Source organism: Vigna umbellata, chromosome 5, assembly GCF_029865625.1.
Source record: "Vigna umbellata cultivar VRB3 chromosome 5, Vumbellata_1.0, whole genome shotgun sequence".
Lineage (NCBI taxonomy): Eukaryota > Viridiplantae > Streptophyta > Magnoliopsida > Fabales > Fabaceae > Vigna > Vigna umbellata.
The window spans coordinates 2,175,200-2,247,288 of record NC_142169.1 but is presented as its reverse complement, the minus strand read 5'-3'; the positions used below and the strand labels follow the sequence as shown (position 1 = coordinate 2,247,288).

General features: G+C 38.4%; 2 protein-coding genes, 1 long non-coding RNA gene and 2 pseudogenes across 5 annotated transcripts; 1 reads left to right on the top strand and 4 right to left on the bottom strand.

Moving 5' to 3' along the window:
- Positions 1–23,230: 23,230 nt before the first annotated feature.
- LOC124830463 (uncharacterized) lies at positions 23,231–27,069 on the top strand. Of its 2 annotated transcripts, none has more exons than XM_088091651.1 (3): positions 23,231–23,972; positions 24,168–25,330; positions 27,029–27,069. In XM_088091651.1, the coding sequence occupies exons 1-3, from the start codon at positions 23,284–23,286 to the stop codon at positions 27,052–27,054; spliced, it is 1,878 nt and encodes a 625-aa protein (XP_087947777.1). In that variant the 5' UTR covers positions 23,231–23,283; the 3' UTR covers positions 27,055–27,069. The 2 variants fall into 2 exon arrangements, with proteins under 2 accessions (XP_087947777.1, XP_047160142.1); XM_047304186.2 differs by lacking the exon at positions 27,029–27,069 and adding an exon at positions 26,050–26,388.
- A 63-nt stretch (positions 27,070–27,132) lies between these two features.
- Positions 27,133–28,780, bottom strand: LOC148197513 (uncharacterized; annotated as a pseudogene).
- A 1,656-nt stretch (positions 28,781–30,436) lies between these two features.
- Positions 30,437–34,280, bottom strand: LOC148197512 (uncharacterized; annotated as a pseudogene).
- A 4,432-nt stretch (positions 34,281–38,712) lies between these two features.
- Positions 38,713–39,250, bottom strand: LOC148197511 (uncharacterized). Of its 2 annotated transcripts, none has more exons than XR_015786465.1 (2): positions 39,145–39,250; positions 38,713–38,875 (listed from the first exon to the last, which is right to left on the bottom strand). It is a non-coding gene; the product is annotated as an uncharacterized LOC148197511 (long non-coding RNA). The 2 variants fall into 2 exon arrangements; XR_015786464.1 differs by having other exon boundaries at positions 39,150–39,250.
- Positions 39,251–55,194: 15,944 nt separating this feature from the next.
- Positions 55,195–60,200, bottom strand: LOC148197510 (uncharacterized). The gene is made up of 3 exons (XM_088114774.1): positions 59,754–60,200; positions 55,523–56,121; positions 55,195–55,402 (listed from the first exon to the last, which is right to left on the bottom strand). Exons 1-3 carry the CDS (start codon positions 60,198–60,200, stop codon positions 55,195–55,197), a joined length of 1,254 nt encoding a protein of 417 aa, XP_087970900.1.
- Positions 60,201–72,089: the final 11,889 nt, after the last annotated feature.

The following is a 72,089-nucleotide window of genomic DNA, read 5'->3' as shown; positions in this document are numbered from 1 at the left end:
GAGGGTAGGTCATGTGTGGGAACGACAGGAGATCCTAGTCCTTAGGGGTACTTTGGACAGATAGGATTAACCTCGGGTGGCAGCTGATGAGAGTATTCCAGTTACTACATCACCCGGGTGCACGAATGTCGTAGCTACACAGATGTCATACAGTCCAAACGGTTAGTGTAACACCCCGATTTAGGCGTTACAATTTATTTTCCACAAAATACATATGTAATTTTTTTTTAACAAATTTCAGCACCCATAAAATATTAAGTTCTTTATTACAGCACAAGTCTTCTAAAAATAAAAGTCCACACAGTTCATAAACTTCTGAAATTTAAAATTTCACACAGTTCGGAAATTCAAACATAGATCTATTTTAGAAATTCCCCATGTCTCCTTTTCCCCGCAGATCTCTCATCTTCTAAGCATTTTCAGAACCATCTGCTAATTCATCTGAAATAGTTTCTGCTCCCGTATAATATCACACATTATACGATCATTGCATTCACATACACAAACACAAACAATAGGGTGAGCTAACCAATTCAAGAAATATACATCATCCACAATCTTACTAACATCACAAGTGTGGCAATCAGTCAAATACATGCATCTCAAACATACTCAAAAACCAACTATTACACTGATACTTTATAATATTTCTCCAGTCAAAATCATCAGTCGATTCACTAGAGTCAATACAACATATTATTAATCTGCCTACTTACCAAAGCACAGCAGTCAACAATCCTTCTGTCTACTTACCAAAGTAGTATAACCATGATATACTGATTACTTACCAAAGTAATCTAACAAGGTGATCTACTTACCAAAGTAGTATAACCATGTGATACTGACTACTTACCAAAGTAATCTAACGAGGTGATCTACTTACCAAAGTAGTATAACAAGGTGATATTGTCTACTTACCAAAGTAGCACAATAATGTAATATTATCTACTTACCAAAGTAGCATAGCGTGGAACACTCCGCCTACTTACCAAAGCAGTGCGGTTTATGTCAAATTCACCTCTCATTTTCCCACCTACTTACCAAAGTAGTGTCCGACTTCAAACCTCTCCTCTCCCGACTTACCAAAGTCGTAGGAAAATAAATAAAATTTCAGATTTACAATTATGGCAATAATGCCTATACCACCCATCCAAATTTACCATCAACTTATTTACAATTCATGATTTAACTCAAATAATTATTACAACTCAGAATGTTCAATATAATTAAATTTTATAATATAGAATATATTATATTACTCGTCCTCCAATCTCCAAAATACAACTACACATACAATTTAAGAATATAATTATCCAAGTTTTTACCCAATACAAATAAATTTACTATTTCGTGAAAATATTACTCTTCACTCATATCATTAATTACAGATCTGAACCAATCAAACTAATAAACAACATGTTTAACTCATATGGTAAAATTTTCAGTCCAATCCAACGGTTAATGAGGCGGAAATCATAATTTATGTATAAATGATCCAAAAACATAAATTAAGCAATATTAAGATCCCTGAGAAGATACGAAATTAATATCTATAAATCTGTATCTCCGATTTCAAATCGGAACGGTCCAAGTATGACACTATCGTTTAGAAACAACATATTAAAATTTCAGGGTAATCCAACGGTTAACTAAGTAGATATGGAGGTTTTACCGAGGTAACTCAGAGACAGAAACTTAAGTGGTTCTCGGTTAAACTCAAAATGCGGAATGAATTCCTCTAAGCACAGACATCTAATTCCAAATCTGAACGGTCAAGATCACTTAGGTGGAACCGGCTCCCAAAGAGAGCTCTCAGAAATTTGAGGATGAGCCACATTGTTCTCAGCATAAAAATCAGCAGAATTACAATCAGAGTAACATGCAGAAGGAGAATCATGATCAGAGGCACTAGCAAAATAAGCAGTATTCACAAAATCAAAATAGGTAGACATGGAAAAAGAAGAATACTAAAAATCACGAAACTAATAAAACACAACACATTTATACATGCAACACGCACACACAAAACAGAACATCACATCACATCACAACACAAGACAAAACACAACACACACAAACACAACAAAAACCTAAGACCGAACCATTGGTCCCCGGCAACGGCGCCATTTTGTTGAGAGGGTCGCACCTCCCACAAAAGTTGTGCATAAAAGAATGCAGTATAAACTAGGAAGTGACTCCTAGGTCGTCTCTCAAGGACCAAATGTGGTTCAGTCTCAGATCAAACACGTAGTGGGGGGTTTTGAAAGTGTTTTTGTGATTCGAATTGAACTAAATGAAAACTGGAAATTAAATACAACCAAACATAATTGAAAACACTGAAATAATTGACAAAGCGTGAAGATCGAACGGTTCTACATTGAGACCGAACGGTTTCTAAAACAAGTGGCTAAATTGAAAATGCAGGAAGATAGACAAGTTGAACAAGATAGACAACAACATATTGAACAGAAACAATAAACCGAACATAACTGACAGCATAGTGAACGAAAACAATAAACTAAACAATCCTAAACCGAACAGTGCACACCAACCAGCTAATTAAATTGGGCTTGATGAACTAATAAAATGAAATAAAATCGAACAAACTGGTGATTAAAAACAGCTCCCGAAAGTGATGAAAGAGTTAGCCTATGAAACCGAATGGTCTACGTCAGCCCTGGAAAAACTAGATACCTAAACCCATTAAATGCCTAAACTAATTAAATGCATAAACCACAGCGAAAATGAGCCTTCAATTAAAATTTGCGTCACCCTTGAAAGAATAGATGCATAATGTAGAAATGCTCGCGTCAGGCACCGTGCATCTGGAATTAAAGAAGCAATGAAGATAAGAAATAAAAGGCACAATGCAGTATTCTTTCAACATCATTTCTTCACGGAACAACTCAAAGAAAAAGAAAGAAAGACGTGACAGCTGTGTGCATATTTCTTTGAATAAAAAAAAAAGAGTTTAAACAAACTTCCTCCTCATGAAACTAGCGCTAGGAAAAATGGAAGAAAAACAAACGTAATGAACCCATAGCTCTTCACTCAGACCGTGCGCCCTCACGTGGGTGGCGGCTCCCAGTTCCACGTCTGGCCCCTTTCTCAAGCTCTTCCCCTCTTTTCTTCTCTTTCTCTACCTTACATCACTCTAAAAACCTCCTGGAGAGTAGCGGCTGCAGCTCCAGGCGTGACCCCCTCAGTTGTGTGCTTCCATTAAATTAAAGATGAAAACCCCCCCAAAATTCCACGTGCAGCAGCCCTAATGAACCAGCCCTCTTTGATGAATGCTCCCAATTAATTCTTGCTACACCCCCTTCAAAGACGTGGCAGCCCTCCTTTCTTTAGAGCCTAATAATGAATCCTCCAATGCTTCCAACCGTGACCATCCAAGCTTGCTGGATGGGAGTTGCTGGACCGTGAAGGCTGCTGGACGCCACTCCACTTCTCGCTATCCGCCACACCTTTCTCCAATGTTGGATGGGCCAACTTGCTTCAATGCTTCCAGCCTTGGCCCGTGATGCCTCTTCATCCAATTGCTGGACAGCGTGTTCTCTTTTGGAAGCATGAAGTGGATGCTAGGCCGTGGCTTCTTCGTGCACACCCGCTGCTGCCAGCATGTTGCTGCTTGACGCACCCCCCAATTTCGCTTTCTCGGCTGGACCATGTGCTTCTATGTGGGCCCTTCCATTTTGCTTCTTAAAATTCAAGAATTAAAGGACTTGGTTAAGAGTGTTGGGAGGTCTTAGCATCATCCAATGATCAATTCCAGCCACCACAATTACTAAACAACAAGCAAACAATGCAACAGATTAGAAATCACTCAAACAGCAAGCATTGGAATGACATAGGGGAGTAAAAAAAATACTGGGAACAACACAGAACGAATTTGAACAAAATAAAAACTATACATGAAAATAGACATCCATACTAAACTATGAAAAAAAATTGCATGGAAAACGGATAAGAATTGAACTCAAACGAAGACACACAAGTTGACACAAACAGCAGTAATCACTGGACTGACATATGAGAGTAAAATAAATACTGGGAACAGCACAGAATGAATTTGAACAAAGTAAAAACTATATGTTAAAATAGACATCCAGACGAAACTGTGAAAAAAAATTGCATGGAAAACGGATAAGAATTGAACTCAAACGAAGACACACAAGTTGACACAACATTCACGCGGCAGCCAGCGAAAATAAAAATGGCTAAGATGCATTGGCTCAATTTCCATTTCTCATTTAGCTTTCTAATGTCCCAAAAAGTTATCCAAAATTTTCCTACAATTAATAATGCAAATAATTAGCTCAAATAATTCAAATTAATTAAAATAAGAATTTTTGGTCAAATTAAGCACAATTATCAAAAACAGGAAAATATCGGACAATTAAGTACAATTCCCCGATTAAATTCGGTACAATAAACTAAGTGAAGTGAATAAAATATTGACTCATCACCAAGTCAGTCTCCACACTTAGAACACTTAGGATTTTCGTTCACCTCCCACCAAGGACCTCTCTACTCTCCCCCAAAACTCCAAATCTGATTTGGAATTAAAGAAGATGCCTTAGACAACAAAGGACCTATGCACTTGGTACTTAGCAATAATAAACAACCAATGAACCATCCTAAACCATTTTTTTTTCAGCCCTAAAACATGGTAGGAAAGTCTCCAAAGGTTCCAAAATGTTCTCCTAGTTCAGAACACAACCTACCCACTCCAAAAAAATCGCAACTTGTAAAAATGTACCTAAAATTAAGGTTGGACGCTAGCCCCTGGACAGCAACACTGTCACGTTTTCCCCAGCTCAGTTAGACACCTTCCCGAAGTCCAAAATATGCGTATGAGTAGTCAAATTGAAGCTCTTTGAGTCTAGTTTCCAATGAAACAAGAATCAACTCAATTGGAGTTCGGTAGAGAAAGTAATAAGCAAAACAGTCATCATAGGTCAAAACTGAACATACCTGAGCGTGATTAACGTTTCCGAGTTTTAATAATTTTACTGCAGCTAGCCCGGTAGTCCAAAAATTTATATTTATATGTCCAATTAAAGATATTTGAGTCTAGTTTTCAATAAAACAAGAATCAACTCAATTGATATTTTCTACAAAAAGTTATGATTAAAATAGTAAACCATGTCAAACCTGACAGCATTCCATTTTACATTATAACTTGAACTTTTTACAACTTGGTAAATTCTTGAGGTTCTAGGGTCTTACATTCTACCCCCCTTAAAAAAATTTTCGTCCTCGAAAATTAAGATGTTACTCAAACAAATGAGGGTATTCTTTTATCATATAATCCTTTAGCTCCCAAGTCATCTCTTGGGTTTCCTCGTTCCAAAGCACCTTCACTGTATGAATTTCCTTTCCTCGTAACTTCTTTGTTTGAACTTCTAACACCCTTACTGGCATCACTTCGATAGTAAGATCTTCACGCACTTGAATGTCATCTGTTTCCAAAACATGAGTCGGATCAGAGACATACTTCCTCAGCTGCGACACGTGGAACACATTATGCAAGTTCGCCAACTGTGGTGGTAACGCTACCTCATATGCTACTGGTCCAATCCTCCTAAGAATATCGTAAGGACCAAGAAACTTTGGTGACAACTTCCTTGATTTAATAGCCCTACCTATGCCGGTAATTGGTGTTACACGTAGAAACACATGATCTCCTTCGTTGAACTCAAGAGGTCTTCTTCTCTTGTCTGCATAAGATTTTTGTCGACTTTGTGTTGCACGCATCCGGTCTTGTATCAACTTGACTTTTTCTGTTGTTTGCTGCAATAACTCGGGACCTACTGAAATTGTTTCTCCATCCTGAAACCAGCACAAAGGTGTCCTACACCTTCTCCCATACAATGCTTCATACGGTGCCATTCCAATGCTCGCATGAAAGCTGTTGTTGTATGTGAATTCCACCAAAGGCAAAACCTCACTCCAACCTCCCAAATGATCCAATACACACGTTCTCAGCAGATCTTCCAATGACTGAATAGTCCTTTCAGTTTGTCCATCTGTTTGAGGATGATATGCTGAACTCATTCTTAACTTTGAACCCAAAGCCTCTTGCAATTGCTGCCAGAACCTTGACGTAAACCTTGGATCCCGATCTGAAACAATGCTATTTGGTACACCATGCAATCTCACTATTTCCTGAATATACAACTCTGCCAACTTCTGCATTGACATTCTCAGGTTGATTGGCAAAAAGTGAGCACTGATGGACAAATTTGTAAGCACCAAAATATGATGTCACAAACTTGTTTCACAATCGGCAAGTATGACCGAATCGTTCAAGTAATAAAACTTGGTAAGACCAAGTATCGTTCTTCCCAAAGGACTCACGGCCTAGTTTAGTTATGTGGTTTCTTGATTAACTAAGACTTACAAACGAAATATTTGAGTTTAAAATGCAAGACAGAAAATAAACATGTATGCATGAATTTTGATCAATGGCAAAGACAAAAGATAAACACTTTCAATGGAATATATGAATGAATATGTTGTTGGGGGTCAATTTCATCTCATCCACTCTCATATATTTTAGGAATTCATCATTCAAATCATCATTGTTAATGCCACTCACTAATGTACCATTCTAGATGGCTTCTCCCTAATCAAATAGTTCATACAATTCCTAGCATTCCTAATGATTAGTTCATTACCGCAGGAGCTTAAGGCAACCAATATAATGTTGTCAGTAAAATATTGGGAGAAATTCCCCGGATCTAGACTTCCCCGTACGTGTCCGTATCGACAAAACCAATAATCATGCATTAGAATGAGTTAAACAATGCAAGCATTGAGCAAAGAGGAAAAACCCTAACTAATGATGAAAAGAAAGCATATGTCTTAATTCAAAGATGTACTCAACAGATTCCATATATGAGAGCTTCAAGAGATTACATTGATTCCCCAACAAACATACAAGGTTTAGTTCACCATATTCATGGTGAACCTAGATGAATAACAATGAAAGTATGAAAGAATAAACCCAATAAAGGTGAAGAGGTAGCCTGAGCATCCAAGATCCTCCTTCAAAGGGGTGAAAGAGAGAGTGTTTGCCTCGTTTCTGCCAAAGATACTAACTAAAGGACGTGCAAGCCCTTAAATACTAATCTAGAGTTACAAAAGATTATAAAAGTCCAAGCCCAAAAAGTGCCGCTCAGCGCCATTTACCGCTCAGCGGTGGTTACGCGTCTTCTTTCTTCCCCTCAGCGGCCATTTGCCCCTCAGCGGTTCCAACGTCACTTCTTTAGTGCCGCTCAGCGGTAGTTTGCCGCTGAGCGGTGCCTTCGACTTCTCCTTTTTGCACTCTTTCTTGTCTTTTCTAATGTCCTCTCTCTTATTCTTCACTTCTTTTACCAAATTCACCTCAAAACCTGCACAAAAACACTTAAATCAAGCATAAACCTGTCCAGCTCTCTTATTTCTGAAAATATAAACAAAATGCATGATTTCAAGCTAGTTTCTAAGTCTAAAGGTTGCTTTTAGTATCACTTTTAAGCATGAAAATAACAGTTTTTCAACTGTTATCACAACCCCAAACTTAGAACTTTGCTTGTCCTCAAGCAAACAAAATGTAACTCCATCTCCAACCAATTCATATGATGGTTCACTCATTCAAAATCCTCTTTTCAAGATAAGTAATAACTTCACTCAAACTTATGACCAAGAGTTAATTCAAGATGTGCACATGCTTTAGTGTTTCACAAAGTCATTTAAGTTCCAACAAATGCTATTTTTCATGAATGATCAATCAATTAAGCATGGATGTTCATGTGCTTATGGAATCTTTCCTCACTAGGTAAAGTGTTTCACTCAACACACAAGTGTATAAGAGGTAAAGTGTTTCACTCATTCACTCCACTATCACAATGTCACATGAATCAACTTTGCCTTTCATTTAACCACAATCAAATACATTCACAAGCATGCATCATCACAAGGACTTTTCAATGGCTTATAATGTGGCTGGGCTAACAAGAAAATTGGTTTTTCTGGATCACAAAATCCTTGAGTTAAGAGAGTCATAACAACACAATCTTCTTATTCATTCCCAACTTTCTTTTGCCTTTGCTTTTGCATTTGCATTGAGCTTTGCTTCTTTTTCTTTTCTTCTCTTTGCATATTCTTACTTTTTAGCTGTTAGCTCAATGCTTTTTCCTTTTTCATGTTTCCCCAATAACCCCAAACTTGAACATTTAACAATACCACACAAGATCTTCTACTTAACTCAAGGTAAAGATTTTCAATCAAGGGTGTTCAGTGTATATTTAAGGCTAAGGGTTCAAAGGATAGAACACAACGTGTTCTCTTTTAGAAGGCTAATCTTTATGAATTTGGCCAATAAAAAGGGTTTCAAAAACACGGCCTTTGATCATATGATGCAAAACAAGCAATTGATTCAATCATAGAAAACCTGAGCAAAGTCATTCATGCTTTCAAAGTAATAGCATTCAACAATAACAACTCTGGAGCTCAAAACCTCACATATAAGCTCATTCACATTTGACATATACATCCTGCTTAATTTCACAATCACAATCATGATATCATGCATTTGTTCACAAAGCTTGTGAATCACCTGTATAAGCATTTTAGTGTGCACATCATCTCAACATCAATCAATCATAAGCATCATTCAGCATTACTTATCACACAATCACAGTTAATAGCAAACCATCATAACAAAACAGGTGTTCAATAGAGTACATCAAACCCTAATCTAAAAACAAAAACAAATAAGTTCAGAAAACTTAAACCACAAAAGCATAATCATATGATAGCATTCATCAGTAAATGCTATCTCAGCTCCTCATCAGTCCGAGCTCTCTGTATCTTCCTCTTCCTCTTCATCATCATCTTCATCAAATGCATCCTCCTCCTCAGCTTCATCTTCCTCCATATCTCTGGCTGAAGCTTCAGCTGCTCCAGCTCCTCCATATACTGGTTCTTCTGGCCAAGCTACCACATTATGGAATTCATCCATAGTCCACCTGTGTGCTGGAGGGGTATCATACATCCCCACTATCATCTCAGCCGTGGCCACCTGCCCTCTGTGGATGGACTGCAACTGAGCACCTATAAGAGACATATACATGTCCCTCATCTGGAATGGTTCTGCCTCATGAGTATCAGCAGAAGTCCTGCTCTGTGCTGGCCTTCTCTCTCTACGAGCTTGGCGTGGTGGCACTGGCTGGGCTGCCTCCTCTCCTCCACAGTACTGTCTGTAATAGGCCTCATCTATAGCTTTTCTTGGCCTCTCAAATGGTGGAACAGAAGTGTCCACCCCAGCTAGCTTGCAAAGGTGAGTGATCAAAGAAGGATGTCCCAGTGGTGCTTTGTTGTTTGAGGTGTTAGCACACACACTAATCTCATCAGCTATCACCTGCCCAATATTAACATTCAAGTTTCTGATTACACAGTAGATGAATAGTGCCCTGCTGAGAGTGATATCTGACACATGTGAACATGGCTGAATGTTGGCATGAGAAAACGCCATCCAATACTTTGCAAGAGGAGTCAAATCTGTCCTCCTAATGTTAACCACTGAGCCAGATCTATTCCTTTGGAAGTGTCCTCCAGGTATACACAATACTCTCTCCACATCCTCATAATCAGCACCTTCCTCCATGCTAAGAGCAAACTGGCATTGTTCACCAGCCCACACAGTATCCAGAAAGTTATTTATGGAGTCAGGATCATACCTGATAGCATGGCCTCTAACATAGCCCAAATAATTCTCAGCTGGATAATCACCAATCTTCTTTGCATTGGTGTAGAATTCCTTGACCACAGCTATGTTGGCAGGTGCTGGATAGGTGGCTAGCTTTCCCCAATCATTCCCTAACACTTGCTCCCCAAATTGAGGAGCAAAGTTAGGTATCATTCCAACCTTTCTCTCCATTAGAAGTCTCCTGTCCTGAACCACCCTAAAGTGCTTCTCATGTTTCCTAGAGAGGAACCTGCCATTATGGGGCTGCTCTGGTTCCTTTTCCTTTCTCTTGGTTGCCATGGTTTTCAATCTCTTTCCTGAAGAGGATGCCATTCCTGCATTCAAACATAAATCCAAAACCACAGAACATGATGTTCATCATTAGTAAACTCAGAACACAACTCCTTTCGAAGCTAAACCACCGCTGAGGGCCAGAATTTCCCCTCAGCGCCACCAGTGCCACATTCAAACACGCAATAAACCAGAAAAAACAAATCTGGCAGAGTGCCGCTCAGCGGTAAATGCCGCTCAGCGGTGATCTGCAGATTTTTGCAAATCTCTTTTTAAAACAGTCCTAACTCCACCCAAATGCAATTTTCAGTTTTCCAGTTCATAATCAAGCAGTTTAATCGGTTCAAACATCAAATATATCATCAAATCATGCATAGAAACTAAAACCCCTAAGTATTCATGCTTTGACAATCACATTCAAATTTAAGAACCCTAGAATGAACAAAATGCATTTTACTTACTTGGGTGGAGATGCTAAATGATATAAGAATGCTTCCAAACTAGAATGCTCTCTTCCAACCCCAAACTTTGATGGCACACTAGTATAAAAGTGAGTGGAAGAGAAATCTTCTAAAGAAGGAAGAGTAGAAAGATGTGGAAAACCTAGGAGAAGGTGTGTGGAAGTGTTTGTGCAGAGAGAAGTCTGGAAATAAACCCTAAAACGCATCTTGGGGTATAAAAATACCCTAATGGGCTCGGGTCCCGCTAAGGGGAACTTAAGCCCCTCTGCGATAGTACCGCTCAGCGGTAATTGCCGCTCAGCGGCACTTTCGTGAAGTGCTCCCCTCCTTCTTTTCTTGACCTACGTGCCTTCCCTACATGTCTCTCATAGGTTCCCTGCAATTCAATGTTAAAAATGCTTATGCAAATCCTAACTAAAAATAAACGAACAAAAACAATCAATCAACTGGGTTGCCTCCCAGGTAGCGCTTGTTTAACGTCACGAGCCTGACCCAAAATCCACCAACACCCATCAGTAGGTGTTTCAAACATTACCAGCACCCATCAGTAGATGCAAAATCTTCTCACCAACACCCATCAGTAGGTGTTACAAACTTAGCATCCTTCAGTAGATGCTAGATTAATCAAAATAATATCCAGAATAATATTCACAAATTATAAATTACAAAACCAAATCAAAAGTTTGTAAATCCACTGGGTTGCCTCCCAGCAAGCGCTTCTTTAACGTCACTAGCTTGACCCTGTTAAAGCTCACGTTCCATCTTCTTTATAGTTGACGTAGTCCTTCCACCAACCTTTCAACTGCTTCCTTTGGACTGTCTTAGATTCTCTAGAATATGGAGACTCTATCTCTATCATCTCCTTCTCTTTAAAGCCTTTAATAACCCACAACTTGTTCTTGAGTCTTACCGGTGTGCCAAGTTGGAGTCTTAATTTTTTCCAGTCTCTAGGAACTTCTTCTCCTTTTCCAATCTCTTCTACCTTGGGTGCCTGAAAATACAAACAATGGTTATCAGAAACCTTAAGATTTTTATTTTTACCTCTAGTTATGGGTGCATCTCGAAATGCAGCTTTATAACTGGCTTCTTCCTCCTTTGCTTGTATCTCATCTTTGAACACATCCACCACCACTTTCTCCTCTCTGTCTTGGAGAACCACTATACCTTCATTCACATCAATGATAGCCCTAGCCGTTTTCATAAACGGCCTTCCAAGTATGAAAGGTATTCTCTCAGTTTCCATCTTCATCACCACAAAGTCTGCCAAGAACTGAAGTTTGCCAACACAAACTACAATATCTTCTGCAATCCCACATGGCTCCTTTGAAGATCCATCAGCCATTACAAGATTAACCTTTACAGGTTTTATTTCAACATGGCCAATTTGCTCCAATAGAGAATAAGGCATCAAGTTAACACTTGAGCCTAAATCAAGGAGAGCTTTCTTTACCTTTTTCTTCCCTATAATGCAAGGAATAGAAAAACTGCCTGGATCTGCTGCTTTTGGTGGGAATGATTCTTTCTTAACAGTTATACACTTTTCTTCCTCATCCTCTTTACGTCTTCTTTTTGTAGAGGTTCCTTCATCTGATTTGGTGTAAACTGCTATTTTCTGTAGAATTTGTTCCCAAGGAGCTTCATTATCAACCATTTTGAATAAATCTGTGAAATTCATTGGTTTCTCCTGATTTGTTAGAAAAGGAAAATTATTTTCACTCTCTATTTCTCTTCTTTCTTCTGTTTCTTCTTCTTCTTCTTCCAACTCAATGATCTCTTCATTTACACTCTTGACCACTTTGCACTCTTCTCTGGGGTTAACCTCAGTATTAGCCCCAAAGTTTCTGTTGGGTCTTTCTTCCAATTGCTTGGTGATCTGACCCATCTGAATCTCCAGATTCTTTATAGCAGCTTCAGTGCTCTTTTGAGAAGATTCAGTTTTTTGGATGAATTGCTGAAGAGTTTCTTCCAACTTTGTTGATCTGTCATTAAGCATAGATAATTGTTGCCACAAAGTTGGTTGCTGCTGCTGCTTATTAAACTGATTAGCCTGCCCAGTTTGTCCTTGGCCAATGCTTGGATGTGGTTTCCAACCCTGATTATAATTCCCTTGACGGTATGGAAACTGATTAGCCATGAAGTTAACATCCTCCAAGGCCTCTACTGGAAAAGCACACTGGCCATTGATGTGATCACCTCCACACAGTTCGCACAACTGGGTTTGTACCTGTGCAGCAGATTTTAACTCTTTAGGTAGTGAAGCAAGAGTTTTGGTCAGAGTTTCCAGCTGTTGAGTTAGAATCTTATTCTGTGCTAGCAGAGCATCATGGGTTTGTAATTGAAGAACCCCTTTCTGTTGCATAGGGGCGCCTCTTTCATTGTGAAGCTCATTATCACTTGTAGCCATATTTTCAATGATTTCAGTTGCTTCCTCTGGAGTCTTCCATTTGATATTGCCTCCAGCTGAGGCATCCAACATCATCTTGGTTTGTGAACCAAGCCCTCCAAGGAAAGTTAGGACTACTTCTTGATCTTCAAAGCCATGCGTGGGAGTTTTACGTAACAAGCTTTTATACCTGTCCCATGCATGTCCCAGTGATTCCTCCATGCCCTGCTTGAATGAAGATATCTCTTGCTTTCCTTTAGTCACTTTAGATTGTGGAAAGTATTTATTCAAAAACTTTGCAACCACTGCTTCCCACTCCGTGAAACTTTCTTCTGGAAAAGAGTTCAACCAAAGCTTAGCATTGCCTCCCAATGAGAAAGGAAACAAGCTAAGTTTGATAGCTTCGTCTGGCACCCCATTGATCTTGACCGTGTTGCAAATCTCATTAAATGTTGTAAGGTGCTCATATGGGCTTTCATGTGATAACCCAGTAAATTGATTACTCTTTACCAGTTGAATTAATGCTGGTTTGACCTCCATGTTGGCTGCATTGACTCTAGGCCGAGCTATGCTATTGAAGTGCTGAGGTCCAGCAAGATTAGTGTAATCTGCAAGAGTTCTTCTAGCATTATTATTGTTCTCCATACTCCCTGTGCTGTGAACAGAACCTTGTGGTGATGATTGTAAGAGAGTTTCAGGAGAAGGGAAAAGTTCTCTGGACGTTCTGATTCTTCTCCTCCTTCTACTCTCGTATAGTCCTTCAAGTAGTGGTTCTGTTGTTTTCTTACTTCTAGTTCGAATTGCCTTCTGCATGCACAAGAAAACAAAACCCTAGAAAAGATTTGTTAGCACAAAAAGATATAGAAGAAAATAAAGATTGAAAAGATATAAGAAGACAAAAGATTTAGAAGATAGAATCAAATAAAATATAATAAAACCTAATCTAAAAAAATAAAATCTAATCTAAAAGATAAAATAAAATAAAATCTAACCTAACCTAAAAGATAGAATAAGAATAAAATAAAATCTAATCTAAAAAGATAAAAATCTAATCTAACCTAAAAGATAAAAATAAAATCTAATAAAATCTAACCTAAAAATAAAAAACAGAAAACAGAAAAACAGAAAACAGAAAAATAAAATAAAAATTCGAAAATAAAATAAAATCTAATCTAAAAAGATAAAAATCAAATCTAACCTAAAAGATAAAAATCAAATCTAAAAAAATAAAATCTAATAAAAACAGAAAAAATAAAAACAGAAATTCAAAATCAAAGTCAAAGGTAATCAATAATCACACAAATTAACCAGTTAAACCACGAGTCCCCGGCAACGGCGCCAAAAACTTGATGGACAAATTTGTAAGCACCAAAATATGATGTCACAAACTTGTTTCACAATCGGCAAGTATGACCGAATCGTTCAAGTAATAAAACTTGGTAAGACCAAGTATCGTTCTTCCCAAAGGACTCACGGCCTAGTTTAGTTATGTGGTTTCTTGATTAACTAAGACTTACAAACGAAATATTTGAGTTTAAAATGCAAGACAGAAAATAAACATGTATGCATGAATTTTGATCAATGGCAAAGACAAAAGATAAACACTTTCAATGGAATATATGAATGAATATGTTGTTGGGGGTCAATTTCATCTCATCCACTCTCATATATTTTAGGAATTCATCATTCAAATCATCATTGTTAATGCCACTCACTAATGTACCATTCTAGATGGCTTCTCCCTAATCAAATAGTTCATACAATTCCTAGCATTCCTAATGATTAGTTCATTACCGCAGGAGCTTAAGGCAACCAATATAATGTTGTCAGTAAAATATTGGGAGAAATTCCCCGGATCTAGACTTCCCCGTACGTGTCCGTATCGACAAAACCAATAATCATGCATTAGAATGAGTTAAACAATGCAAGCATTGAGCAAAGAGGAAAAACCCTAACTAATGATGAAAAGAAAGCATATGTCTTAATTCAAAGATGTACTCAACAGATTCCATATATGAGAGCTTCAAGAGATTACATTGATTCCCCAACAAACATACAAGGTTTAGTTCACCATATTCATGGTGAACCTAGATGAATAACAATGAAAGTATGAAAGAATAAACCCAATAAAGGTGAAGAGGTAGCCTGAGCATCCAAGATCCTCCTTCAAAGGGGTGAAAGAGAGAGTGTTTGCCTCGTTTCTGCCAAAGATACTAACTAAAGGACGTGCAAGCCCTTAAATACTAATCTAGAGTTACAAAAGATTATAAAAGTCCAAGCCCAAAAAGTGCCGCTCAGCGCCATTTACCGCTCAGCGGTGGTTACGCGTCTTCTTTCTTCCCCTCAGCGGCCATTTGCCCCTCAGCGGTTCCAACGTCACTTCTTTAGTGCCGCTCAGCGGTAGTTTGCCGCTGAGCGGTGCCTTCGACTTCTCCTTTTTGCACTCTTTCTTGTCTTTTCTAATGTCCTCTCTCTTATTCTTCACTTCTTTTACCAAATTCACCTCAAAACCTGCACAAAAACACTTAAATCAAGCATAAACCTGTCCAGCTCTCTTATTTCTGAAAATATAAACAAAATGCATGATTTCAAGCTAGTTTCTAAGTCTAAAGGTTGCTTTTAGTATCACTTTTAAGCATGAAAATAACAGTTTTTCAACTGTTATCAAGCACTTTTCGTCAATCGATCAACTATCACCCAAATGGAATCATGACCCTTCAATGATCTTGGTAAGTGAGTTACAAAGTCCATCGAGATGTTGTCCCATTTCCATTGGGGAATATCCAACTGTTGTAACATTCCACCTGGCCTTTGATGTTCTATCTTAGCCTTCTGACATACCAAACAAGAAGATACAAACTTTGCCACATCCTTTTTCATCCCACTCCACCAGAAAGATTCTTTCAAGTCTTTGTACATCTTAGTCATACCAGGATGTATGCTAAGACGACTCTTGTGTCCTTCTTCTAGAATCATCTTCTTCAACTCATCCTTTGCTGGAATGCAGACTCTATTCTTAAAACGAATAATACCATCTAATCCCAAACTGAAGTCTTTAGCTTGATCCGTTCCCAACAACTCCACTGTATCTTGTAGACTTGTGTCTTCCTTTTGTCCCAATTTGATCTCTTCCAAGAAATCATTTGTGATCTTTAAATGACAACACCAAAGGTGATCTTGGCTCAGCTGTAATCCCAAGTTCATATCTCTGAACTTTTCTATTAATTCAAACTCCTTCACCATCAAAGCTGACACATGCATTCGCTTCCTACTCAAAGCATCGGCTACAACATTTGCTTTCCCTGGATGGTACTGTAACTCAAAATCAAAATCCTTCAAGTACTCCATCCACCTTCTCTGCCTCATGTTCAACTCCTTCTGATCGAAGAGATACTTTAAACTCTTGTGATCACTAAAGATTTGAAAACGTGATCCGTAAAGATAGTGCCTCCAAGTCCTCAAAGCAAAAACCACAGCCGCTAATTCGATGTCGTGCGTTGGATAGTTCCTTTCATGCACCTTCAACTGTCTCGATGCATAAGCTACTGGTCGCTTCTCCTGCATCAATACACAACCGAGCCCATGGTATGAAGCATCACAAAACACTTCAAAAGCTTTAGAAGTATCAGGGACTGCTAATACTGGAGCACTTGTCAACCGTTTCTTCATCTCTTCAAAACTTGTTTCACACTTGTCGGTCCATAAGAAAGGTTGTTCTTTACGAGTCAACTGCGTCAAAGGACCCACTATCTTGGAGAAACCTTCGACGAACTTCCTGTAGTAACCAGCTAGGCCCACAAAACTTCTTACTTCTGACACCGTCTTTGGACGTTCCCACTTTAGCACTGCCTCCACCTTCGTTGGATCTACAGAAATTCCTTTGGCAGAAATCACGTGGCCAAGGAATTGTATTTCCTCCAACCAAAATTCACATTTAGATAATTTCCCAAACAATTGATGCTCCCTAAGAGTCTCCAACACAATCCTCAAATGTTCAGCATGTTCTTCACGATCCCTTGAATATATAAGAATGTCGTCTATGAACACAACAACAAATTTATCTAGCCACGATCGAAATATTCGATTCATGTAATCCATGAATATAGCAGGAGCATTGGTCACTCCAAACGGCATCACCACATACTCGTAGTGACCGTAACGTGACCTGAAAGCCGTCTTCTGACTATCCTCTGATTTGACCAAGATCTGATGGTAACCAGACCTCAGGTCAATTTTTGAAAACACACCAGCTCCTCGCAACTGATCCAACAAGTCATCAATTCTTGGTAGTGGGTACTTGTTCTTAATCGTCAACTTATTCAGCTGCCGGTAGTCGATGCACAACCTTGAACTACCATCTTTCTTCTTTACTAACAAGACTGGAGCTCCCCATGGTGACACACTCGGCCTGATAAACCTCTTCTTCAGTAGTTCCTCAATTTGTCTCTTCAGCTCTGCTAGCTCTGTCGGAGCCATCCTATACGGAGCCATAGACACTGGTCCAGCTCCTGGTACCAAGTCTATAGAGAACTCCACTTCCCTGCTTGGTGGCAACCCTGGTACTTCATCTGGAAAGACATCCTCGAACTCTTCCACTACTGGGATACCCATCGTCTGAACCTCAAAACTCTTCTTCTCTTGAGCTACCAGTACAAAACACATGGCCCCATCACTAACATCCTTTAGAACTTCTTTGGTTGAGATCAGTTCTAAACCATCCGAGTCTGGAAAAACCAATCGTTGTTGTCCACAGTCAAGAAGAACGTGATTGGCGGTCAACCAATCCATTCCCAGAATTACATCTAAGCCTTCGAGAGGTAAGGAAATCAAGTTCACTTTGAACTTGCGTCCGAAGACTACAATCGGGCATCCAACACAGATTGAACTGGTTGAGATCTGACCCGATGTTGGTGTCGAAACCACCAATTCATACCTTAGATTACTCACCGGTATACTGAAGTCTTTCAAACAAGTAGAAGAAACAAAGGAGTGCGTAGCTCCGGAATCAAACAATACATGCACACATTTACCAAACAAAAGGCATGTGTCAAGGATGAGATTACCTGGCTTTGCAGCCTCTTCACCGGTCAAAGCGAAAACTCTTCCAGCTATCTTGGGCTTCACGCCTGAAGAACTTGGTTGTTGTGGTGCATATGCTATCTTCTTCTCAGGACAAACATGAGCGAAATGTCCTGGCTTGTTACACACAAAGCACCTCTTCTCTTCAACCTTCACTCCAGAGAGCTTAGGACAATCCTTCTTGTAGTGCGCACCACCGCATTCAAAACATTTCACGGCTGTTCGCATAAGCGGTTGGGGTCGCTGATATGGCTTCTTCCATGGCTTTCCTCTAATAAACTTGTCCTTCTGAGTCTTGTCAACTCGGTTTCGGTTCATTTCCAGTAACTCCACCTTTTTTGTCTTCTCAACTAAGGCTGGAAACTTCTTGATTTCAAGAGGTACAATCATTCTCCTCAGGTCATACCTCAGACCCTGCTCAAATCTTTGACACTTCCACCCTTCCGTCATGTGCTGACTATAAAAACGGATAAGATACTCAAACCTGTCGATGTACTCTTGCACTGACATCCCACTTTGACGCAAGGCCAAGAACTCTTGCTCCCTTTCGATCTTGGCACTAGTCGGGAAGTACTTTTCCAAAAACTTGTCCTTGAAACTGTTCCAAGTAATAGCCTCTTCATCAGATTCCATCAGTCGCTTCATACCATCCCACCAGTACTCTGCTTCCTCTTTCAGTATGAAGGTTGCGTAATCTAGTTTTTCCTCATATGTGCACTTGATCACATGAAAGATCTTCTCAATGTCCTTGATCCAAGCATCTGCTTTATCTGGCGTAGCTCTTCCATTGAACCTTGTTGGGTCGTGCCTCAAAAAGTCATTCAGCCTCGAATAAGTCCTCGGTTCCTGAGTGGTATGCTGCCTCTCCATTGCGTTGATCATCTGATCAACAGCCCGATTAAAATCATCAATTGGAGGTGTTTGACCAACATTGTTAGATCGACGTGCCATGTTCTACCATATACGTCAAAAGAAATTAATTTAAACACAAGTCAAAACAATGCATATCTCTACCTTTCAAACCAACGCTCTCCAAAAGAGCTACAAAATAATCACAACAAATCACAGAGTCACACAACAGAAGTTAACGAGCTCACTTCCCAAAAGCCCCAAAAGATTTTTGAAAACCATGGCTCTGATACCAAACAGTGTAACACCCCGATTTAGGCGTTACAATTTATTTTCCACAAAATACATATGTAATTTTTTTTTAACAAATTTCAGCACCCATAAAATATTAAGTTCTTTATTACAGCACAAGTCTTCTAAAAATAAAAGTCCACACAGTTCATAAACTTCTGAAATTTAAAATTTCACACAGTTCGAAAATTCAAACATAGATCTATTTTAGAAATTCCCCATGTCTCCTTTTCCCCGCAGATCTCTCATCTTCTAAGCATTTTCAGAACCATCTGCTAATTCATCTGAAATAGTTTCTGCTCCCGTATAATATCACACATTATACGATCATTGCATTCACATACACAAACACAAACAATAGGGTGAGCTAACCAATTCAAGAAATATACATCATCCACAATCTTACTAACATCACAAGTGTGGCAATCAGTCAAATACATGCATCTCAAACATACTCAAAAACCAACTATTACACTGATACTTTATAATATTTCTCCAGTCAAAATCATCAGTCGATTCACTAGAGTCAATACAACATATTATTAATCTGCCTACTTACCAAAGCACAGCAGTCAACAATCCTTCTGTCTACTTACCAAAGTAGTATAACCATGATATACTGATTACTTACCAAAGTAATCTAACAAGGTGATCTACTTACCAAAGTAGTATAACCATGTGATACTGACTACTTACCAAAGTAATCTAACGAGGTGATCTACTTACCAAAGTAGTATAACAAGGTGATATTGTCTACTTACCAAAGTAGCACAATAATGTAATATTATCTACTTACCAAAGTAGCATAGCGTGGAACACTCCGCCTACTTACCAAAGCAGTGCGGTTTATGTCAAATTCACCTCTCATTTTCCCACCTACTTACCAAAGTAGTGTCCGACTTCAAACCTCTCCTCTCCCGACTTACCAAAGTCGTAGGAAAATAAATAAAATTTCAGATTTACAATTATGGCAATAATGCCTATACCACCCATCCAAATTTACCATCAACTTATTTACAATTCATGATTTAACTCAAATAATTATTACAACTCAGAATGTTCAATATAATTAAATTTTCTAATATAGAATATATTATATTACTCGTCCTCCAATCTCCAAAATACAACTACACATACAATTTAAGAATATAATTATCCAAGTTTTTACCCAATACAAATAAATTTACTATTTCGTGAAAATATTACTCTTCACTCATATCATTAATTACAGATCTGAACCAATCAAACTAATAAACAACATGTTTAACTCATATGGTAAAATTTTCAGTCCAATCCAACGGTTAATGAGGCGGAAATCATAATTTATGTATAAATGATCCAAAAACATAAATTAAGCAATATTAAGATCCCTGAGAAGATACGAAATTAATATCTATAAATCTGTATATCCGATTTCAAATCGGAACGGTCCAAGTATGACACTATCGTTTAGAAACAACATATTAAAATTTCAGGGTAATCCAACGGTTAACTAAGTAGATATGGAGGTTTTACCGAGGTAACTCAGAGACAGAAACTTAAGTGGTTCTCGGTTAAACTCAAAATGCGGAATGAATTCCTCTAAGCACAGACATCTAATTCCAAATCTGAACGGTCAAGATCACTTAATATGTCTTATGAACTACATACTAAAGTTTGGGCTCAATCTAACGGTAGATGAAATATATACAAAATTGGTACCATGATAGCTTAAGAACAGCAATACAGTGTTCATCCGATTGTTTCACACTTTCGAAATTTCTTTCTCTAAACATAGACCTTCAATTACAAATCCAATCGGTCAAATTGTATTAATATGTCCTAAGAATCATATATCAAATTTTGAGGTTGATCTAACGGTTAAATAGGTCAAAATCTATATTTTTTACCGAGACAACTTAGTAACAGAACTACAGGGTAACTAATTTACTCAAAATTGCAGTATTTATTTCTCCAAGTACAGACTTTTATTTTCAAATCCGAACGGTCAAAGTTTAGTAATAGGTCTTGGGATTCACATACTAATATTTTAGCTAAATCCAACGGTGAAAACAATTAATAGAAATTTTTCACCACAGTAACTCGAAAATAAGAAATTATAATCATGAAAACCAAATTTTACACAAGTCAATATATAACTACCATTACCAAATTTTAACACATTCATACTCATATTCATGATCATAATCAAGAAAGGATTAGCTCCCCTACCTCTTCTCCTTGCAAGAAATTCTTCACTCTTGATACCTCTAGACCACCACCTTTGCTTGTTTTCACTTTCAATTTCAAGGAAAATTCTAACTTAAATCTCTCTTCTTCCAAGAGAGCAATTCTTCTCCTCCTTGCTAGACCAAGTCAGTCTCCACACTTAGAACACTTAGGATTTTCGTTCACCTCCCACCAAGGACCTCTCTACTCTCCCCCAAAACTCCAAATCTGATTTGGAATTAAAGAAGATGCCTTAGACAACAAAGGACCTATGCACTTGGTACTTAGCAATAATAAACAACCAATGAACCATCCTAAACCATTTTTTTTTCAGCCCTAAAACATGGTAGGAAAGTCTCCAAAGGTTCCAAAATGTTCTCCTAGTTCAGAACACAACCTACCCACTCCAAAAAAATCGCAACTTGTAAAAATGTACCTAAAATTAAGGTTGGACGCTAGCCCCTGGACAGCAACACTGTCACGTTTTCCCCAGCTCAGTTAGACACCTTCCCGAAGTCCAAAATATGCGTATGAGTAGTCAAATTGAAGCTCTTTGAGTCTAGTTTCCAATGAAACAAGAATCAACTCAATTGGAGTTCGGTAGAGAAAGTAATAAGCAAAACAGTCATCATAGGTCAAAACTGAACATACCTGAGCGTGATTAACGTTTCCGAGTTTTAATAATTTTACTGCAGCTAGCCCGGTAGTCCAAAAATTTATATTTATATGTCCAATTAAAGATATTTGAGTCTAGTTTTCAATAAAACAAGAATCAACTCAATTGATATTTTCTACAAAAAGTTATGATTAAAATAGTAAACCATGTCAAACCTGACAGCATTCCATTTTACATTATAACTTGAACTTTTTACAACTTGGTAAATTCTTGAGGTTCTAGGGTCTTACAGTTAGTCTAGTGATAGGCCTTGTATGATAAGTATGTTGAGATTCTCTTGGGTGTTGGATTGTTTAACATATATGTTGATGTATGAATTAAATTATATAAGCTTACCCTGTGTTTTCCTTGCGTTGTCTGGTTTTGTACGTCCGTCCTTGTCGTTGCAATGATCATTCGTGTGGATGTGAGCAGGAGGAGACGAGCTACTTGAAGAAACGCTGGAAGAGGAAAATTTGATAGAAGTGGAAGTGAAGACCGAGCAGTAGGAACGTTCGGCTAGTAGTTTGGTTATTGGGTAAGGTGGTCGTTCAGTCACCTTATCCTTTAGTTTTGTATGACCGTTCGGTAGTTGGCTTTTAAAAACCGTTCGGTCAAACTTGTGTCTATATTTTTTTTATATGTTGTAACTTTCTGTAAGGCCTTTCGGCCAGGCGTGTACGTTTTATTAGCGTAAGATTGAGCTGAGAGATTATTAAATGTAATTATTCTATTATATGGTTTATTACTGTATTTTTGGGATGTTACATAAATAATTTTAAATATGTATATTTTAATTATTATAATTTTTTAGTCTTATAAACTAAATTTAAAGAAATTATAATTTTTATAAAATAAAACTAAAAAAAAAAGAAATTTCTCTTTATAAGTTCAACATATTATAAATAAAATATCCAACTTTCACTTAAAAGTCCATTCTATTTTTTATAAATAAATCCTTACATAATTCAACCTTTCATTTTTTTATATATTTTCTCAAAATATGATGTTTAAAAAGTTAGTCATAAAGTTAAAATAAAAAATAACTAAATATCACAACATTATTTCTGAAAATATTCTCTAATTTATTTCATTAGAATTATTGATTAATTTATTTCAGAAAATATTTTCTAATTTAAGTAATGTATCGTGTTTTCCCCTAAAGATAAAAGATATAAAAGAAAAAAACAGTTACAAACCCAAATTTCAAAATAATAGATATTAAATATCAAAAGTTTAACAAGTAAAAAAATTATATAAACCCTAAGCATCATCATTTGTAAAGGTAGCTTCGAACCATATCTCTCTCCACTTTTCCCCAATTCAGAGCATGCCGGAGATGCTGGACCACAAAGGCGTTCCGATCAGTTCGGTAAAAGCCACCCACACCCGCACCCACGTTGCCACCATAAGCGTGGTGGATCATTGCCTCCCCTACAACACCCACAACCTATACGATGTCACTTTCCAAACCCACACCATCTACACCCTCCTCACCTCCGATCCCTCCCTCGTCCACTCCTGGATCTCCACCAACGTCCACAGCCGTCAAACTGGCCTCATGGTGGGCCTGGATATCGAGTGGCGGCCCAACACGCAGCGCAACATGCAGAACCCCGTTGCCACGCTCCAACTATGCTTCGACCAACACTGCCTCGTCTTCCAGATCCTTCACTCCCCTTCCATCCCTCCTTCCCTCGTTTCCTTCCTCGCTGATTCCAATGTCACCTTCTTTGGCGTCGGGATCGAAGATGACGCCAAGAAGCTTCTAAGAGACTACAATCTCCGCGTTGTTAATATTCGTGACCTTCGCTCTCTCGCTGCCGAGAAGCTTCGTGACACGAAACTAAACCGGGCTGGGATTAAGTCGTTGGGCCTCCGAGTGTTGGGTTTGGTGGTTGAGAAGCCCAAACGGATCACGAGGAGTTGGTGGGACAATCCCAGGCTCACTCCACAGCAGGTTCAGTATGCTGTGATTGATGCCTTTCTCTCTTACGAGATTGGACGCAGTTTGAGTGTGTAAGTTAATAAGTTGTATGGTTCCTCTGCTCGCATTTTTAGGAAAGAAAAATTAAAGAAAAAAAATTGATTTTTGTATTGATAGAGACAAGAACAGGAGTTGTTGTGTTTCTGTTTTTCTTTGTTTGTATGGTTGTGATATGTGTTTGTATAAAAGTTAGAGTAGTTTCTGACTTTTTCTTTATGTGATACCAGAATGACTCCTAGACCTCCTGTCTCTTCCCAGCCTTATGAGAGGTGTGGAATGACAATGGCTCCTAAACCTCCTGTCTCTTCCCAGCCTTCCGTGATGTGTGGAATAGGAATGACTCCCAGACCTCCTGCCCCTTCCCAGCCTTATGAGATGTGTGAACTAGCAATGGCTCCTAGACCTCCTGTCTCTTCCCAACCTTCTGATATGTGTGGAATATCAATGACTCCTAGACCTCTTGCCTCTTCCCAGCCTTCTGAGATGGGTGGAATACCAATGGCTCCTAAACCTCCTGCCTCTTCCCAACCTTATGAGATGTGTGGACTAGCTGTGGCTCCTACACCTCCGGTCTCTTCCCAGCCTTCTGAGATGTATGGAATAGCAAGGGCCATAGAGACAATGGCTGCTATTATACAACATCAAAATGCAGTGATAGTTGAAAGTCATCGGACTTTCATGCAACAGTTGGAAGCTGCAAAAGTAACCACTCCTGCATCTGTTCCCTGTGTTGGAGAGTTTTCTCCTCTTGAACAGACAACAAAAATAGAGAAGAGGTCAGAAGTTATGCCTAACAGAGTGGTTTGCCAACAGAAGGGAGAATCTTCAGGAGAGATGGCCAAGACAAATCAGCATAAGCCATGTGATAGATCTCCGTATCAGAGGACTGGGGCATCCTCTTCCCAACCTTTGCGGTCACAATCCATGAGTATGAAGTGTTATCGATGTAAAAGGTCACATCTTCAAGGAAATTGTCCTCAATCGGCAGAAAAGAAGTGTTTTCTGTGTCAGAAGGAAGGCCATTACGCAAGAGTTTGTCCAAATAGGAAAGGACCAGTTGCTACAGGAGTAGAACAACAAAAAGGAGAAAATGATGGCAGATCCCAAGTGGTGGAGAAGAGGTGTCGTCGTTGTGATGGACCTCATATGGTAAAGGATTGTCATGCTGATAAAAAATCTGATAAGAAGTGTTATGTGTGTCGAAGTGGAGGGCATCTAGCCCGAGATTGCCCAACCAGGGGAGAACAACTTGATGCAAAGGATTGTCAGCAGCCTACCGATAAGAAGTGTTATCGGTGTCAAAAAGGAGGACATATAGCCCGAGATTGTCCAACCAGGGGAGAACAACTTGATACAGGGACAGTGCAACAAGGAAGGGTGGAGGGTGAAGGTATTGAATGTATTTGATAAGAGTGTAATGACTTTCCATGATTAAAAATATGAAGTTAATATGCTTTAAATTATTTCTATAGAATAAATTGATTAAGCAAACGTACATGATACTTGAATTGTATGAATGATGGGAAAAAAATTGTTTTAGATTTTATACATTTGATGGATTTCTTGATTTCATATACATGCGATGGATTTGTTGAAATGAGAAATATGCATAAAATAATTTCTGCATGTATAAATAATTGCTTTACTATGAGAATTGAACTATATGATGTATGAAACTAACTGTATGAAGTGTAGTTGCTTTTCGGATAGAAAGTACTACACTCAATGACTTTAGGGGTATTGAAGGGGTTTAAGGAGATTATCTTGACTTTGCTAGTATCCAATTCACATAGAGGATATATTTAGTTGTAAGAGTCGAGAAAGATTATGGTGTTTCGATATAAAACATGATCAAATAGATAGAAGAATTTATCATGTCGTACTTGAAGGGGACATTAGTTCTTGTTCATAGTCCTATAAGAGCGGACTACATGAGAGTGGGATAGGAGGATAAGTACAAAATCTCTGAGTTTACTCAATACTTGTGTCTTTCAGAAGTAGAATCAAATGTCTAGGTAATGATAGTCGTGTGGGCTGTGGTTTTGTATTGATTCCAGTGAGTGCATGTGCTGTATAAACATTTTGATTTTTGTTATATGTGATTGACAGGTTATAATGATGAGAAATTACCTCTGCTATAAGATGATTTATATCTTGTATGGTCTATTATCATAATACTAGCTTATTTCTGTGTTGGTTGTGGTTCGCCCACCTGCAGAGTCATTGTATGTTATATGTAAGTAGAGGATGGGGTAGGTGGAAGTGGTGGGCAGCAGTGAGATTGTTAGGAGTTGTATCTACTGCTATTTATATAGTTGTGTTTTATACATTCCTTTGAGTATTAAAAGAAGTTCTAAATTTTTGAAAGACTGAATATTTTGTTCAGATGATTGTAAAATACAATGTATAAATTTCAGCGATGATTTATGCTTAATACCTTAATTAGTAGTGTAATGCTACTACATATGGATGTTACATGTATAATTTAAAAGTTATAATTACAAAAGAAAAAGTTGATTTTAATTCTTATTTTATTTTCTTATAAATGCTTAGAGAGAAATCATTATTAGCATATTTACTTATTAATGACAATGTGCGCGCTTAGTCCCACTAACTACAATTCCATGTTATTATATCCCTTGTTATATATATTTATGTTTCTACTGGTTATGTTTATCTGTGTTGATTTGATGAACTCATGATAGTGAGTTAATTAATTAATATACATCAAATTACATATATTCAAGGTTTCAAGGGTGCATTTTTTCTTACCCCTTTTCTTTCCTTTAAAATTCTAATATTCAAATATCACATTCTAATTTTCTTTTTCTCTTGAAACGTATCATGCTTAATTTTACATTAAAATCTATTAGTAAAACAGAATAAAAGACTCGTTAATAGCATTATATTTTACACCAAACATTGCATAATATATTTGATAAAACGGATTCCACCAAACACAAAGCACACTAACATTATAAATCTAGGTCTCTAATATATCTAGAATTGACTTCTGTAGTACCCATATTCATTAACCCAAGATTTAAATTGTGTTTGCATAATAGCTTTGTTGTGATATTTGACATAGAGGATAGCTTTGGACAAATGAAGTGATTGCAACCACAATTTTGGTGATACAACCATAGAGAGTCCAAAAACATCGTTGCCAAAATTGCACTTGGTGAACCACTTTTAGAATCCTGTATACAGCTTCAAACAAGATGGAATGGGTCTTATCAAGTGTTTAAGACGTTCTGTCAAAGCAAATGTTGAGGTCAATGAAGCTTTCGATAGCCCAAGACCCTGCATCATTCAAGCAAAGATTGTGATGTAATCTCATACAAGAAATAACAGCATGCAAAGTAAGAAGAAATCCAGTTTCTTACCTCCTTCGAACCAATTGTAGTGACCCTTTCCTCCAAGTCAAAACGTGGTACATTTAGTGTTTTTAGATATGAAACAACATTAATGGAGGACATTGGAGTCATAACCAATTCATCTGTCACCATGTACATCACTGATCCTTTCACAAATCCAAAAGGACTTGAATATTCTCCAGTAGAAGGTTAACTTTGTACCCCAATTGGTAATATCTGGTTGCTGAGATTAAAATGTGGAGCACATACAGGGCTAGTTAGTTTGTCTTTAAGTTCAAGGGGAAATTAGATATCTGTCTGAACTCAGTTCATTCAGGCTCCTATATGATCTATCTATGCAGCTTACTGAAGAAAATCCTTCAACCATGTGAAGCACTCCACCCAAAGAAAAAGTGAGAAAACTTAAAAGAAAGTCAACAAAGTCTTCGTCGGCTTCAGCAAACAGAATCTTATCATTTAATTTTCTTATTTGTATTTCCACGACCATTTGCCTACCCTCAACAGATGGTATTTTTCCAATCTCAAACATATTTGGTCGTATTGGGGTAAAATTACCAAGATATTGCTTCTTTCTTAGGATTAAATCTGTCGTAGGGGTCCTTGAGATCAATGAAAACTTGAGCAAGTCAGCTACCTACAATAAAAAACGAACGAACCAATGAAAAGAAAGAATGGAAGTATAAAGACTAAGTTAAAAACTGTCATACATCCTTCTCGGTGATATCCCACAATTTGTTCCTCAAGAGTCTCCATGTCTTCAATTTCAAGCTTATAAAACAGATTTTCATTTGCTCCAAAAACATTAGGCATTTTATAAGGATCATCAGAAACTTAAAAAGACGCATATTCCTTCCCAAAGCAATTTTCTAAACTCAGTTTGAATAAAAGATCTCACCATCCTGATCATTAATTCTCCACAACCACAGTTCAACCAGATCTCTCAAAAGTAGTGCTTTTAGGCTCAGTGTCATCAATATTCAGCATCATTGTTTCGCAATAATCTTCCATAGACTTCCTTAGTTGCAGTAGCATTTCTTTGTACGTTCGAATCCATAAATTTTTTTGTTAAAGATGCGACACACTTTCATACGATGTGCTCAGGCTGCCAACTTTAATTGTTTTTAGATTGGACTCCTTAGCCACGAGTCTAGCAATAGTCACCAAAGGCAATGTTAAAAAACTCAGTAGAACATCCAGAAAATCTTTTCCTGCCTCAGTAAACACAACTTTGTTTTTCTCTTTGTCTACCAGAACTTTGAGGGAAACTGTGTGATCTTGATCTCCGGATCGAGTTACATTTTCAGCTACTATGGCTTCACAATCACAGGTCAGCTCTGCCAAACTCCACTTATAGAGAGCATTATGGTTTGAAATTAGAACTTTTCGTGTAATATTATAGATGATAAATTCACTTGTTCTAGTTTTTAGGCTTTGAAAAGGAAAATTTTGGTTTTGCTACCCATAACCATAAATATACGTAGTATTAGAATTCTTAAATGTCACTCTTTTAATGAACAAATTATCACAAAAATTAATAAATATTTAAATAATATTTCCATTGTAATTAAAGCTTCTTAAACTCTTTATCTTCTATTTAATCCAGTCTTAACGTTTTCTTGACATTCCTCTTAAAGGAATCACCACAATATTCTTGTTTTTTAAATTATCAATAATTTAATTGTTTTAAACGCTTAAGTTTTCATTAATTTCCATTTTAAAGACGTAAAATTCTATTATATGAGCATTGAAAAGTCAAACTTAATAAAAACTAAATTTGAAAAGCATTAATCACTATTAAAAAAATAGAGCTGTGATAAAATATTTTATCACTTATTCTAATGACTTGTTATTTTAATATTAACTTGCTAAAAAATATTTAAATAATAACAAGCATTCAAGAACAGATTAATAACCAAAGTTTTGAAAATTCGAAATCATGAATACCTTTATGTATATAAATAATTTATCACTGATCTATCATATTTCAACTTCTAGTTATGTAGCATGAATATAATAAATACATATATAATTATTTTCTTGTCATGAATATATATATATATATATATATATATATATATATATATATATATATATATATGATGTCTTCTATTTAATATTAAGTATTCTCATCTTGTTAACCTGTACGTATATTTTAAATGTTTTTAATGAATATTCTTTATTAGCCGAAATTAAACAGAGGTGAAGAGTTCAAGAAAAAAGAAAAATAAATGATAAAATACTGAAAATAAATTATGATTAAAATCAATTTTAATTACAATAAAAAATTACGTTATTTTTTAAGGAGGTATATATAAGAGCTCTATGCATACATTGTTAATCACAATTTGTAAAAATCACGCGCGCATGGTTATTAGTAATATTACCTGCTTCCTTCAAATTCTTGAACCAATAACTACGAATTAACGAGCATCCAAAAGACTCTTACAAAATATTATAGCACAAGAAGAGCGTCAAAATATTTTTTTAAAAAAATAATTTATCAAATGTAGTGACATTTTTCACCGATTATTTGAAGTGTTTTATGACCACGCACATTCAAAAACAGTGTAAGACTCCCCTCGAGGGACACGAAATAATTAATATTAAGTATTCAAATTTTATACCTACCAAAAAGTATCAGATTTTATAAAATGACAGACTCAAGAACCTTTTATCGAAGGAAATATTTATATATTTAATTATTATTTTAAAATTCTCATAAAATGTGCAAAAGTAAACAAATGTTATATATTATACTGTTTTATCATATAAAAAATAGATGATAAAAATAAATGTAAACTCTTACATTATGTGATATAACAAGTAACATACAATCAGAAGTCGAGGTCTATAACACTTTTGTTAGTCTGACCTAGCTGCTAGATGGAGGAATGATAGATGGAGGAATGATGATAAATGTAAAGTGATTTTATCATGTTAACAATTCAATTAGAAAATGTACATCGCAAGTATTTTTAAGGAAAATGAAGCCAAAAGTAGATTCATTATAATATTGGTTCACACAACAAACAGAAAATTTGACTGAACCAGAGAGTGTCAGACCAATGTTAAAAAGTAGGCATTTCAAAATAACATCATAACCTAAAAATTTTAATTGATCAAATCTCCACCTTAATGTTTTTTGTGAATTGTTGGAGACCTTGTGTCAAAGCAGATGTTGAGGTTAAGGAAGCTTTTAGTATGGCCAATCCCTGCACCATGAAATCAACAGACATGAATATACTATTGTTATTTGATTCAAGTAATAGTGTGTGATGAATAACTCAGCATAAGAGGATGTGTTACCTCCTTCACACCAACGCTAATGACCCTTTCCTCCAAGTCTGAGAAAGGAACTTGTGACCTATTTAGATAAGAAACCGCAGAAATGGATGACATCGGAGTCACAACCAAGTCATCTGTCACCATGAACGTTGATGGTCCTTTGGCAAATCCTTTACCACTGCATGAATCCCCAATACAGGACTTTGGATCACAAATCTTCAATGAAGGCGTAGTTGAAGTAGCAACAAGGCCATCCCTTAAAGTATTGAAACAATACTTAGGCAAGGATACCTCTCCAATTGGTAATATCTGGCCATTGATGGCGAATTGAGGGGCACATTTAGCATTAACTAGTTCCTTTTTCACTCTCTGTGACCTTAAATATCTATCAGGACTCAAAGAAGATTTTCCTTCCAACATATGCAACACTCCACCCAAAGGTAAAGTCATAAAACTAAAAAGCAAGTCAGCAAAATCTTCCTCTGCATCGGCAAACACAATCTTTTCATTTGATTTTCTTACCAGTGCCCTCACAACTATCTTTCTACCTTCATCAGATGATTCATCTCCTCTCTCGAGCCAGGACTGGTTTATTGGGTTAAAATCATCAACACGTGGCTTCTTCTCAAAGACAAAATCTGTCAAAGGATTCTTTGATATCAACGACAACTTGAGAAGATCAACAACCTATAGAAAAGACAAAGAACAAATCAGAGAGAAAGTAATGAAACTAACAACATAATGAATAGCAAAAATTATATTATACCAATATAGCATACCTCCCTCTTGCCGATATCTACCGTTAGTTCCTCAATAGCATCCATGTCTTTGATTCGAAGCTGCTGGAGTAGATTTACACTTGTTACAAGAACATTAGGCAACACGGAAAGATCGTCACAAATTATAAAAGTAGCAGTTTCCTTAATGTAACCTCCTCAAAATATAGCCTAATACTATATCATAGATTAATCACATGTTATTATATGTTATTAATCAAGTATTTAACTATTATAGTTATCCAAAATAACCATAAAACTAAAAAATTTACAGAATATCATAAGTTTGATACAAAATAGAGGAATAAACCAACCAGTGATCCAACGCACTGTATAAACCGATCGGTTTGCAAAAAGAATACTAAATCTATTGACCGAACGGTCCAATTCAAAACTATGCACAACAGATGACCGAGAGGTCATAACTTATAAGCGACAGGATCTTCGCCTTCCAACACTTGCTCCACTGAACACTCACCACCTTCTGCTCATATCCACAGGATGATCATCGCAAGGGAAAAGAAAACCGAACGAACAAGACATGACAGAACAAGAAAATAGGGTAAGCTATTTGTAATTTAATTATAAACACATATATGCATTTCATGCAAGTTCAGTCTATATGAAACCGAACGGTACATCATACAACAATGAATACAATTCGTCACATACAACCAAAACATCATCATTCATATAAATATATATATATAAACCGAACACTATGACTTGACCATCCGGATTGTATGAATATGTAGCTACAGTCGTCCTTGCACTTGTGGTAGTGTAACAACTGACACTAATCAAGCTACTACCCAAGGTTAATCCCATACTACCTACCTCGACACCCTGAGGCGGTAGGACCTCGTGCCATTCTCACTCATGAGTTACTCCTCTCTACTTGAGAATGAGTAACTCAGAATATCAGGATGAACACCAACTTAGCATATCCATATTCATACTTTACAATTCCACAACCATCTATGAGACATTCCTCCTTGGAATTCTCTTCCACAATATTTGAAAGTATAAATCTTCAATTCTTAACATACACAATCATTCATCAATTAAATTTTCATATAATAAAGAGAAAACATGTGAACATTGGAGACCGAACACCTTCACACTACCTAACCGAGAGTACCGAATGGTTCATAATAGACAAAACAGAAGGAAACTGACCGAACGCTATTATTGACCGACCACCATAGAAACCAACTACTAGGCTCTTAGTTCAATCCAAAGAGTTTAAACCAACACTCATAACTTACACTGAAACTCTTAAAACTTATACCGAATATTATACTAAACCGAGTACTTACAGGTTATTGGATACTCTATCCAGACCGAACACTAGTTTAATATTAGAACACTGCGATTTAGACCGAATGGTCATAAATAGATAATACTGCTAATAGACCGAACCCAGTTAATGACTGAGTACATAACACAGGCGAACAGTCAACAGAACAAATCTTTGAATAACAATTCTTAAACCAAAAATAAGATATTTTCCTTAATCTCTAACCCTCCAAACGTGATTTCTAAGTTATTTTAAACCTATTCCATTGAACCTATTATACTCTGCTCACTACTCACCTTTTCACACATTCTCTTCTCCCACCCAGATTGACCGAACGTTCTACTATAGGAACTCCAATCCAGTTCACATGTATCGGCCAAACACAATGAATACAATTCAATCAACATCCATCATTCATACATGCAAACATTCACACATAAATTCCAAACACAGGAAAATATAATTAAACCACTAGCTTCCCTTACCTTGAATAGACTAGGAATTTCCTAAGCCTCCACCACTTTGAATAACCAGCAATCACTTCTAAAGCAACCCACTACAATTTTGATCGGTGAAAAGGGACCAACCCGAGGATCAAAACAGAAACCGGTTTAAAGAGATAGACGAAGAACACATACAAGCTGAACAATGCTTGCATGTATCAGAAATTACAGAAACTTTAACGAATAGAGAAATTACTTACCCACTTGGCACATTAGCTAGATTGATGGAAAATAAACTCTTGCCACCAAAGAAGAATTCAAATACGACCTAGATGATGATCAACAGAAGAAGAAAGTGAGGATTTTTAGAGAGAAGAAGGAGGATTATAGAGAGAAGGAGGAGAAACTTAGAATTCTGGAGAGAAGAGGTGCATGCAAAAGTAGCTCAACGTTTGAAAATTTTGCTTATATACTACCCTCAAAAATCGATCGGTCAACCAGATACACACACCTGTGTTCCACTTTCTGAATTTTCTAAACCCTCACAGTAACACATGGATTCCACTAAAAGCTGAATTTAATGATTTTGACACTTAAAGAAAACCATTTACTTAAAGAAAACCATTTTCTTAGAGTAATATTTTCTGGGTAAATTATTCTGTTCTTTAGTTTTCCACAATTGCATCTTTGATTGTTGAAAATGCTTAAAAGCCTCCCACTTGGCTTTCTATAACACCCAATGTCCTCACACAGTAAATACTTTGTGGGGTCAGTGTCGTCGATGTTGAGTTTGAGGAGTTGGCAACAAGATTCCATAGAAGTCCTTGGGTGCAGAAGCATTTCTTTGCAAGTCTGTGTCCATAGATGCTCTTCTTCAAGATGTGATACACTCATACAATGAACTCAGGCTGCCAACTTTCACCGGCGGAATATTTGACTCCTTAGCAACAAGTCTTGCAATAGTACGTAAAGGCAATGCTAAGAAACTCACCAGAACATCCACGAAATCCTTTCCTTCCTAAGCAAACACAACTTTGTTTTCACTTCTGTTGCAGCCATGTTGCAATAAGAGAGCACCTAAGCCAAAGTGGTTTTCTTTTCTTGCTTTCTCGACAGTTTGTTTATTTTCAAAGTGTATCTGATTGATACACGGTCCCATCAATCAAATTGATAAAAGATAAAGCAACTCTTGTAAAAAAAAAAGTTATTTTTAATTAAAAAAAAGTTCTTTGTTACGTGGAAAGATGAGGTAAATGTGAAAAACAAGATTAGTGGGACGTACTTTGAAATTTACCTTTCCTTTATTTTATTTTTATGAAATTAATTATTTTAAATAATTTTAAAAATATTTTATCTCCATTTCTATTCTATTTTTATTTACTTAAATTATTGAATATTTACGTTTATTTATTGTTTATTATTTTTTCAACTTTTATTCTATTCTTTAAAATTAACTATTTACATGTTAAGAAAATAAAAATGTTTTTCTAAAGACATACTTAATATCCAAAAGAATACAAATTACATATTTTTTTTAACCTAAAACCAAAACAAACTATACTCCGTTCGTTAAAAAAAACAATATTTAATAGTTACTAACTAGAATTTAAAAATAGGTAATGATATAATGAAATCTTATACTGTTTTGTCTTTTTATTTTACTTTTTATAATTAAATTTTATAATTTTAATTATCACATTCTTTTAAATGTTATGAGATTATTTTCCTTTTAAGACACTAAGGTTAACCATGTAATTTCAAATTTTCTATAGAACCAATCTCAAGTTGTGAGAGCAAATTTGGTTTACCATTTTATCAAATTAAAATTATTTAATTCTTTCTGTAATTGAAATGATTTTAGTTGTGATTAAGAGTGCCCTCAAAATTTTAAAAAAATTAAAAATAATAGATAGAGTAGATGAATATATCATCAAGACTTCACCATTTTTGAGTTAGTCAGGGGAAAGAAAAAACTTTGAGAGCATTCATGGATCGCTATCAGAAGATCGTTCGGCGGGTGAAGGGTTTAAGCCTGGAACTCGTCTTGCAGTACGTCCTACCTGCTCTTAAGCCTGGACCATTCAAGGACAGCGTCTGCCGACGAGCGTCCAAAACCATGGAAGAGCTGCGAGAGAGGGCGACTGATGAGAGAAAACCGACAGAGGGAAATCGGGCGGTCAGGTTGGGAAGTCCGAAGGGTTTAAGCAGAGAGAACCACCCCGGGGACCGCGATTCCAACAATACACCCCCTTGAACGCTCCTTAGGCGAAAATTTTCCAAGAAGCCCTAAGTGCGGAGCTGATTCCAAAACCAAAGAGACGACCCACACCACCAGGGGCAGACGGTAATAAACACTGTTTGTATCATAAAAACATGGGCCACACCATAGAGGAGTGCGTGACCCTGAAGGATAAAATAGAAGAATTAATCCGTGCGGGGCAACTGAAGAAGTATGTGCGGATCGACCGTCCCCATGTACCCTTGGATCGAGCAAGTCCACGGTGGACCAGTCCCAGAAGACCGGAAAGACAAGAAAGGTCGCGGCGGGGCCGAATGGATCGGCCACAATCTGAGAGGCGGAGAAGCCGGAGCCGTAGTAGGAGCCACGATCGTCCTTTGGCGGGACATATCAACACGATATCTGGCAGTTTCGCCGGGGGAGGATCTTCTTCATCCGCCTGGAAGCGTCATGTACGGGGCCTTACGATCCGTTCACGCGGTTGACAAACCCCGGAGGATGATGTCGCCCATTACATTTTTAGACGAGGACTTTCACGCGCCCGACCCCGATCAAGATGATCCAATGGTGATAATAACAAAGATCGCCCGCTACAGTGTGAGCAAGGTGCTGGTTGACCAGGGAAGTTCAGTGAACATCCTCTATTGAAAAACCTTCCAGCAGATGGACATATCGGACGACGTCATTCTTCCGTACAACGAGCAAATAGTAGGTTTCGCGGGCGAAAGGGTGGATACTAGGGGGTATGTTGATTTACGCATTCGACTGGGGACCGCTCGGGACAATGAGGAGCAGAGGGTTAAATACTTGCTCGTGGAGGCCAACACCTCCTATAATGTGCTACTGGGCCGACCATGTCTGAACGCCTTTGGGGCAATTGTATCAGAAGACGACTAGGGAATGTTATGCAGCAGGCCTGAAGCTTCATACCCGCACGACAAGAGGAGGCCGAGCGGATCTGAAGTGGCTATGGTAGACCTTGACCCGCGAACAAACACCGAAGACCGGTTGGAGCCCTAGGGGAGACGCAGCCGGTCTTGATAGGAAAAAGTGCTTCCCAGACCACCGCTATGGCTCGTGGGCTAGAGCTTGAATTGGAGAAAGAAATTTGGTCCGTTCTGTGGAATAATCAAGACCTATTTGCCTGGATGGTCGCTGATATGCTGGGGATCCATCCCTCGGTCATGTCACATAAATTGGCATTGTTCAAAGAGGCGTGACCGGTAGCGTAGAAGAAGCGACAGATGGGGGAGGATAAGAGAAGAGTTGTAGAAGAGGAGGTGAGGAAGTTGAAGGAGGCTAGATGATTTAGGGAAGTGACGTACACCACTTGGCTCGCCAATGTGGTCATGGTGAAGAAAGTGAGCAGGAAATGACGTATGTGCACCGACTACACTAACCTAAACAAGGCCTGCCCTAAGGATTCTCATCCCTTGCCGAGCATAGATGCATTGGTGGGCGGTGCCTCCGGCCACCAGATGTTAAGCTTCCTAGACGCTTACTCTGGGTACAACCAGATACCCATGTATGAACCTGATCAAGAGAAGACGACGTTCATCACTGAAAAGGAAAACTTTTGTTACGAGGTTATGCCTTTCGGCTTGAAGAATGCCGGAGCCACCTATCAGCGTTTAATGGATAGGATCTTCGCTGGGCAGATCAGTCGATGTATGGATGTGTATTTCGACGATATGTGTAAGACCCGTATAAATAAATGATTTCTTACCTTAAGTATTTTATTTTGTGGTATTATATAATAAATTGTGATGAAAAACAATGTTGAGAAATATTTAAGGAAGGGAAGAAAATTAAATTAATATTGGTTTCATAGTAAATTTCGAAAAAGTTGAAAGAGTATTTAAGTATAATTGTTTGCGCTATTATATCAGTGGATGGAGCCTGGTCTAGTGGTTGATGTGAGTGTGCATGGGAGGGTGTGTGTGCTTGGTCTCAAGTTCAAGCCCTCTTAAGACCAAAAAGGCTCCTAGCTCTTTTTAATTTCCACCTTGACATGTGGGTCCCACTATGAGTTAAGAAGCACTTTAAGTTAATGCTTCCATTATTTGATTCCAAGAGGGAACTTTTATTCCCATTACTCCCTCATTCACGTGAAATGTTTCATGAGTGCTTGGGCTATTTCTTTTTTTTTTTTCCACTTTGCTTGGATGGGCACATGTTGTTTTCCACTTTGCTTGGGTGGATACATGTTTTCTAGACTTAGGAGGCTTGTAAGTGACCTTGGGGAAGGTTAAAGCTTGGAGAGTTGAAAAGAGATTTTGGAGAGCAACCAAGTTGGGAGAGAAAGGAAGAGCCACCCTAGCCTTGGAGTTTTTGGACATCACTTGTAGGAGACCAAGAGGAAAGAAACCTAAGAGCCTTTGGAAGCTAGCTTGGAATTGAGGTAAGGGGTTTAACTTGGGATATAACATAGTGTATGATGGGTAGAAGGTAACAATATAATGTTGTTGCATGCTTTCTTTCTTATGTGTTGGGATTAAAGTTAACATGTTGAGGCATGTACTCTTCTTTTGGGTTTAAGTTTCATGTGTTGTTGCATGGAGAATGCGTATTCACATGTTCATTTTCGTTTTTCTACTATATGGGGTAGTTAATGAATTATACATGTTTATATTTTATGAAAAAGTGGTGTTGTTAATGTTGGATGCATTGAGGTCTGTGCTGGGGATTGGCGCCCGACCCCCTTCCTCTGGGGCGCCCAGGCGCGAGGCCTGCGCAAAAAGTGGCGCCCAACGCCTCTTGAGGGGCGCCCGAGCGCGAGGTCTTCGTAGAAAGTGGCGCCCAGTGATGAGAGGGTCGCACCTCCCACAAAAGTTGTGCATATAAGAATGCAGTACAGTTACTAGGAAGTGACTCCTAGGTCGTCTCTCAAGGACCAATTTGGGTTCAGTCTTAGATCAAACACGTAGTGGGGGGTTTGTGATTTTTTTTTTGGTTGCGGTAAAAATTAAAAGCGTTGAAATAAAATTCAAAACAGTAAAACGAAATTTAAAACAGTAAAATGAAATTGGTACAGTAAATGAAATTAAAACAGTAAAAAAACGAAAATACAGTAACATGAAACAGTGAAAATAAATCTGGAACAGTAAAAAAAACGAAAATACAGAAAAACATAAAATACAGAAAATAGTAAATACAGAAAACAATAAATTTAGAAAACAGTAAAAACAGAATCAAAATCACTGCAGTAAAATACAGAAAATAAAATTATAGTAAATGATCAACATGCAAAAATAAAGAAGAGCAGAAATTAAATTGCAGAAAACAACAACTGAAATTAAATTACAACAGAAATTAAATTGCAGCAGTAAAAAGAGACAGTAAAATCTGGAAATTTAGAAACAGAATTTGAAACCAAACTTTGCTTAGAAATTAAATTGTGCATGAAATTATTACAACAAAGAACAAGAAAGCTAAATTGAAAATTAAACATTACAGCAAAGAAGATGAGTGCATCAACCGTAAACTCCATTTTCTGTACTGTGATTCTTCTTTCTCTGTTTTGGACAGCCGTGAAACTTTCAAGCTTTGAACAATAAAAACATTCACCCAAATGCATCAAAGAAAACTAAATGAAGAAAGGAGAATTAACACTAACACAGCCGTGACTATTCAACACAAATGAAAAGAAATGAAACACTTCAAAAATGAAATTACAAAGCTTCAAATTACAATAACAACTTGCACAAACAGAATACAGAGTGCAGTTTATAGAATCCAAAGATGATAACAGCAGATGAATAAAAGCTTAAATGGAAAAGTGTACAAAACCGAAGGAGAAGGCACCAAGAACTTCAAGCTACATCACCCTCCATCTTTCCAGTACTTTTTTTTTTCTCAGTGAAAGATAATAATGCCTCTCAAGGTGGCGGCTGGGTCTTAACTTCCAAAAATGAAAGATGACTTGTGCCCTTTTCTCGCCCATTCCTCTGGACCAACTTTCATTTGGCTTCTTCGTGCACCTCCCTCTTTTCAACGCAACATCTGCTGCTGTGTGCTTCTTCTTTCTTCACGCACCACCTAAGAAAGCTGCCATGGACGCTCACGTTTCTGGATCAGTGCTGGATGCACCCCCAAAACTGCTTCCCAGGCCTTGGGCCGTGGTGGGCCTCACTAGACAGTGCACCCCTACATTGTTGGATGCGTGTGGAGTGTGCTGGACGTGTGCTTACTTCTTTTGCCACCTAAGAAAGCTGCCCATCACACCCTTGCTTGCTGGATGCCACCTCCTAAGTGTGGGCCGTGTGCTTCAATTCCCGTGGAGACCTTGTTGAAGCTGCTGGTGCAGGCCGTGACACTCCTAATCTCCGTGTGCATCTCCCTTCAAAGCCAAGCACCACGTCTTCAAAGCATGCTGGACCTGCTTGCTTTTGACACCCCTTCACGTGTGGCTCTCCTTGCTGGACGTGCTTGCTGGAATAAAGCTCCAAAGGTGCATAAACCAAGTTCTGGAAAAATGAAAACCACTTCCTCTGCTGGACCGTGAAGCTCCTTCATGCGTGATGCCTCCTGGACTCTACTGGATGCACCGCTGCTTCCCATGTGGCTTCGCTGTTGCTGAATGGAAGAAGGCGCTGGATGCGAATCAGCTGGGAGCGTGAAAGAATGGGCGTGTGCTGGACCGCAACTATTGGACGTGCGGCCTGGATGTGTGCGGACGTGCGCTGTGGAGTGTGTTGGACGTGCGCTGTCTTCCACTCTGCTGGACATTCGTGCTGGATGTGTGCGGACGTGCTAGACGTGCGCTGAAGTGTTGGACGCTCGTGCTATCCGCGAGAAGCCAAATCAGGACGTGCGTGCCATCTGCTGGACGCTCGTCGTGGGCGTGTGCTGAAGCTGCTGGACGCTCGTCGTGGGCGTGTGCTGAAGCTGCTGGACGTGCGCTGAAGTGTTGGACGCTCGTGCTTCTGTTGGGTGCAGGCCGTGAGCCTCTTTTTCTTCCAGCACCACTTCTTAGCTTCTCCAACCAAGCCCATCTCCATGTGCACTCCCATAATTTAAATCCACACCTCCTCAGATTACTATTTAGCCTCTAAATGTCCCAAATTGTATTTCCGAAATTTTTCCTACAATTAATAATGCAAATAATTAGCTCAAATCATTCAAATTAATTAAAATAAGAATTTCTGATCAAATTAAGCACAATTAGGAAAAATGGGAAAATACCAGACATTTAAGCACAATTCCCCGATTAATTCTAGTATAATAAACTAAGTGAAGTGAACAAAATATTGACTCATCAAAATAGACCACACTTAGTCTTTTGCACTCCTGGGCAAAATCAAGACGCAGATCAGGGAACAGTTCCAAGGACATCTAGGGTATGACACAAACTTAGCACACAGAAAACAAAGACTCGCAAGGAAACAAACAGAATTTACACAGTCCTCAAGAAATCTGGATAGAGAAAAGAAGTAGACATTTCCAACACAGAATGAATCAGAGAAAGCAGATACTCATGAAATCATCCAATCAATTCAAGACATGGCAAAATGATCAATCAGCTCAAGAGGTGAATCAAAAGCAACAGAACCTCACAGATGCACTATCACTGTATCTCTCAAGTGTATAAGGTAAAGAATTTCAACTCAATGCACTCAAGAAAGCAAACAACAACAGACTTGGCAAACCTCTAATATCAACACTCAAAACATATGCATGTTCAAATCAAAAGGTCTTTTATGGGTGAAATGGGGCCAAGGACAAGGTAGGATAAATATGGATGAGAAGCTACAAACCAAAAGAAATAGAGGAGCAATGGGGAACAAGTGTAAACACAGTCAAATCACACCCAGACCTCTAATTCAATCCTCTTCTTGACTCCATTATTCACAAAATATTTTTTTTTAATTTTTTTTTTCTCATTTTTCTCTATTTTTTTTTTCATCCTGTCTCTTTTCTTTTCTCTCTTTAGCACACAACTATAAGAGATGAGATATAAATCATATTTCTGAACACAAAACAAGAAGAGGAACCAACTAGCCAACTCATAAAAATCCCTAAGGAGACCACACTTGTTCCCAAAACACTTCCAAAGCTCCAAAATTTCCTAAGGTTAAGGTAATCATGGTTTTTCACTTAGAGCTAGTGTATGAGCTTCAAAACAAAGAAATGAGGAAAGTATAGGCTCAAAAGGGTTTTCAAAGAATCAGAACAAGGTAAGCTTATTTGGCTAGAGAGGCTCAAAAACAAAAGTGCCTTTATCACTTCCAAACATGCATATCAATCAAGAATTATCAACAAGAGTCAAGCCAAGGCATATGTGCAAGCAATCAGGAGACATATCACACACAAGAAAGAACATAAAGTGGCTCAAATCTCACACAGGGTAATTCTGTCACAATCAATTCAACTCTCAAAAATCATAATCATCTTCCAAGCAGAGAAAAGCAAGGATTTCAAACAAATAAGTATCAATCAAGTGAAGGAAATGATAAGTCTACAACCCAAACAAAGTCCAGAAATCAAGAGAAACATGTAAAACTGTATACAAGACAAAACAAAAACTACCTAGAAAAGAAAAAAAAAATTTAACCAAGAAAACAAAAACTAACGAAGAAAAATAAAAATCTCCCCCAATAGACCACACTTAAACTACACAGTGTCCTCAATGTGTCATAAGCATAAGATCAGAAATCATAACAGTCAACAGATCATGGACAAGTGCAATAAAAGTAGGGAAAGGGGGAGAAGAGAGAAAGAAAACTCCCCTGATCATGGTGGCAGTTGCCAATTTTGGACTTGTAGGGAGATGTCTTCCACCAATGGATCCAGCAAAGAAGTTTTGAGGAAGAACTGCTTCATCCTCCATATTTGATCGAGCAGGGAAATGTCTTCCACAGTTGGATCTAAGAAGAAGTGATTGTTGATGAGTGGGTTCAGCAGGTGCCTATTGATCTTGAAGCTTTTGTCCGTGTCAGCACCTTTGTTGTCCACTGTGGGTGTTTGTTGATCAAATTCATTTGTACCTCCTGCAATAGGGTTAGTGCAATGTGGTTCCAAAGAAATGACATGCAGGGGTATACCACCCAATCCCAGTGTAACAGGCTGAACAACAGATAAACTCTCAGAACATGAATCAATTTCAAATTCAGAAACAATATCAACCACAGATTCAGATTCATGTTCAGTGCATGGAGAATAAACATACGAATTTGATATCAAAAATTGATTCTCATCATGCAGAGAGGAAGAATTAAAAACAGACTCATCAACAATACAATCATCAACATACCTATCAACAACATATTCATCAACAGCATAGTCAAAATTAGGTATGTTTACCTCCACTTCCTTGAAGATTGGTAGATTGTGGGGAAATGAAGGTGGTCTACCTGGTTCAGAATTACTGCTTATTTCTGCCTGTTCCTTAAGATCTTTATCAGTCTCCTCAGATGCAAGAGTAAGGACATCTGAAGGTGGGAAAGTAGGTTGCACAGTGGTAAGCTCATAACTCTGCTCCCCATCTCCTATGTGGATGCCACCATCATCATCTGGAATCCAAACAGTCTGAAATGATGACTCTGAATCTTGAGACTGTTCCTCAGTGAGTTGAGTGGCCATCTGCCCTATCTGATCAGTCATACTCTGAATGGCAGCTCCTATTTCTTGCTGGAACTGCATGTTCTCTTGCTGAAACTGAAGGTTCTGCATGGTCATCTGCTCCAACAACTCCTGCAATGTAGGCTCAGAAGTAGAAGGCTGAGGAGCTATTTGGGCAGGAGCATCATATTGCTGACTTTGGTATTGCTGGACTGGTGGAGGCATGAAAGTACTCTGGAATGGTGGTTCTTGATAATGATGCTGTGGAGCATTATACCATTCCAAGGTAGGGTCATTCCATCCAAGACCGTTGCTGTAACCATACTGCACAAGGGAGAATTTGCTCAGAAACTGATGCTCAAGATATCCCCAATCGGTAACGGATCTCAGAGGGAGAGAGTCTTTCCAATCCTTAGCTGCTCCTTGTAATGAATGCGGAAATGCGCTCAAGAAAATGTAATCAAGAGGGACATCTGGAGGCTTCATTGAAGAGCACATGATGTGGAGCTCCTCCAAATGTCTGTGTGGGCATTCTCCTGCAAAACCATGAAACTTAGGCAGCAAATTTATCAGTCCAGGGGTGAGATCGCAATGAAGATCATCCTCCTTAAGTGAAACCGGCTCACAAAGAGCACTCTCAGAAATTAGAGGATGAGTCGTATTGTTCTCAACATAGAAATCAGCAGAATATGAATTACAATCAGAGTAACATGCAGAAGGAGAATCATAATCAGAGGCACCAGCAAAACAAGCAGTGTTCACGAAATCAAAATAGGTAGACATGGAAAAAGAAGAATACTAAAAATCACGAAACAAATAAAACACGACACATTTATACATGCAACACGCACACACAAAACAGAACATCACATCACATCACAACACAAGACAAAACACAACACACACAAACACAACAAAAACCTAAGACCGAACCGTTGGTCCCCGGCAACGGCGCCATTTTGATGAGAGGGTCGCACCTCCCACAAAAGTTGTGCATATAAGAATGCAGTACAGTTACTAGGAAGTGACTCCTAGGTCGTCTCTCAAGGACCAATTTGGGTTCAGTCTTAGATCAAACACGTAGTGGGGGGTTTGTGATTTTTTTTTTTGGTTGCGGTAAAAATTAAAAGCGTTGAAATAAAATTCAAAACAGTAAAACGAAATTTAAAACAGTAAAATGAAATTGGTACAGTAAATGAAATTAAAACAGTAAAAAAACGAAAATACAGTAACATGAAACAGTGAAAATAAATCTGGAACAGTAAAAAAAACGAAAATACAGAAAAACATAAAATACAGAAAATAGTAAATACAGAAAACAGTAAATTTAGAAAACAGTAAAAACAGAATCAAAATCACTGCAGTAAAATACAGAAAATAAAATTATAGTAAATGATCAACATGCAAAAATAAAGAAGAGCAGAAATTAAATTGCAGAAAACAACAACTGAAATTAAATTACAACAGAAATTAAATTGCAGCAGTAAAAAGAGACAGTAAAATCTGGAAATTTAGAAACAGAATTTGAAACCAAACTTTGCTTAGAAATTAAATTGTGCATGAAATTATTACAACAAAGAACAAGAAAGCTAAATTGAAAATTAAACATTACAGCAAAGAAGATGAGTGCATCAACCGTAAACTCCATTTTCTGTACTGTGATTCTTCTTTCTCTGTTTTGGACAGCCGTGAAACTTTCAAGCTTTGAACAATAAAAACATTCACCCAAATGCATCAAAGAAAACTAAATGAAGAAAGGAGAATTAACACTAACACAGCCGTGACTATTCAACACAAATGAAAAGAAATGAAACACTTCAAAAATGAAATTACAAAGCTTCAAATTACAATAACAACTTGCACAAACAGAATACAGAGTGCAGTTTATAGAATCCAAAGATGATAACAGCAGATGAATAAAAGCTTAAATGGAAAAGTGTACAAAACCGAAGGAGAAGGCACCAAGAACTTCAAGCTACATCACCCTCCATCTTTCCAGTACTTGTTTTTTTCTCAGTGAAAGATAATAATGCCTCTCAAGGTGGCGGCTGGGTCTTAACTTCCAAAAATGAAAGATGACTTGTGCCCTTTTCTCGCCCATTCCTCTGGACCAACTTTCATTTGGCTTCTTCGTGCACCTCCCTCTTTTCAACGCAACATCTGCTGCTGTGTGCTTCTTCTTTCTTCACGCACCACCTAAGAAAGCTGCCATGGACGCTCACGTTTCTGGATCAGTGCTGGATGCACCCCCAAAACTGCTTCCCAGGCCTTGGGCCGTGGTGGGCCTCACTAGACAGTGCACCCCTACATTGTTGGATGCGTGTGGAGTGTGCTGGACGTGTGCTTACTTCTTTTGCCACCTAAGAAAGCTGCCCATCACACCCTTGCTTGCTGGATGCCACCTCCTAAGTGTGGGCCGTGTGCTTCAATTCCCGTGGAGACCTTGTTGAAGCTGCTGGTGCAGGCCGTGACACTCCTAATCTCCGTGTGCATCTCCCTCCAAAGCCAAGCACCACGTCTTCAAAGCATGCTGGACCTGCTTGCTTTTGACACCCCTTCACGTGTGGCTCTCCTTGCTGGACGTGCTTGCTGGAATAAAGCTCCAAAGGTGCATAAACCAAGTTCTGGAAAAATGAAAACCACTTCCTCTGCTGGACCGTGAAGCTCCTTCATGCGTGATGCCTCTCGGACTCTACTGGATGCACCGCTGCTTCCCATGTGGCTTCGCTGTTGCTGAATGGAAGAAGGCGCTGGATGCGAATCAGCTGGGAGCGTGAAAGAATGGGCGTGTGCTGGACCGCAACTATTGGACGTGCGGCCTGGATGTGTGCGGACGTGCGCTGTGGAGTGTGTTGGACGTGCGCTGTCTTCCACTCTGTTGGACGTTCGTGCTGGATGTGTGCGGACGTGCTGGACGTGCGCTGAAGTGTTGGACGCTCGTGCTATCCGCGAGAAGCCAAATCAGGACGTGCGTGCCATATGCTGGACGCTCGTCGTGGGCGTGTGCTGAAGCTGCTGGACGCTCGTCGTGGGCGTGTGCTGAAGCTGCTGGACGTGCGCTGAAGTGTTGGACGCTCGTGCTTCTGTTGGGTGCAGGCCGTGAGCCTCTTTTTCTTCCAGCACCACTTCTTAGCTTCTCCAACCAAGCCCATCTCCATGTGCACTCCCATAATTTAAATCCACACCTCCTCAGATTACTATTTAGCCTCTAAATGTCCCAAATTGTATTTCCGAAATTTTCCCTACAATTAATAATGCAAATAATTAGCTCAAATCATTCAAATTAATTAAAATAAGAATTTCTGATCAAATTAAGCACAATTAGGAAAAATGGGAAAATACCAGACATTTAAGCACAATTCCCCGATTAATTCTAGTATAATAAACTAAGTGAAGTGAACAAAATATTGACTCATCACCCAGCCCCCCTACTGGGGCGCCCGGGTGCGAGGTGTTCGCAGACAGTGGCGCCCAGCCCCCCTTCTGTTACGCCTAGGCACGAGGTACCTACCGTTGTTCCTTCAAAACACTTACTTTTGTAGCTTTTCCGCGGCTCCCACTCTTGGTAGTTAAAATACTCCTCCAAAGCACGCAAATTGCCTACAACTTGAGGAATTAGTGATGAAAACTTTTATGTGAAGCCTAAGCTAAACTTATTCACAAAGTTAGATAAAAGAGAGGATTAAACATGTTCAAGCTTCAAAAGAGTCGATTTGGTAAGAAAATTGCATCACAAATAATGGTAAAAATTATCGTTATGTTTGGTGAGTTGGGTTACATGTGTTGATGAAAAACAATGAAGAAGAATAAAAGTTTGGGGTCTTGGGTGGAAGAAGAACATGAAGGAAGAATCATGAAAGTGGAAGGTGAAGATGGGCACATTACAAATCACCCAACAGAGGCAAGGAGAAGTAATGAGAGTCTTGGGGTAGGAGTTGAGAAAGAAAGGAATGGAGTAGAGTCTTGGAGTTGACTTGGAATGTTATGGAAATGAAGAAAAAGAGAATAGTGAAATGAAAATTGTAATGTTTAGGTGTGTGGAGAAGGGGTTACATTGATGGGACGTAAATGAGATGAGGAATGGGTGTGAAGTTGGGATTGAAAAGTCAAGGAGAGATTAAACAAATTAGAAGTGAGTGTTGGTGGAAGGTTGGTTAATTAAAGAAAAGATAGGAGAAGAAAGTGGAGTGCCGTAAGTGGTGGAAGAAATGAAGAGAGGAAAACAAGGAGAAAGTGGTGTATAATATGGTGGGGTCTTGAGTGTTGGTGGATTTAATTTAAGAAAAAAAAAGTAAGGTGGTTGGGTGAAGAAGAGTGGTTACGTAACTTTGGTGTGACGAAGAAATTGTTTGGTTTGAAAAGTCAAATAAAGTGGGAAGTGGGGTCCATGGTTTTATGAGAAAAGATGAGTGAATGAAATTTGTGTATTGAAAACAAAAGAGAAAGAGAAAGAAGTGAAGGGTCACGTAAATAGAGAAAGAGAGTATTGGTAAGAAATGAGTAGTTTCATGTAGGACCTACTTGGAAGTAAGAGAAAATGTAATTTAATGGTTTTGGGGTTCACTTGAAGAGTTAGATGTAGAAGGGAGTGTGTTTAGAGTAAAAATGGGTGTATCGAAATTAGGTGTTTTCTTTGGTGTTGGGAATTTAGTAAAAGTGGGGGTGCACTAGAAATGTTGTTCTAGTTTATGGAAGTGTGAAATTAGTAATTTCAGACGGGTGCGACAGTAGGATAAATAATTAAATTAAGTTATTTAATTATTTGTTAGTCAATGAATTTAGTTGACTTTATATATGATAGTGATGGTTGTGATGGTAAAATTGTGGGAGCAAACGTTCTGTCATTTCCTTAGAATTTTTGTCGAATCGATGGTGTTCGTATTGCGATACGATATTGTGTAGAGTCTCTGCGGAGACTGAGGTTCGAGTGTCACCCTTTCCTCGTGCGCGAGGACTAGAGAGGGTTGGATGTCTCGCCCAATGACTTCGGCTCGTGTGAGTATTGTGCTCGGTGGGTGCACCTAACCGAAGTTTTTACTCGTAATTCCTTGAGGAGTCGGGGATATAGGTCTGAAGTTGCGATGAAAGACGACTCGAATCGCCCTGTTTTGTGAAACAGGTTTGGTACGACAAAATTCAAGGAAACAACAGAAGCTTGTGTAAATGATTTGAGTTGTGAGTTTAATACTGTGACGTATTGTAATGTTGTGACTTTGATAGTCTAAGTGGTGATGATCTAAGTTATGAATTGAATATTGTGTTTGATAACACTCTAGATTTACATATTTTTCTCTGTTAAAAATCATTTCTTAGATTTCTTTAGTTTTTAATTTCTTAGAATTAGGCTAGTTTTATGTTTTTCTCTTAATTCTTTAGTTTTATAAAAATTTAGTTAAAAATAGGTTTTTAGATGTAATTTTTAGCTTTTGTTAATTAGTAGGAAAATAATAATTTTTTTTAGAAAATCTTTAATAAAAATCTTTCTTTTTAATTGTTAGATTTTCTTTCTTTAATTTGGTACTGTTTTTTTTTTTTTTTGCAGAGAGGGGCTGGTGCTGTTTGGGCCAAATTAGAAAGTCCAGTGCTGATTAAAATGGAGTGCAGTGTGTGCAAGGAGTTGAGCTGAAGCCTTCTTAGCCAATTAGTGAAACGGTGCGTAGAAGACCAAAGCTGAAGGGGGTCTCTTGTTTTACCATTGATTCGTGCAGAGGATCAGATTTGGGGAATTTATCCCAATTTTCTCAACACTCAAGCGAGGGCTTGCAAAGAGGACTTCTTCCCCAATTCCTTCAACCTAGGTTCATGGTTCAGCAAGGAGGAGAACCAAAGTGGAGAAGCAAGCTCCAAGGCCCAAAAAGGAAGCCGGCCCAAAGCTAAATCGGTTCGGGGAAGCAAATCGGAAGGAGTGCTGAGCTGGATTGTTGGTTAGAAGCACGTGCGAAGCAGTTGACAGTTGAAAGCAGTGCGGTTCAGAGTTGTTGAAGATCAATCAAGAAGCTTTCCAGTTAGTTTTTTTAGCTCTTTCTTTTCCCCCTTTCTTTTCTCTTTTCGTTTTTCGACCCTATATAAAGGGGTTTTTCACCATGGACGAAAAACACTTCTTCATATACTTTTGAGATACATTTTCATATGCTCTGTAGATTAGGGATTTTACGCTTTTCTTAGAGTAGAGATATTGTTCTTGCCTTTGGATTTCGTTGAGACGATCGCGAGGGTGACAGGCCGCGAGAGTCTTGGTGATTTCCGGTAGTTTGTAAAATTTTCTTTTCATGTTAATAAAGTTGATTTTGTGTTCTTGTTCTGTTCTTGTTTATGTTTCGATTTTGTTCTTTGTTTTTGATTTCTGTACTTGTTATGTGTTGAGAAAATGATTTGGATTCTGTAACTCTGCAATTTTATGGTTCCGTTTGGAATTAAATGTCTCCGTAGTGAGCATTCTTCATCGAGATGTCTTCTCGAGACAGAGAACAGTCCAATGCATAAAAATTGATTCAAATATGTGTTTCTTGAATTTGTTTGTGCATTTTAGATTGATGAATAGGTTAATGAACATTGATTGGAAAAATTAGTGGAAAGAGTCAATTTAAAGTTCTGAAATATGACTTAGAATATCCTGTATTGGAATTCATATTATCAAGATGTCTTCCTGAGAGCTCTAAGCACTCTTTTATTCAGTTCAATGTGCAATTCACCTATGACTTCAATTCTGTTTTTTTTATTGTGATACTGCTTTTAGAATTTAGGTACTGTTTTTGATTTGTTTCAATTCTAAATTCTGTTATGGATTGATTTCTGGTGATATATAGATTAGGATAGAGTGATCTGTATTGCATTTTAATTTTACTTTGATTTTTGTTTTCCTATGAATAGACTAAGTTTAGTAGATTAAATGTTGAACTGTCTACTCTTAGAATCTTGTTCAGTTTTAGTTTTAGTTTCATTTTGCTGTATTAGGTTAGTTTTAATTGCACTCAGTTCTCATTTTAGTTTAGGTTCTGTTCTGTTATACATAGGTTCTATAGTGTAGTTTAGGTTTTGTTTTCTTGCATTTTATTTTTCTTATTTTCTTTTTAAAACAGTTTTCGTTTCTTTACTGTTTTCTTTTAAATTTTCTTTGTTTTAATTCCGTTTCCCCACCTGTGAGTTAGTAGTTAGTAAATAAAATACAAGAATTAATTCTACACTTTAATCTTAATTTTAGCCGAGTCTTTGGATTGATACCTAGGTTGTCCCTATACTTCATTAGTGGGGAAACTTAGTTTGTTCTGATTTTAGGCGACAAAAATCGGTTTAACAGTGTTGTATTGTAAGGTTATGACTATGATAATCTATGTTATGATATTTTGATATTGAAATTATATGCTATGTTAGGTTCTTAGTTACTCACCCTTTCCTTTTGTGGTTGTGGTTCCACCTACAATGATCGTACTTGTACGAGAGTAGATGGTGTTGCAGATGAGGCAGAGATGGAGTAACTATGGGGGACTTATCATGTTTTAAAGAAATTTTATGTCTTTGAATAATGAATTTGATATTTGTAAGGTTTTAACCTTATGTTGTAAGACGCTTAGACTTTTGATGGTTTAGTTCCGCGATGTTAATTTAAAAAAAAAAAAACTGGCCTAACATTTTGGATTTTGTTATTTTCTAGTGGCACTCCATAAGGGGTGTTACAACATGGTCGTCCGTTCACCGGACGGAAAACATCATGTGGAAGACTTGGAGGAAGTGTTCCAGCAAGTTAGAAGATACAGGATGCGGTTCAACCCGACAAAGTGCACGTTCGGGGTGGCTGTTGGAAAATTCCTCGGGTTTATGCTCACTGCCAGAGGTATTGAGGCCAATCCTGATAAATGTACGGCCGTGTTGGAGATCCAAAGATCCAAAGGAGGTCCAAAGGTTGGTCGGCCAACTCACTGTGCTATCGTGATTCATTCCTAAGCTGGCCGAGAAGGTGAGACCGGTGTTAAGAAAAGTGAGGAAGGGATCTAGCGTCGTGTGGGATGCTAAGTGCGAACAAGCGTTTCAGGATGTGAAGACAATCTTGATGAATCCACCGGTGATGAACCGCTCAACGCCAGGGGAAGATTTGTAGATTTTTCTGGGTGAATCGGAGTCGGGGATCGTCGTAGTACTGATGCAGGAGCGACCCGAGCCTAGGCTCGTGTACTTCAGAAGTCGGACCCTCCAAGAGGCCGAGGCATGATATCAACAAGTAGAGAAGGTTGCCCTAGCCTTGCTGAATGCATCCAGAAGACTCCGGTCGTACTTCTAGAGTTACCAGGTCGTCGTCCGGACGAATTTCCCCATTTACAAAATCTTAAGGAAACCCAACTTAGCGTGATGAATGGTGGGCTGGGCGGTCGAGTTGTCCGAATTTGGTCCACGGTATGAGCCAAGAGGATCAATTAAGGGCCAATACTGGGCCGATTTTGCAGCAGAGTTGCCCTGGCGGTCAATGATGAGTGGAATTTGTACGTTGACGGCGCATCGGGGCAGTCTGTGAGTGGAACTGGTATAATACTAGAAGGTCCGAACGGATTCTTGCTGCAACATTCATTGATCTTTAAGTTCAAAGCCTCCAACAAGCAGGCGGAGTGTGAGGCCCTGGTGGCCGACTTGGAGCTAGTAAGGGATATAGGGGCGAGGAAGGTTGTGTGCCGGACGGATTCCCAGCTTGTTGTAGGACAGATGAATGAGGAGTTCCAGGTGAAGGAGGAACAACTCCTCCGATATTTCCACAGAGCGACTACCTTGACAAAATTGTTTGATAAGGTCCCATCCGGCACATCCCTCGCGAGGACAGCACGCGGGCGGACATGTTATCAAAATTAAGTTCAGGGAAAGAAAAAGGGCAGTTGACGACAATCGTACGCCAGATATTGCTGCAGCCGTCGGTCGAATGCTTGGCGGTGTCAAAGGGTGAAGTCGGGGACTGGCGAGCGGAGACTCGAGCATTAATGACCCAGTAGGATGCAGGCCAATCAATTAAGCTGGCAGACGCTAAGAAGATTGTTTGCTACCTTATGGTAGGGGATGACTTATATTGGAGAGGGTTCTCCTCCCCTCTCCTTAAGTGCCTCGGGAAAGAAGAAGCGCAGTACGTCATGAACGAGCTCCATAATGGAATCTGCGGATTCCACACCGGTCGTCGAGCTTTGAAGGCTCGGGTACTGCGGGCCGGATCCTACTGGCAAACCATGGAGGAGGACACCAGGGTCTTCGCTCATATAAGTGCCTCAACTGCCAGGCCCACGCCAACAACACGTACGCACCACTGCACACCTTGCACATCATGACGTCACCTTGGCCGTTCGCACAATGGGAGATGTACATAGTCAGCCCGTTTCCAATAGGCCGGGCGCATAAGAAGTTCCTCCTTGTGGTGATCGACTACTTCACCATATGGGTGGAGGCTGAACTCTTGGCGACCATCATGGCGTCGTAGGTGCAAAAGTTCTATTGGAAATTGGTGTGTCGATTCAGTCTTCCTTGGACAATCGTTACGGACAACGACCGACAGTTCATTGACAAAAAATTGACCGAGTTTAATAGGGGTCTGGGGATCAAGCACGTTACCAGTTCGGTGGAGCATCCTCAGACGAACGGTCAGGTGGAAGCCGTGAACAAGACCATCGTGGCCGAACTGAAGAAGCGATTGGACGAAAGGAAGAGAGCGTGGGTTGACGAGCTCCCAGAAGTGTTATGGGCTTATCGGTGTACCCGACATGGGACGACCGGAGAGACGCCTTTCAACTTGACATATGGCACTGACGCCATGTTACCGGTCGAGTTGGGAGAACCCTCTCTACGGCGCCAGATGGAGGATCTCCAGTTCAACGATGAGGAGTTAAGGGTAGAACTTGACTCCCTGGAGGAGCTAAGGAATCGAGCGGTTTTAAGGGCTGAAGCGTGCAAGCGAATGGTAGAAAGAAAATACAACTCCAAAGTCTGGCCCAGGAACTTCTAGGAGGGCGATCTGGTATGGAGAAAGACTGAGGAAGCATGACAGACGACCTTTCATTTAACCATAATGACTTCGCCTTTCATTCAACCATAATAAAAAACACTTACAAGCAAACATCATCACAAGGACTTTTTAATGGCTTATAATGTGGCTGGGCTAACAATAACAATTGGTTTTTCTGGATCACAAAATCCTTGAGTTAAGAGAATCATCTAAACACAACCATTCTTAATTATTCCCAACTTTCTTTTGCATTGAGCTTTTATTTTTCTTCTTTTCTTTCCTTTTTCTCTTTCTTTTCACATGCTTACTTTTAGCTCAATACTTTTCGTTTTCCCTTTCTAAACTTCCCAACAACCCCAAACTTGAACATTTATCAATACCCCAAAATATTTTCATCTTAACTCAAGGTAAAGTTTTTCAAAAGGGTTTTCAAATTATGTTCATGGCTAAGGGTTCAAAGGATAGAACACATTGTGTTCTCTTTAATTGGGATAAATTCATGCATTTGGCTAACAAAAAGGGTTTCCAATAAATGGCCTTGATCATATGATGCAAACAAGCAAATGATTCAATCATAGCAAACCTGGGCAAAGTCATTCATGCTTTCAAAGTAATAACATTCAACAACAACTTTGCAGCTCAAAATCTCACATATAAACTCATTCACATTCCACATACACATCCTGCTTAGCATCATAATCACAATCATAACATCATGCATTTGTTCACAAAGCTCGTGAACCACTTGTATAAGCATATAATGTGCACAATCTCAACATCAATCAAGATCCAAACATCATCAAGCAATACTCATCATGCAATAAGTCATAAGCAAACCATCATAACAGATAAAGTTCAAATTGAGTACATTAACCCTATTCTAAAAACAGAAACAAATAAGTTCAATATTACAAAACACTAGGTTGCCTCGGATAACAGTTGAAAAACTGTTATTTTCATGCTTAAAATTGATACTAAAAGCAACCTTTAACACTTAGAAACTAGCTTGAAATCATGCTTTTGGTCATGTTTTTAGAAATAAGAGAGCTGGACAGGTTTATGCTTGATTTCAGTGTTTTATGCAGGTTTTAAGGTGAATTTGGTGAAAGAAGTGAAGAAGGATAGAGATGGAATCAGAAAAGACATAAAAAAGTGCAAAAGGAGAAGTCGCAACTACCGCTCAACGGCAGTTTACCGCTGAGCGACACTCAGGAACTCACGTTGGATCCGCTGAGGGTTGAAAATGCCGCTGAGGGGGAAGAAACAACTCACGCACTTACCGCTGAGCGGTAGTTTACCACTGAGCGACACTATTTTGGGCTTGGGCCTAATTTTTTGTATATTTTAGAATAATATATAAGCTTTAGGACGTCCTAGGGTTTGTATCTTTGGCTGAGACGAAGCAAACACTCACTTTTCCACCCCTTGAAGGAAGATCTTGGATGCTCAGGCTACCTCTTCATCTTTCTAGGGTTCTATCTTTCATTCTTTCATTATTGTTCATCTAGTTTCACCATGAATATGGTGAACTAAACCTTGTATTGTTGTTGGGGAATCGATGTAGTCTTGTGAAACTCTCATATATGGAATTTGTGTTAACATCTTATTTTAAGATACATGCTTTCTTTCATTATTAGTTAGGGTTTTTCCGCTTTGCTTAAAGCTTGCTTTGTTTAACTCATTCAATGCCATGATTATTGATTTTGTCGATATGGGAACGTACGGGGAAATCTAGATCCGGGGAATTTCTCACAATAGCATATTGCCTAGACATAGGAATATGAGGGTTGGTTGCCGTTAAGCTTCTGCGCTTCAGAATTAATTATTAGGAATGCTAGGAATTGTATGAACTCGTAATTAAGGATAAGCCTTCTTGCAAGGTGATTTAGAGAGTGGCATTAACATTGATGAAAAGAATGATGAATTCCTAGAAGTATATGAGAGTGGATAAGATGAAATTGATAACCCCAACAACATACTCATCCATCTAATTCATTAAAGTGTTTGTATTCCTCTTTTCCATTGATCAAATTCATGCATACATGTTTAATTATTATGTTTTGCATTTAAAACCTACAATCAATTGTTCACAAGTCTCAAATAATCAACAAATCATATAACTAACTAGGCCGTGAGTCCTTTGGGAGAACGATACTTGGTCTTACCGAGTTTATTACTTGATACGATTCGGTCACACTTGCCGAGGGTAAACAAGTTTTTGGCGCCGTTTTTCGATGTTCATAAATTTGTCATCAGCCTCCCAGTAAGCGCTTGTTTAACGTCACGAGCCTGACCCAAAATAATTCAAGGATCCGCCAACTTTATCACTATGGATAATTGTTCTACTTCTCCTCCTAAATAATGCTTGAGACGTTGACCGTTCACCAGCCAGCTTCTTTGTTGATCACTGGCAGCTAGATCAGCTAATTCAATTGCTCCATGTGGACACACATTCTTCACTATGAATGGCTCAGACCATTTTGACTTCAACTTTCCAGGAAACAACTCCAATCTTGAATTGAACAATAACACCTGTTGTCTTGGATTGAAAATTTTCTTTATCAACTTCTTGTCATGATAGAATTTTACCTTTTCTTTGTAGTTTCTGGATGAATCATATGCATGCAACCACATCTCTTCAAGTTCCAAAATTTGCCTTCTGCGCTTATTTTGAGTTTCAGAAGGATCAAAATTCAGAAATTTAAGCGCCCATAAGGCTTTATGCTTCATCTCCACTGGTAAATGACATGTTTTCCCATAGACAAGATGATAAGGTGATAAACCCATAGATGTCTTCATTGTAGTCCTGTATGCCCAGAGAGCATCATCAAGTTTATGTGACCAATCCTTTCTTGTCGTAGCAACTGTTTTCTCCAATATTCGCTTGATTTCTCTGTTAGATGCTTCAGCTTGCCCATTAATTTGTGGATGATAAGGTCCAACTAACTTATGTCTCACACCATAATGTTTGAGTACCTTAGATAGTTGATAATTGCAAAAATGAGATCCTCCATCACTAATAAGTACTCTAGGAGTTCCAAAGCGTGTAAAGATTGGCTTCTTTAGAAATTTAATCACAGTGCTTGCATCATTTTTAGGACACGCCCATGCTTCTACCCATTTACTCACATAACCTACAGCCACCAAAATGTATTCACTGTTGAAAGATGGTGGAAATGGTCCTACAAAATCAATGCCCCAGCAATCAAAGATTTCAACTTCTAGAATGCCCTATAATGGCATTTCATGACGTCTTGAAATATTTCCAATTCTTTGACACCTGTCATAATTCCTGGCATGATTATGAGCATCTTTAAATAAAGTAGGCCAATAAAAACCTGATTGGAGAACTTTTGCTGTTGTTCTTTCTCCATTGAAATGTCCTCCATAAGGTGAATCATGACAATGCTAGAGAATTCCTTCAGCTTCTTCATTTGTAACACATCGCCTCAAGAGATTATCTGCTCCGATTTTAAATAAGTAAGGGTCATCCCAGATAAATTGCTTAGCATCATGCAACAATTTCTTTCTTTGTTGCCAATTAAGATCTTCTGGAATTACCCCTGCAGCTTTAAAATTTGCTAAATCAGCAAACCACAACCTCTTTTGAATATACATGAGCGTTTCATCCGAAAAAGATTTCCAGATTTATGTTTATTTGCTAGTAACCTCAGTATAAACTAGCCGGGATAAGTGATCAACAATCAAATTTTCACTTTTCTACATCAAACTCTTGCAATAGTAACACCCATCTAATCAGACGTGCTTTAGAATCTGGCTTTGTCAACAAAAATTTTATAGCTGAATCATCTATGTAGATAATCACCTTAGACCCTATGAGAAAAGATCTGAATTTCTCTAAAGCATAAACTATGGCTAGAAACTCCTTCTCAGTGGTAGTGATGAATCAATATTTTATTGATTTCACTTAGTTTATTGTACCAGATTTAATCAAGGAATTGTGCTTGAATGTACAGTATTATCCTATTTTTCCTAATTGTGCTAAATTTGATCGAAAATTCTTATTGTAACTAATTTGAATTATCTGAGCTAATTATTTTACAAGGAAAATTTGGAGATACAATTTGGGACATTTGAAGGTTAAATGAGAAATGGCAATTGAGCCCAATGCATCTCAGTCATTTCAATTTTCGCACAGTGCTGCGTGAATGTTGTGTCAACTTGTGTGTCCTCGTTTGAGTTCAATTCTTATCCGTTTTCCATGCAATTTTTTTTCATAGTTTCGTCTAGATGTCTATTTTCACGTATAGTTTTTACTTTGTTCAAATTAGTTATGTACTGTTCCCAGTAATTGTTTTACTCCCCTATGTCAGTCCAGTGATTACTGTTTGAGTGTTCTAATATGTTTGCATTGTTTGCTTGTTGTTAGTACTTGTGGTGGCTGGAATTTATCATTGGACAATGCATCTCATGGCCACAAAAAAAAAGAAATTAAATGTGGTTCTAGACTCTTAATTGGTTGCAAGGAGGTCCAAATTGTTTTGAGTTGAACAAAACTGCACATCCAGAAGATTGAAGAAATGAAGTGCAGCTGCCAAATATTTCAATTGTCACGGCCTACACCTCCAATTGATATGTTAATTCGTTTTCTTTTCTTTTGGTTTTGAGGAAGTTGTGCATCAAAAACCACGGATGGGTCCCTTTTCTTACTTTTAATGATTGAAGAAAATTTGCTAAAGGGACCACCACTTGGAAGCATACGGTGATTAATGGAGAGCATAAAGCTGCCACGTCTAGCACCTTTTGGAGATGAATACTTTGTTTTTAATTTTAACAGCGTATGGGTCCAGCAGCTGGGATGAAAGCACAACACGGCTTGGCTTTGGAGGGAGGTGCACACAGAGATTAGCATGTCACGGGCTGGAGCTTTGGTGTCACGGCCCACAATGAAAAAGGGTGTGCTGGATGGAATGAAGAGTCCAGCAGCTTTGGAGCTCATGGCTGCACATCACACCCAGCAAATGAAAGAAGCATACGTCCAGCAGAAGCATTCCACGGTCCAACTTGAAGAGGTGCCCTTGTGCACGTGAGGTCCAACTGGCTGAAGGCAAGGGGTGACATGGAGCAATAGAGAGATCATGGAAGGAAGACATCAACACTGGATGGGCTTCACATCCAACCTTCACACGAAGCTACACAGACAACAGCAGAGGTTGCGTTGAAAAGAAGGAGGTGCCACGGTCCAGCTGCCAGCTCCATGCTACACACACTCCACGGCCTATGATGAAGTGACGCGTCCATAGCCCTTCACATGGAAGAAATTGCTGAATGAGCAATTGGTTTGGTAGCACACAGCAGCAGATGTCCAGCGCTGCACGTTGGAGAAAAGAAGAAGGCAGTTGCACGTCCCACATGGCTTGGAAAAGGAGGTGCTGGGAGAAAAATCAAATTCATTTGGGCTGCACTTGGCCGTCCAGCAACACAGCAGCAACACCTGTCCAAGGATGGTCCAGCAAGCATGTGGTGGCAAAAAGAAGAAGCGGTCCAGCAGGAGCAGATTGGCTTCCATACACGGTCCAGCAGCTTGAAGGAGGGTTTTAAAAACAAAAACCCGTGACGCTGTTTTGTGGAAAAGGAGGAAGCTCCAGCCGCCACCTATGAAAAATGGTTTTTTTTGTCTTTAAAAATATGTAGTCACGGGAGGAGCAGCACGTTAGGTAGAGTGGTGTCACGGCTAGGAAGGTGCACATGGGTGATTGATGAAGGCGTTCAATTTATTTGCTTAAGGGTCTCGGCAATTCCAGCTGGGAGAAGAGGGCACACGGTGCTTATTTCCAGCTGCGGCATTGAATTTGGGTGAAGAAAATTTATTTATTTTGGCTTTGAGAATTGGAAGTGCTGATTTTATTTTGGGAAAGGCACATGCTTTCAATAGTTACATTTTTAATTTTTAAAGAAATGAATTCTAGCGCTGCTACATGGAGTGATATTTCTCCTTTAGAGATTCACATTTGATTTGGAAGAAAAGTGTAGCCATGTCCACGGGGAATAGCCTAAAAGAAATTTCAGCTCTGTTCATGCATTCTAATTTTTACGCCAAGCATTCTAATAGCAAGTTCATCCGATAGCATTTATATAGTATTGATTGCAATTGTTAAATCTATGCTTTCCAATTTTATTCCAACACTTTACGTTGAATTTATGACTTTAAAGTTGCACGAAGCATTGCTTTCTTATTTAAGACGCCGTGTGCATTTAATTATTATATTGATTGTAGCACTTTTTTCATATTTTCTTTTAATTCCCGCACAAATGTTTCTTTATCATATGTTACATTTTAGTTAGTTCACACGTCTTGCCTTAGACCCGTTTAGTTTATCGTTTCCGTTCACTATGCTGTCTATTTTGTTCGGTTTCTTTATTTTTCTGTATTTCCAATTTCCTCACTTGTTTTAGAAACCGTTCGGTCTCAATGTAGAACCGTTCGGTCATCTGTAGGACCGTTCGGTCTTCACGCTTTGTTAATTCGTGTCACTGTTTTAAATTATGTTTAGTTGTATTTAATTTCAAGTTTTAATTTAGTTCATTTAAAATAACAAAAACACTTCCAAAACCCCCCACTACGTGTTTGACCTATTGACTGAACCACATTTGGTCCTTGAGAGACGACCTAGGAGTCACTTCCTAGTACTATACTGCATTCTTTTATGCACAACTTTTGTGGGAGGTGCGACCCTTTCACCAGTAGCATAATTTAACAGGTCATCATTCAACACTTTGCTAGCATAATAGATAGTATGAAATACCTTCCCTTTTCTTTGACCAATGACAGCTCCTATTGCATAATCACTAGCATCACACATTAATTCAAAATTTTGATTCCAATCTGGGGCTATAATCACTGGGGCCGAAATCAATTTGCTTTTCAATGTATCAAAAGCTTTCAAACATTCATCATTCATCACAAAAGGTATATCTTTAACCAACAAATTACTCAATGGTTTTGCAATTTTTGAGAAATCTTTAATAAATCTTCTATAGAATCCAGCATGGCCTAAGAAGCTTCTGATTCCCTTTACATTTGTTGGTGGAGGAAGTTTCTCAATAACCTCTACTTTGGCTTTGTCTACTTCAATCCCCTTAGCAGAAATCTTATGCCCCAACACAATTCCTTTTGTTACCATAAAATGAAATTTCTCCCAATTAAGTATCAGATTCGTCTGGACACCTCTTTTGAGAACAGTGTCCAGATTCATCAAACACTTATGAAAGGAATCTCCGAAGACAGAAAAATCATCCATGAACACTTCAATGCACTTTTCCCCGAGATCTGAAAAAATTGCCTGCATACTGATGACAAATTTATGAACACCGAAAAACGGCGCCAAAAACTTGTTTAACAATCGGCAAGTGTGACCGAATCGCATCAAGTAATAAAACTCGGTAAGACCAAGTATCGTTCTCCCAAAGAACTCACGGCCTAGTTAGCTATATGATTTATTGATTATTTGAGACTTGTGAACAATTGATTGTAGGTTTAAATGCAAAAGACAGTAATTAAACATGTATGCATGAATTTGATCAATTGAAAAGAGGAATACAAACACTTTAATGGATTAGATGGATGAGTATGTTGTTGGGTTATCAATTTCATCTTATCCACTCTCATATACTTTTAGGAATTCATCATTCTTTTCATCAATTGCTAATGCCACTCTCTAAATCACCTTGCAAGAAGGCCTATCCTTAATTACGAGTTCATACAATTCCTAGCATTCCTAATAATTAATTCTGAAGTGCAGAAGCTTAACGGCAACCAACCCTCATATTCCTATGTCTAGGCAATATGCTATTGGGAGAATTTCCCCGGATCTAGATCTCCCCATACGTTCCCATATCAACAAAATCAATAATCATGGCATTGAATGAGTTAAACAAAGCAAGCTTTAAGCAAAGAGGAAAAACCCTAACTAATGATGAAAGAAAGCATATATCTTAAAATAAGATGTTAAAACACAAATTCCATATATGAGAGTTTCACAAGACTACATTGATTCCCCAACAACAATACAAGGTCTAGTTCACCATATTCATGGTGAAACTAGATGAACAATAATGAATGAAAGAAAGATAGAACCCTAGAAAGATGAGGAGGTAGCCTAAGCATCCAAGATCTTCCTTCAAGGGGTGGAAAAGTGAGTATTTGCTTCGTCTCAGCCAAAGATACAAACCCTAGGAACACCTAAAGCTTATATACTATTCGTAAAATTACATAAAATTAGGCCCAAGCCCAAAATAGTTCCGCTCAGCGGTAAACTACCGCTCAGCGGTAAGTGCATGAGTTGATTCTTCCCCCTCAGCGACATTTTCACCCCTCAACGGATCCAACGTGAGTTCCTGAGTGCCGCCTAGCGGTAATTTGCCGCTGAGCGGTAGTTGCGACTTCTTCTTTTGCACTTTTTTATGTCTTTTCTGATTCCATCTCTATCCTTCTTCACTTCTTTCACCAAATTCACTTTAAAACCTGCATAAAATACTGAAATCAAGCATAAACCTGTCCAGCTCTCTTATTTCTAAATATATGACCAAAAACATGATTTCAAGCTAGTTTCTAAGTGTTAAAGGTTGCTTTTAGTATCAATTTTAAGCATGAAAATAACAGTTTTTCAACTGTTATCACATACACCTTTGAAATGTGGCTGGGGCATTACATAATCCAAATGGCATCTTTTTATAAGCAAAAACACCAAAAGGACATGTAAATTCAGTCTTCTCTTGATCCTTTGGATCTACCACAGTTTGATTGTAACCAGAATATCCATCCAGAAAACAATAAAAAGACTGACCAACCAATCTCTCCAGCATTTGATCCATGAAAGGAAGAGGAAAATGATCCTTTGATGGACAAATTTATGAACACCAAATTATGATGTCACAAACTTGTTTTCAATCAGCAAGTATGACCGAATCGTTCAAGTAATAAATTTGGTTAGACCAAGTATCGTTCTTCCCAAAGGACTCACGGCCTAGTTTAGTTATGTGGTTTCTTAATTAACTAAGACTTACAAACGAAATAATTGGGGTTTAAAATGCAAGACAGAAAATAAATATGTATGCATGAATTTTGATCAATGGCTAAAATCAAAAGATAAACACTTTCAATGAAATATAGATATGAATATGTTGTTGGGGGTCAATTTCATCTTATCCACTCTCATATATTTTAAGGAATTCAACAGTCAAATCATCATTGTTAATGCCACTCTCTAATGTACCTTTCCAGAAGGCTTCTCCCTAATCACGAGTTCATACAATTCCTAGCATTCCTAATGATCAGTTCATAAGTGCAGGAGCTTAATGACAACCAATATAAAATTGGGAGAAATTCCCCGGATCTAGACTTCCCCGTACGTGCCCGTATCGACAAAACCAATAATCATGCATCGAATGAGTTAAACAATGCAAGCATTAAGCAAAGAGGAAAAACCCTACTAATGATGAAAGAAAGCATAAGTCTTAATTAAAAGATGTAAAATCAGATTCCATATATGAGAGTTTCACAAGATTACATTGATTCCCCAACAAACATACAGAGTTTAGTTCACCATATTCATGGTGAACCTAGATGAATTACAATGAAAGAATGAAAGAGATAGAAAAACCCGAGAAAGAGAAGAGGAGAGCTGTCACCATCTCCCAATCTACCCCAAGGGGTGGAAGAGAGAGTGTTTGCTTCGTTCCAGCCAGAGATGCCTAACCCTAGGAAACCCTAAAGCTTATATATCATTCGTAAATTACAAAAAGTCAAATCCAAGCCCATTAAAGTGCCGCTCAGCGGTAAAATACCGCTCAGCGGTGAGTACGTGACTTGATTTCTCCCCTCAGCGGCCATTTTGCCCCTCAGCGGACCTTACGTGACTTCCAGAGTGCCGCTCAGCGGTAAACTGCCGCTGAGCGGTGACTTCGGCTTCTCCTTTTGCACTTTTTATTGTCTTTTCTGATTTCATCTCTCTCCTTCTTCACTTCTTTCACCAAATTCACCTTAAAACCTGCACAAAAACACTGAAATCAAGCATAAACCTGTCCAGCTCTCTTATTTCCAAAAATATAAAGAAAAGCATGATTTCAAGCTAGTTTCTAAGTGTAAAGGTTGCTTTTAGTGTCAATTTTAATCATGAAAATAACAGTTTTTCAACTGTTATCACAACCCCAAACTTAAAACTTTGCTTGTCCTCAAGCAAATAAGATGTAACTCCATCTTTAAACCAATTCATATGATGGTTCACTTCATTCAAAAATCTTCTTTTCAAGATAAGTAAAAACTTCACTCAAACTTATGACCAAGAGTTCAATCAAGATGTGCACATGCTTTAGTGTTCACAAAGTCATTTAAATTCCAACAAATGCTATTTTCATGAATGATCAATCAATTAAGCATGGATGTTCATGTGTTCATGTGATATTTCCTCACTAAGTCAAGTGTTTCACTCACACTCAAGTGTATAAGAGATGATCACTCATTCACTCTACTATCACAATGTTACATGAATTAACTTTGCCTTTCATTTTACCACAATCAAAAACATTCACAAGCATGCATCATCACAAGGACTTTTCTATGGCTTATAATGTGGCTGGGCTAACAAGAAAATTGGTTTTTCTGGATCACAAAATCCTTGAGTTAAGAGAATCATAACAACACAATCATCTTATTCATTCCCAACTTTCTTTTGCCTTTGCATTGAGCTTTGCTTCTTTTTCTTTTCTTTTCTTTTTCTTTGCATATTCTTACTTTTTAGCTCTTAGCTCAATGCTTTTCATGTTTTCCCAACAACCCCAAACTTGAACATTTAACAATACCACACAAGATCTTCTACTTAACTCAAGGTAAAGATTTTCAATAAGGTTTTCAGTGTATATTCAAGGCTAAGGGTTCAAAGGATAGAACACAGTGTTCTCTTTTAGTGGGCTAATTTTATGAATTTGGCCAATAAAAAGGTTTTCAACAAATGGCCTTGATCACATGATGCAAAACAAGCAATTGATTCAATCATAGAAAACCTGGGCAAAACCATTCATGCTTTCAAAGTAATAGCATTCAACAATAACAACTCTGGAGCTCAAAATCTCACATATAAGCTCATTCACATTTGACATACACATCCTGCTTAATTTCACAATCACAATCATGATATCATGCATTTGTTCACAAAGCTTGTGAATCACCTGTATAAGCATTTTAATGTGCACATCATCTCAACATCAATTAATCATAAGCATCATTCAGATTACTTATCACAAATCACAGTTAATAGCAAACCATCACAAGAAACCAGGTTTCAAATAGAGTACATCAAACCCTAATCTAAAAACAAAACAAATAAGTTCAGAAAACTTAAACCACAAAGCATAAGCACATGATAGCATTCATCAGTAAATGCTATCTCAGCTCCTCATCAATCTGAGCTGTCCTCTGTATCTTCCTCTTCCTCCTCATCTTCATCATCTTCAAATGCATCATCCTCATCAGCTTCATCTTCTTCCATATCTCTAGCTGAAGCTTCAGCTGCTTCAGCTCCTCCTCCATGCACTGGTTCCTCTGGCCAAGCTACCACATTATGGAATTCATCCATAGTCCACCTGTGGGCTGGAGGTGTATCATACATCCCCACAATCATCTCAGCAGTGGCCACCTGCCCTCTGTGAATGGACTGCAACTGAGCCCCTATAAGAGACATATACATGTCCCTCATCTGGAATGGCTCTGCTTCATGTGTCTCAGCAGATGTCTGGCTCTGTGCTGGCCCTCTCTCTCTACGAGCACGGCGTGGTGGAACTGGCTGAGCTGCATCATCACCTCCACAGTACTGTCTATAGTAGGCCTCATCAATAGCTTTTCTTGGCCTCTCAAAAGGTGGAGCAGAAGTGTCCACCCCAGCTATCTTGCAAAGGTGCGTGATCAAAGAAGGATGTCCTAGTGGTGCTTTGTTGTTTGAAGTATTGGCGCACACACTAATCTCATCAGCTATCACCTGCCCAATATTAACATTCAAGTTTCTGATAGCACAGTAGATGAAGAATGCCCTGCTGAGAGTAATATCTGACACATGTGAACATGGCTGAATGTTGGCATGAGAAAACGCCATCCAATACTTTGCAAGAGGAGTCAAATCTGTCCTCCTAATGTTAACCACTGAGCCAGATCGATTCCTTTGGAAGTGTCCTCCAGGTATACACAGTACTCTCTCCACATCCTCATAATCAGCACCTTCCTCCATGCAAAGAGCAAACTGGCACTGCTCACCAGCCCATACAGTGTCCAGAAAGTTATTAATTGAATCAGGATCATACCTGATAGCATGGCCTCTACATAGCCCAAATAATTCTCAGCTGGATAATCACCAATCTTCTTTGCATTGGTGTAAAATTCCTTAACCACAGCTATGTTGGCAGGTGCAGGATAAGTGGCTAGCTTTCCCCAGTCATTCCCTAAAACTTGCTCTCCAAATTGAGGAGCAAGGTTAGGTATCATTCCAACCTTTCTCTCCATCAGAAGTCTCCTGTCCTGAACCACTTTAAAGTGCTTCTCATGTTTCCTAGAGAGGAACCTGCTAGATGGGGTTGCTCTGGTTCCTTTTCCTTTCTCTTGTTGCCATGGTTTTCAATCTTTTTCCTGATGAGGATGCCATTCCTACATTCAAAACACAAAAAAACCACAGAACATGATGTTAATCATTAGTAAAACACAGAACACAACTCCTTTCGAAGCTAAACCACCGCTGAGGGCCAGAATTTCCCCTCAGCGCCACCAGTACCACATTCCAGATCACACAAAACCAGAAAAATCAAATCTGGCAGAGTGCCGCTCAGCGGCAGTTTACCCCTCAGCGGTAACTCTGCAGATTTTTGAAAAACCTGTTTTAAAGCTTTCCTAACTCCACCCAAATGCAATTTTCAGTTTTCCAGTTCATAATCATGCAGTTTAATCGGTTCAAACATCAAATATATCATCAAATCATGCAAGAAATCAAAACCCCTAAATCTTCATGCTTTGACAATCATATTCAAAATCAAAACCCTAGAATGAACAAAATGCATTTTACTTACTTGGGTGGAGATACTAGATGCAATGAGAATGCTTCCAAGCTAGAATGCTCTCTTCCAACCCCAAACTTTGATGGCACACTAGTGAAAAAGTGAGTGGAAGAGAAATTTTCTTAAGAGGGAAGAGTGAAAAGATGTGGAAAACCTTGGAGAAGGTATGTGGGAGTGTTTGTGCAAAGAAAAGTCTGAAAGTGTGAAAGAATGCGCAGCTTAGGGTTTAAAAATACCCTAATGGGCTCGGGTCCCGCTAAGGGGAACTAAAACCCTATTCTGCGAGAGTACCGCTCAGCGGTAAAGTACCGCTCAGCGGCACTTTCGTGAAGTGCTCTTCTCCTTCTTTTCTTAACCTACGTGCCTCCTAGTGCCCCTCACTGGCTCCCTGCAATTCAATGTTCAAAATGCTTATGCAAACCCTAACTAAAACAAACAGAAATATTCAATCAACTGGGTTGCCTCCCAGGTAGCGCTTGTTTAACGTCACGAGCCTGACCCAAAATCCACCAACACCCATCAGTAGGTGTTACAGCCATTGTATCCTTCAGTAGATACTTAACCACCTAGCATCCTTCAGTAGATGCTATATCCAACAAAATAAATACAAAATAATGTTCACAAATTACAAATTACAAAACCAAATCAAAAGTTTTTAAATTCACTGGGTTGCCTCCCAGCAAGCGCTCTTTTAATGTCATTAGCTTGACCCAATAAAGTTCAAGTTCCATCTTCTTTGTAGTTGATGTTGTCATTCCACCAACTCCTCAGCTGTTTCCTTTGAACTGTTTTGGTTCTTCTAGAATATGGAGACTCTATCTCTATCATCTCCTTCTCTTTAAAGCCCTTCACAACCCACAACTTGTTCTTGATTCTAACAGGTGTGCCAAGTTGGAGTCTTCTTTTCTTCCAGTCTCTAGGAATTTCTTCTCCTCTTCCAATCTCTTCTTCCTTGGGTACCTGAAACAACAAACAATGGTTACCTGAAACCTCAAGATTTTTCTTTACGGCTAGTCATGGGTGCATCTCGAAATGCAGCTTTATAACTAGCTTCTTCCTCCTTTGCTTGCATCTCATCTTTGAAAACATCTACCACCACTCTCTCCTCTCTATCCTGGAGCACCACTATACCTTCATTTACATCTATGATAGCCCTGGCCGTTTTCATAAACGGTCTTCCAAGTATGATAGGTATCTTCTCAGTCTCCATCTTCATCACCACAAAGTCTGCCAAGAACTGAAGTTTGCCAACACAAACTATAATGTCCTCTACAATCCCACATGGCTCCTTTGAAGATCCATCGGCCATTACTATTTTAATCTTTGCATGTTTCATTTTAACATTGCCGATTTGCTCCAGTAAAGAATAAGGTATCAAGTTAACACTTGAACCTAAATCAAGGAGAGCTTTCTTTACCTTTTTCTTCCCTATAGTACAAGGGATAGAAAAACTGCCTGGATCTGACGCTTTAGGAGGGAATGACTCTTTCTTAACAGTTATACACTCTTTTGCCTCATCATCTCTACGTCTCTTCTTTGTAGAAATTTCTTCATCAGATTTTGTGTAAACTGCAATTTTCTGTAAAATCTGTTCCCAAGGTGCTTTATTATCCACCATTCTGAATAATTCTGTGAAATCCATTTGTTTCTCTTGATTTATTGGAAAAGGAAAATTGTTTTTGCTCTCTATTTCTCTTCTTTCTTCTGTTTCTCCTTCTTCTAACTCAATTATCTCTTCATTCACACTCTTTACCACTTTGCACTCTTCTCTAGGGTTAACCTCAGTATTAGCCCCAAAATTTCTATTTGGCCTTTCTTCCAATTGCTTGGTAATCTGACCCATTTGAATCTCCAAATTCTTTATAGCAGCTTCAGTGCTCTTTTGAGAAGATTCGGTTTTCTGTATGAATTGCTGAAGAGTTTCTTCCAACCTTGTTGATTTTTCATTAAGCATAGATAACTGTTGCCAAAAGGTTGGTTGCTGCTGCTTATTATATTGATTTGCTTGCCCAGTTTGTCCTTGACCAATGCTTGGATGTGGTTTCCACCCTTGATTGTAATTCCCTTGACGGTATGGAAATTGATTAGCCATGAAATTAACATCCTCCAAGGCTTCCACTGGAAAAGCACATTGACCATTGATATGATCACCTCCACATAATTCGCACAACTGGGTTTGTACCTGTGCAGCAGTTTTCAACTCTTTAGGTAATTGTGCAAGAGTTTTAGTCAGAGTCTCCAGCTGTTGAGTTAGAATTTTATTTTGAGCTAGCAAGGCATCATGTGTCTGTAATTGGAGAACCCCTTTTTGTTGCATAGGAGCTCCTCTTTCACTGTTGAGCTCATTATCACTAGTAGCCATGTTGTCAATGATTTCTATAGCTTCCTCTGGAGTTTTCCATTTAATATTGCCTCCTACTGAGGCATCAAGCATCATCTTGGTTTGTGAACCAAGCCCTCCAAGGAAAGTTAAGACTACTTCCTGTTCTTCAAAGCCATGCGTGGGTGTTTTTCTTAGCAGACTTTTGTATCTATCCCATGCATGCCCCAGTGATTCTTCCATGCCCTGCTTAAATGAAGATATCTCTTGCTTGCCTTTTGTCACCTTTGATTGTGGAAAGTACTTGTTCAAAAACTTTGTTACCACTGCTTCCCACTCTGTGAAACTTCCTTCTGGAAAAGAGTTCAACCAAAGCTTAGCATTGCTCCCAATGAGAAAGGAAACAAACTAAGTTTGATTGCTTCGTCTGGCACCCCATTGATTTTCACTGTGTTGCAAATTTCATTAAATGTAGTAAGGTGCTCATATGGGCTTTCATGAGATAACCCATTAAATTGATTACTCTTCACCAGTTGGATTAGTGCTGGTTTGACCTCCATATTGGCTGCATTGACTCTAGGTCTAGCTATGCTGTTAAAGTGTTGAGGTCCAGCTATGTTGGTGTAATCAGCAAGAGTTCTTCTGATATTATTATTCTCCATATTTTCTGTGCTATTGTCAGAACCTTGTGGTGATGGTTGCAACAGAGTTTCCGGAGGAGGAAAAAGTTCTCTAGATGTTCTGATTCTTCTCCTCCGTCTACTGTCTTCTAATCCTTCAAGCAGAGGTTATGTTGTTTTCTTGCTCCTAGTTCAAATTGCCTCCTGCATACACAAGAACACAAAACCCTAGAAAAGATTTGATTAGCACAAAAAGATATAAGAGAAGATATAATATTCAGAAAATAATAAAAAAAAATAAAAAACAGAAAAATAAAATAAAAATTCGAAATTTAAAAATAAAAAAATTGGGGTTTAAAATGCAAGACAGAAAATAAATATGTATGCATGAATTTTGATCAATGGCTAAAATCAAAAGATAAACACTTTCAATGAAATATAGATATGAATATGTTGTTGGGGGTCAAATCATCATTGTTAATGCCACTCTCTAATGTACCTTTCCAGAAGGCTTCTCCCTAATCACGAGTTCATACAATTCCTAGCATTCCTAATGATCAGTTCATAAGTGCAGGAGCTTAATGACAACCAATATAAAATTGGGAGAAATTCCCCGGATCTAGACTTCCCCGTACGTGCCCGTATCGACAAAACCAATAATCATGCATCGAATGAGTTAAACAATGCAAGCATTAAGCAAAGAGGAAAAACCCTACTAATGATGAAAGAAAGCATAAGTCTTAATTAAAAGATGTAAAATCAGATTCCATATATGAGAGTTTCACAAGATTACATTGATTCCCCAACAAACATACAGAGTTTAGTTCACCATATTCATGGTGAACCTAGATGAATTATAATGAAAGAATGAAAGAGATAGAAAAACCCGAGAAAGAGAAGAGGAGAGCTGTCACCATCTCCCAATCTACCCCAAGGGGTGGAAGAGAGAGTGTTTGCTTCGTTCCAGCCAGAGATGCCTAACCCTAGGAAACCCTAAAGCTTATATATCATTCGTAAATTACAAAAAGTCAAATCCAAGCCCATTAAAGTGCTGCTCAGCGGTAAAATACCGCTCAGCGGTGAGTAAGTGACTTGATTTCTCCCCTCAGCGGCCATTTTGCCCCTCAGCGGACCTTACCTGACTTCCAGAGTGCCGCTCAGCGGTAAACTGCCGCTGAGCGGTGACTTCGGCTTCTCCTTTTGCACTTTTTATTGTCTTTTCTGATTTCATCTCTCTCCTTCTTCACTTCTTTCACCAAATTCACCTTAAAACCTGCACAAAAACACTGAAATCAAGCATAAACCTGTCCAGCTCTCTTATTTCCAAAAATATAAAGAAAAGCATGATTTCAAGCTAGTTTCTAAGTGTAAAGGTTGCTTTTAGTGTCAATTTTAATCATGAAAATAACAGTTTTTCAACTGTTATCATCCTTCCTGGTAGCTTTATTTAATTTCCTGTAATCAATGCACATTCGCCATCCAGTAACAGTCCGAGTAGCAATAAGCTCATTCTTCTCATTATGAATTACTGTCATCCCACCTTTCTTTGGAACTACCTGTACTTGACTTACCCATTCACTGTCAGAGATTGGATAAATAATGCCAACTTCCAAGAGCTTCAATACTTCTTTTCTAACCACCTCCTTCATGACACGATTTAATCTTCTTTGTGGTTGAGCATTCGGTTTATAATCATCTTCCATAAAGATCCTGTGCATGCAATAAGTTGGACTTATAACTTTAAGATCTGAAATTGACCACCCAATAGCTTCTTTGTTGGCTTTCAATATTTCTACCAACTTTTCTTCTTTTTCAGGAAGCAAAGAATTACTAATGATGACTGGCTTTGTTCCATCTTCTTCTAGAAAAACATACTTTAAATGTGATTCTTCAATGTCTCCAAATCCATCATACATTCATCAATCAATTTTTTCTTCTTCTTCATTTAAATCTTCACAAGCATCAATAAGAGTTTTCTCTAGTGGAGAAGAATAACGTACCATCCTTTCTTGCACCATGCAAACTTCATTAAATATATCAAATTGAAAACACGCTTTGTCATCTTTTGGATGTGTCATGGCTTTAAATACATCGAAATTTACTTCTTCATCTTGAACTCTCAATTTGAGCTTACCATTCTCCACATCAATTAAAACTTTGGCAGTCTTCATAAATGGTCTCCCAAGAATGAGAGGTACATCTCCATTTTCCTCCATCTCCATGATAACAAAATCCACTGGAAAAACGAATTTGTCTACCTTGACCAGCACATCTTCAACTACTCCATAAGGATATTTAAGAGACCTGTCCGCCAATTGGAGTGCCATTCTAGTGGGTTTGAGCTCTAAGCCCTCAATTCTTTTAAATACAGAAAGCGGCATCAAATTAACGCTAGCTCCCAAATCAATTAGAACTCTTCCAACTTCCAACTCTCCTATAGTGCATGGAATATTGAAGCTCCCTGGATCTTTAAACTTGGGAGGTAATTGTTGTATGATTGCACTACAATTACCTTTTACTTTAATGGTCTCCTTCTCAATATATTTCCTTTTTTTTTGTAAGGAGTACTTTCAAAAACTTTGCATAAGATGGCATCTGTTGCAATGCTTCTGAGAAAGGAATGGTAATCTTCAGTTTTTTAAACATCTCCATGAACCGCTCAAACTATTTTTCTTTTTCCTTCCTTGAATAAATCTTTGGATAAGGAAGTATTTTTTCTAACTCTCTTTTTCACCTAACTCTTCTTTTTCTTTTTCTTTTTTTTTCTCATCTTCCTCTTCTCTCTTTTTCTCTTTCTCAACCATATCTTTCCACTCAAGTGTTTCTTTTTCACTCTCATTTTCTCTCTCTTTTCCCTCTATTTTTCTCTCCTCTAACACTTTACCAATTCTTGTTACAATGGTTTTACATTCTTCATTCAATGTGTTCTTTGCATTCTTTTCACAACCTTCTTTCTTATTAATCATTCGCCCAATATTCATCTTCATACTGTTAAATGCATCTTCTACATTCTTACAATAAGATATACTCATTTTCATGAATTTCTGGAAAGTGTCTTCCAATTTTGTGTTTTTCTCATATGGAATAGGTTTTGGTTGCCATTGTTGCTGCTGCTTTTGAATCATTCAAATATTATATATCTCTTGAGGTAGCAGAGAAAGCTTCTTTGTTACTTCTTCTAACTGTTGAATGATGATCTCATT

Excerpts from the sequence above, each read along its gene's own strand:
- LOC148197510 (XM_088114774.1), bottom strand. The coding sequence starts at position 60,200 with ATGCAGGCAATTTTTTCAGATCTCGGGGAAAAGTGCATTGAAGTGTTC. Across the intron at positions 56,122-59,753 it reads GCAAATTGATTTCGGCCCCA|GGCATTCTAGAAGTTGAAAT; the intron begins GTGATTATAGCC and ends ATGCCATTATAG. Across the intron at positions 55,403-55,522 it reads ATTTTGGAACTTGAAGAGAT|ATTGGAGTTGTTTCCTGGAA; the intron begins GTGGTTGCATGC and ends GTTCAATTCAAG.
- LOC124830463 (XM_047304186.2), top strand. The coding sequence starts at position 23,284 with ATGCCGGAGATGCTGGACCACAAAGGCGTTCCGATCAGTTCGGTAAAA. Across the intron at positions 23,973-24,167 it reads ATTGGACGCAGTTTGAGTGT|AATGACTCCTAGACCTCCTG; the intron begins GTAAGTTAATAA and ends ATGTGATACCAG. Across the intron at positions 25,331-26,049 it reads AGGAAGGGTGGAGGGTGAAG|GTTATAATGATGAGAAATTA; the intron begins GTATTGAATGTA and ends TGTGATTGACAG.